Raw genomic sequence first — 72,089 nt, 5'->3', positions numbered from 1 at the left:
ATATGGCAAACCCTTTTTATAGACTTCGAAGTAATAAAACAAACATATCATATAACCAAATTCTTAGCATTATATAGAGGCAGTGTAATTAGTAAACCCTATTGGAGGACCCATGTTTCACATCATTGTTTCCACTCTCGCATACAGAGGTAATGCGTATCGGACATTTCCTTTCGAGACATATTTTAAAAACTTCGATATGATTCCTTGCCGATATTCTGATATGCCAATCGCTCTGATCTCCGATCTCTGATAATCATATCCCTCCCATCGCTATTATTCATATCCCACCGTTATTTGATGTCTGATCTTCATATCTCTCTAATCGCTGATATCACAATCCACCTCCCCCTCTAACTTCCGATATCTACAAGGCTGTGATAAGTCAGACCCACTATGCATATTAACGATGGTCTAATCAGAATATCGCATTTGCTTGTATTGTATATCAGAACTTTTAAATGGTAAAAATTGTAAAACCCGCCATATCAAACCTTCGATACAAGACCTCCGATATAATGGATTTGATAAATTTATTAAAGGGATTTTCCAAATATCACAACTATTTCATTTTGTCTCATTTTAAAAGTTTTGATAAAATTACCTCCACTACCACTCAACTCTTACCATGTATAAGTAACATCAACTTAATTAATTTAAAAGGATCTCTTGGCATAAGTATAGTTCAACGCATTTTTATAGTTTAATCTATGTTTTCACTATTTTAATAAAGCTCTGATCTCCTCTATTATTTTTGTAACAATACATAATGTCATGCTTGGTCCACACTTCTAGAGCCCCCCTACCATGTGGAAAATATTGTTCAATATTAACTTGACTATTGTGATGAAATCCATAACAGGACATGACTAATAATAGTTAATGGATCCTTCAACCAACAACAATGTCAATTGGCTCAATTGGTGTAACGATTTCCCAAATTTTTCCTGCATTCAACTAAAACAATATATTTTTAGCGTGCCAAAGAAAACCTCCAAATTTGGTTGTTGTGAGAATTAGGGGATACTATTGGCACTGTAAATTCTATATAAATGCCCCTGAATGCATTCCATGGTGGGGAGGTCATGGTCCACAACAGGGTGTGTCTACTATGATTTAATTTGTGCATCTGCACTATTATTTAACACAAGAGAGTTATTGTGGAGATTGGAAGAGTGTTCCTGGATCTATTATAACTTCTTTGCAATATTGCAGGAAATTTTACTATGGGTCTGAGCTACTCCAAGGCTATCCATTTGTAATGTAATTTTGGCACTGTTGATGAATTTTCATTCTTGTGTACTATTACCAAGTTGTTAGACTTGTATATTTTTGTCAAAGCTTTCTAATTGGTTTTGACCTACATCCTAAGTAGTATGTTTCTTTGATCTCTAATACTATTGTTGGGTCATATTATGATATGTTTTTGAAGTCTTGTAGGAGCTATCTCCAAGGGGTAGAATGAGATCGAAATCATACTCAATTCATTGAATTATACTTATGGTGAACGATAACTCTTTATTATTCATTTACAAGTGTATTTTCTTATTAATTGAAATGAACTATTTCTTTTGATTAATACAAATTTTATAACGAATTATGTTTAAAATGAATTCACGCTTGTAGATGAACTTACCTTAATAACTATTTATTAAAGTATATTCATTTACATAGTTGTTTTAACGTTTTATTAGTTTACAAACTATTTTGGAATTCATATTCAGATATTGATTCTGAATTCATTCATAAACCAATCTTTCTCCCTGTTTTAATTATCTTTCTCTCGTATTAGGAGAGGGCTATCCCATTCTATTTCAAGATAGATTTTTTGTAGATTAGTTCGGCATTTACATCTTAGTTTGCATCAAGTCCTCTACTAAAGAGGAAAATAAATCATTTAATTGTGGTCTGGTTAGCCTTTTTAAATTGATCAAACCTTTGTGTCAATTTACTTCTTTAACTTACATCTTTAAAGTTCGATATAAAGGAAATGTAACATAGTATGATGTGGATAGATTACATCTTAGTTTAGATTAGATTATTGTTATATTAGTTTTAGGTTAGTATTATATGACAGGGTAACTGGACCCATAACTAGTCAGAATCACCATATTCAATGGAAAAGGAGATGTTTTATGTCCCTGACTTGGTGGTCTCCCCTATTGTTGACGGAGGATATTTTTGTTGATCTACATTTTTTGGCGCTAGATGGAGGGCCTTGAGCTAGTTAGTCGGTGTGAATTCTCACTTTTATATTTTTAACTAATCATGGCTCCTATATGAATTCATACATTGAGTCATTCGTTTAGCTCATCCAAACCTACCAGGGGCATGACCAAGAAGCAGATTGATTCGTTGTCTAATTTGAGGTTTCACGGTGAGAGTAAGTTTTCTGCCTTAGATCATCTTTGTAATTTTTTAGATAGAAGTGAGTCTTTCATTATTAGTGATGACAATGAGATGTACATGTTGTTTACTCTGACATTTTAAGGACAAATCCACAAATGGATCAAAGCACTTCAACCAAAATCAATTCATTCCTGGAACCATTTTATGCAGGTATTTCTAAAAGAGCATCAACATTATAACTATGATAATTTGTGTTTAGAATTGGATAATATTTTGATGTATAATGATGAATCTTTAGAAGAATTTTCTAACATATTTCCATCACTTTTTTGTTGATTTAATTATGTCATCTACCTTCAACTGATGATTTGATTGAGCATTTCCTATCTTTTGTTTCTTCAAATTCTGAAGATAGTGAATCAAATAATGAAGAACAAGATGCATCTAATTCATTACTTAGTCTTGAATCAGCATATCATTTTATTTAGGTTGAACTTAACATTGAAATTAGATTACAACCTTTATCTTTGAAAATTTGCAACATACATTTTCTCATTTTTGAAATGAATATTTCAAATATAAATGAAGAATCTAAAGATGTAACTGAAACAATTTATAATGATTCTCCTGCTCAACAAGTAGGCCCAATATAACCTAATCAAAAATAATATTCAAATAATGAATATATCAATCTCTCTTCTCTTAAGGAAAATTATGAAAAATCAGAACATATTTCTACTTGCACAACTAAAAGAATCTTATTAAGCCAGGATTATAATGATCTTGTGAATTGTCAAGATGAATATTTTCAGCAAACATTATATTCTAGTAGTCATTATTTTCTTTATCATGATATATTTTTAGACTAGATTGCATTATATGACGAACATTTTAATCTTTCACTTGAATACAATTCTATCACTAGTTCTGAAAATAATGAAATTATCATTCATTGATATAATAACTCTTTAGTCATTGACATTGTTCTTGAACCTCCCTTTGGCATATTTTACCATTCTGTTAGTTCAGATCAACCATCTAATTTCCAGGAGAAGGAGGTAATTTATGATGAATACCATGATGATGATGAAAAGATTTTCATCCAGAAGTAAGTGCACTAATATTGAAAACTAATTCATCTAATGAAGATTCACGTGTTGTAATATTGTCTCCTTTTGCTGAACATGAATTTAATTTTGAGAATTTTGATGAGCCTATTTTTCAAATTTCTAATGCAATTCATTCTGATTTGATTTTGGGAACTTGCACCTATAGAGTTTTGTTAGAATGTCCTTTTAGTAGCAATTCAATCACTAAATTTAATGATAGGTTCGAGAGTTTCCCTGTAACGTTATGTTGTAATTTTAATGTTCATAGTGATTTAGTTATGTTTTCTTTCTTTTGATTCCTTCGTTATGTTTCCTTTTCTAATTTTTATGCAAGCATGTTCAATATCTCATCATTGAACACCGTCGAGATGCATTAAATAAAGGCAATGCATATTTATTTGAAATTTTAATCCTGGATATCAGGAAACTTTTCTTTTCCAAATTCAGTTGATATTCATTTCATTTCAATTATCTAATTATTGTTCAAATTTAAATCTTGACAATATTCCTTCACAATCTAACCTGATACCTTATCCTTTGCACAATTTCAAATCTCTAACAAGTATTCACCCATACTTTCGTTCTCCTATACGTATTTTTTTGGAGAGAACTTTCCAAGAGAGATGGTTTCTAAATAGGTCATTTGTAAATAAGTTTATGTTTGTACATAGCTTAACATTAGATGTACGTAATGAATTTAGTTTTATTTTGTTTGGTTTTATTACAATTGTGTTTTTGTGACTGAATTTTGACTAGTATGTACATGCAATAAATAAAGCACTTGAATGGTTACATTGGAATCATGATCTCACTTAGACTTAGTCCTATTTTTAGATTAGGATTACTTGTAGTGTAGAAATAGCTTTTAATTGAATAAGAATATGGTTTTGAACTTTGATTAATACATGGGAGAAAATGAAGATTCATCACGTAAAATTATGATTGAATTATTCGAGGTACAAATTTATATGTTTATCCTCATATAGTTTGAGCTTTATTTCAACTTTTATTTTCTCTTTTAACCATTATTCGTTTCTTATATTTGTTTTTCTTCTTGCAGGTTCCCATGGATTTGATTTGTACATTTAACTTTGCTAGCAACTAACATTTTTGAAGAACAACCATCATATGAGTTTTCTCTTCTCTAAGAAATCGATTATCAGGCTTTTTCTTAAAATTGGATCTATAAAGACTTGCACACTATTCTTAAGCAAGATTTGCAAAAGTAAGAAAACCCCTGTCAAAGCATACAATAATAACTCTAAATCAATAGCTATCCCTTCAAACAAAAGAGCTTTATTAAAAAATCATCCTACAAGATAAAATCAACATAATCTCATTTTTATGTGAATTATGTATTTATGTTATAAGATGTATCTCAAGGTTCATTTTCTCTATTGCCTTCATTCTAATCTGATAAGCATTTTAGACTTAGCTAGATTGTCTTTTTATTTCATTTCACAATAAAATGGAGTAATTTTTTCACTTTCATCTTGGCATAATCATTGGGCGAGTCAATTTTATGCTCTAATTTATATTAATGGAACCTAATCTCTAAGGATCAGTTCAATGAAAATGATTTCTTCTATGTTCATTTTCAGCTTTTCTAACCAAGTAGAGTCCCTAGTTTTTTGTTCTTTGATTTTAAATTTTTCCATTATTTGTTGACGAAATACATTTAGCCCTTATCTTTGAATAATTTAAAACAAATTTAATGACAGTTACTTAAGGTCATGAGTTCTTTTGGTGAACAGGTTTAGTCAAGTGAACAATAGTCAACTTAAAGCTTTTTATGACATCTCTTTCTCTTAAGGAGTGGTATACCACCCCATCTGTTAAGTAATCTCTATGAAATTAAAAGTAACCATAGTTAAAAATAAAAATAAAAATGGTCAATTCAAGGATATGAGGTCTCACCATGAGCTAACCTATGATGATCATAAGTTCTAACATTGTGACATTACCGTTATTGGTGACCGAGCCTAGGTAATGGCTTTCAACCACAACATAGAGAGACAAGAAGTCTCATAATGAGCCTTATTATTCACCATGTTATATCTCATGAATGGAATTTTCTTTAGCTACTTAACAAGCTAAGACAATGATCCTAATCTGGCATTTAAATAAGTTTTAGATGATATTTTGCAGCTATACATTTATTCCTAATAGATGAGACACTAGCATCAAAAAGTGTTAAAAGGAATCCTTGTCAAGATTATAGATGCCTGCTACTAATAGTGGCCATGCCCGTGATATGCAAGTTAAATTAATACTATGTTTTCTTGATTAGCTTGTTTACTCGAAAACTGATGCCCAACTAAGCTGTCTATTATATATATAAATTTACTGAAACACTGAATTCATGGGTTAAATTTTTACAAGTTCATGAACGATAATGGTATATATATTTATTTGAAAACATATAATAAGGAGAAAATGGTTAGGATATCTAAATTTGAGAATTTCAAATTATATAATTACAATTCCTTCATTTTTTAAACTAGGTTTTGTATCTTTACGACAGAGATAACTACTTCTCCCTAGTGTGTCACCATTGTTGTAGTTAAAACACAACACCCTCATTTTATCCTATCATAATAGACATGGGGACCCTCTTTTGCATTAAATGTAGGCTTTGAGTGTGATTGATTCATTTCAAGTTTAATTTTATTTTCATTTATAGTTGTTTTATTTTTATACTTTGCCTAAGTTTGATTAAGTTTGTTTTTTAATAAACTTTGTAAATAAGGTTTTGTTTTGAACATATTAATTAATTATATTAATGAATCAAATAGCCACTGATACCAATAAGTTCTCATAGTATTTAAGCCTTAACAATTAAGCAAGTGGTTATAATATATCAGAGATATTAGTGATTTGACATTGGAGTAACACTTTTAGAATTCATCGATGTCAAAACCTCGATTCATAATACAACTAATTTTGTTGCAATAAAATAATATAATATTCAATCCATATAAGTGGCATGGGAGGCATATGAAATTTGAAATATGTATGTGGAAAACACTTTTTGTAGACTTTGGATTATTAAAACAAACATATCATATAAACAAAGTCTGACCATTATATAAAGCCATTATAATTTATAAGCCTTGTTGAAGGACCCACATTCCACGTCATTGTTTCCGCTCTCGCATATTGGAGGTAATTCGTATGAGAGATTTACTTTCGAGACATATTGAAAAAATTTTGCTATCATTCCTCTCTGATATTTCAATATGTCAATCCCTTTGATCTATGATCTCCGATAATCATATCCCTATAATCTCTAATCTTCAATAATCATATCCCTCTCATCTCCGATCTTCTATATTCATATCTCTCTTATCGTTGATATCCCAATGTGCCTCCCCATTCGGCTTCTGATATCTTCTTGTCTCTGATAAGTCAGACCCAATATGCATATTAATGATCATCCAATCAGAATATCATGTTTGCTCATATATTGAAACTTTTAAATGGCAACAATTGTAAAACCCCCAATATCAAATTTTTGATACAAGAACTACGATATAATGGATCTGATAAAGTTATTAAAGGGTGTTGAATACGATATCGTATCCTCTCGATAATGAAGTTGCCCAACATCACACATATTTTGTTTTTTCTCCTTTTAAAATTTTCAATGAGCTTACCTCTGATACCACTCAACTCTTCCCACCTATAAGTAAAATCCACTTAATTAATTTAAAAGGCTCTCTTGGCATAAGTATAGTTCACCACATTTTTATAGTTTAATATATGTTTTCGTATTTTAATAATAAATCTCTAATCTCCTATGTGATTTGGGTAACAAGACATAATGTCGTGATCGGTCCATGCTTCTAAAAGCCTCCTGCCATGTGGAAAATAATTTTCAAAATTAACTCAATTGCTGTAATGAAATCCATAACAAGCCATGAACAATAACATCCTTGGGCTGGAAACAGAGGCAATTGGTTTGAGTAGTGTAAACATTTCCCAAATTTGGCACGCGTTCAACTAAAACAATCTAGTTTCAGCCAGGTGAAGAATGCCTCTAGATTTTGTTGTTGAGAGAATGGGGGAAATTGTTGGCTTCAAAAATCTTGTATAAATACCCTTGAATTTGATCCATGGTGGGGAGGTCATGATCCACAACAATGGGTATCTTCTATGATTTAATTTGTGCCCATGCACTTTTGTTTATCATAGAGAGATTTATTGTGGAGACTAAAAGAGGGTTTCTCGCTCTGTTATAATTACTTTGCACTATTGCAGGCAGTTTTAGTATAGGTATGAGTTGCTCCAATACTGTGCATTTGTAATGTAATTTTTGCATTGTTTAATGAATTTTATTTCTTCTATACTATTACTGGAACCTTAAATTATAATATTTATGTCAAATTTTTATAATTAGTTTTGATCTACATCCTAAGTAGTATGTTTCTTTGATCTCTAATAATACTATTGAGTTATATTGTTATATGTTGCTGAAGTCTTGTAAGAGGTATCTCCAAGAGGCAGAATGAGATCAAAATCATACTTAATTCATTGAATTGTACTTTTGGTGAATGATAACTATTTATTATTCATTTACAAATGTATTTTTCTTTTATGTGTACTAATTGAGATGAACTATTTCCTTTGATTAATACAAATTTTATAATGAATTATGTTTGAAATGAATTCAGGCTTGTAGATGGACTTACCTTAATAACTATTTATTAAAGTAGATTCATTTACATAGTTGTTTTAAACTTTTATGAGTTCAATCTATTTTGGAATTCATAATCGAATAATAATTGTCAATTCATTCATAAACCATTCATTCCCCTTGTTTTAGTTATCTTGCTCTCGAATTAGGACAGGGCTATCCCATTCTAGTTTGAGATATGTTTTCTAAATTAGTTCTGCATTTACATCTTACGTTTAATGAAGTCCTCCCTCAAAGAGGAAAATAAATCATTTAATTTCAGTTTGATCATCCTTTTTAAATTGACCAAATCTTTGTGTCTATTTACTTCTTTCACTTACATCTTTAAAGATCGATATAAAGGAAATGTAACATAGTATGATGTGGATATATTAACTATTATTTTTTGTTCGATTAGTATTAGGTTATGTTTATCTTAGACGTAGATGACAGGGTCATTGGACCCATAACCACTCAAAACCACCATCTTCAATGAAAAAGGAGTTGGCTTAAGTTCTCGATTAGGTGGTCTCCCCTATTGTTGATGGAGGACATTTTTTTTGATCAACACTACCACAATCCAAAAGTATTATGTTTATAATTTAGTGGAAGAATATTTGTGTTAGTCATCTTGTTTTGCATATTCTTGTTGTACCTTATGAGTTGGTTTATTGCTTATATCAGATTTTTGGCATAGATTAGACAACATTTAAATTCAACTCATATTTTCCACTACTAGATATTTCATTTTTTCAATGATAAATGGTTATATGCATGTGATTATCTTAGGGATTTTTGGATCTACATGAATTGTCACCTCCACCACCTCCATATTGAACTTCATAACTTTCTCTTGTGAACCCCAAGTTTTGTCTTAAAATTTATGTTCATGAGATCATTTTCCTAGGATCATGAGAGCATCCCTCCTAGTGCAAAATAGGCCTCCAAAAGGCTTCGGGCTTGGATAGGGGATTTTACCACCCTTCACTCATATACCTCAACCTACGTCCACCTTTTCATACCTTGAACTCATAATTTCCACCTCTAAAACCATCTCAATAGCTCTCCTGTATCATTATAGGCCTTCTTGTAGCAATGCAGGGCACCTATAGCAGACTTGTAGTAGCTTATTTCTATACCAGTTTTGACCTTTTCTGCAATTTTCACTTAGTTTAGAAGGACGTTGACCCCTAGCTGTGACTTCATGATCAAGGGAAGATTCTAGGCCACTCCAAATTCTCCTTTTTCTTCACTACAAAAACAAAATATTGTTAGTTTCTTGATCACAAATTTGGCACAAATAGATCATTGATTTATATGCAAGTGTGGGCTAGTTAAATGGTACATAGAATACTGAGTTATGGTTTGGTAGGTTAGCTTCTTATCTACAAGTAAATTTGATAACTAGCTGGATGATTGGAAGATAATGTAGTTTCATTTCTAAAAGTAGTTTAGCTCTTACCTTTACATGAAATGATTCAATAGCATTTGCAAGTTGAAGTTAATGGAATTTCCTTTTTCATAGTTAGATGTAGCTTCTAATTTCCACCTTTATTAGCTAGTTTTCATTCTAATTCAGTAGGAGGAATGACCTTGGAGCACTATTGATCAAATGTCCTAGTTGAGGGCGACATGAATAGAATCCCATCTACTATTCATACAACACTATCACCTATAAGTTTGCATGAACCCCGGGTTGATAAATAGAGTTTAGGAGTCCTTGGAAGTTGCAACACTCTTGGCGCAATACCAAGGCTCACCAGTATAGTTAGTATGGACACTCAGTTGGGGAATATAGATATGCATATTTGATGTCAGAGGGAGTCATCAATAGGATTGAGTAGTCGAGATATTTCCTTTGCAATTTCCTCTAATGAATTATGACATCCCATGTTTATAATATGTTGATGCCTATATTTTGAGAATTTCACTTTAATATTTTCTATGTTGCATAGTTGTGGATAGTCTTCTATATCGAGTTATTTTTTGTAACTTATATGTTGACATGGACAGTTGTGTGTCATGTTCTAGAGTTAGTTATGTGGAAACGTTATATTGAGAACTCTTGAGAGAAATATGAACTTTATAACATCTCTATTATTATTGGTTTGGTTTCCCTTGTGGCAAGTAACAAGAGTAACTATAAGATTTTATATTTTTAAACTATGAAAGAATTAAAATCCATCCAATTAACAATAAAAAGGAGAAATACAAAAATAAGAGGCACAAGAACTCAACTATAAGTATAGTGTCCTAATTTTTAGGATTCTATGAATGCACAAGAATTTAACATGTTCAATTCAATGAAAACCCTATGTCACTCTTCTGTCAATTCAAATATTATGCTTCACCACACTTTCATTATAAAACATATAAAAAGTTAGGTTTGATAAACAGTTTGAAAATTGCATCTAAACAACATTTATAATGCTAATGTTATTCCTAAAGCGTTAAATGTTTTAAATGATATACTACGAGGAAAACTTTCATTACCTCTTATAATTTGTTTTTCTAGTAACATTTCACCATTAGTCTTATCATATCCCATTCAACTAAGCCATCTCTATCATATTTAACTTTGTAAATCCATTTTACACCTATACCATAATTCCCTTAAATAAGTAATACATTTTCACATTTTATTCTCTAATATTTCAATTTCATCCTATATTATTTCACACCAAACTGTATACTTGATCACAATTTCTTACAATATAGATTCAAAATAAATAAATTTTGTTTAAAAAGAATATTTAAATTTCATTATTTTTTTTGAAAAGATATTAACTAGACACATAATACAATTGCCAAAATGAAATTGTATTTCACTAAAGTATGTTGGAAAGGATGATATTAGATCTTGTTGAAACTTGATATTTATTATGATGAGACATAGAGTATTGTCATATGAAAACATAAACATGTGCATTCAAAAAGAATCTTACATATCATAACTATTCTGAAATGATGAGAATGTGTATAACACAATCATTTAGAATTTTGAATTTAATCAAGAGGATCATCGAGAGGATCATTGAACAAATAAGGTAAATTTTACGATATTATCATTATGTACACTATCTAAAAGAAAGATTAAATTAATTTTCTTATGTTAATGAAGGTTAATTGTATTAACCAGAAATAAACCAAATATGATCGTTGGTACAATTTTCAATGGGCATGACTTCACATTCTCTTATGTTTATTAGATCATATTTATATTTGATGATATAGATAAAATGTGAACAAAATTGAAAAGAAAGAGATGTAGCTCTCAGGTGTGGCCTGCACCTGGAGACGACACTCACCAAAAACAGAGAGATCGCTCTCATACACTCTGTTATTCATCAATGAAAGATTACATCATTAAATACAATACTAGGAATTAGGAGGTTGCACCCAAATCCCTAAACTTTAGGAACTAATCCTAAACTAGGGAGAACGTTACAACAATGTAACCATTTTCTCCATTAATATAAAATAATATTAGTTATTTTTAACTCCCCCCCTTAATGGAGAAAGGGTTCTCCTAGACTCCTAGCATCTTTCTAAACAATTCAAATTTCACTCGTGCAAGAGGCTTTGTGAAAATACCAGCCACATTGTCACAAGTTTTACAATATACAACAACAATTTCTTTAGACTGTATTTTCTCTCTAACAAAATGGAACTGAGTGTCTATATGTTTGGTGTTTTTGTGAAACAATGGATTGTATGCTAATTTAATGGTGCTCTGGTTGTCGCTTTTGATGGAAGTGGGATTCTTCTGTTCTTTTCTTGCATCTTTGAGAAGCCTTCTCAACCAGATCGCTTCACACATTGCTGCACACAATGCTTGATACTCAGCTTCCCATGAAGACAAGGCTACAGTACTCTGCTTCTTGCTGCTCCAAGCTATGACCCCGGAACCTATGTTGAATGCATAACCTGTGATGGACCTCCGATAATCCAGGTTACCTGCCTAGTCTGAGTCTAAAAAACCTGCTAGAGTAACATCAGATACATCAGTGTATAAAATACCATAATTAACAGTACCACAAAGATACCTCAACACGCTCTTTGCTGCTATCCAGTGACTTTCAAGCGGTTTCGACATAAACTGGCTCAACACACTAACAGAGTATGCTAAGTCAGGTCTGGTTGTTGTAAGATATATTAGGCTTCCAACCAGATGTCTCTACATTGTGGCATCAACCTCCTTAGTGCCATCATCACTGTTCAATTTCAGATTCTGCTGCAACGGTGTCGCTGCTACTCTACACTGATCCATACCAAACTTTTCCAATAGATTTCCGGCATACTTCCCTTGGGTAAGAAAAGTTTTCCCAGTATCCCTGAATACTTCTAATCCCAGACAGTAGTGAAGGCTTCTGAGATCCTTCATGTCAAAAACTTGTGCCATAATCCTTTTGATTCCTCTAATTAAATCATCTGCATTTCCTGTTATAATCATGTCATCCACATACAGAGAAATCAAAATAATCTGCCCCTGATTATTCTACTTGGTATACCAATTTGGGTCATTTAAACTTCTATGGAAACCATACTCTACAAAGAAAGAATCAACCTTTTCGTACCAAGACCTGGGTTCTTGCTTTAAACCATATAAAGCCTTTTTCAATCTGCAAACCAGATGTTCCTACCCCTGCTTTACATATCCTTTTGGTTGTACTAAGTAAATTTCCTCTTTTAAATCACCATTTAAAAATGTAGATTTAACATCATGCTGGTGTAATTTCCAATTACATTTAGTAGCTAAAGCAATAAGCATTCTGATTATATTCAGCTTTGCTATAGGTGCAAAAGTATCATCAAAATCTATACCTTCCTGCTGTGAATATCCTTTTGCAACCAGCCTAGCTTTTAACTTATCTATATTTTTGTCTGCATTCATTTTTGGTTTAAACAACCATTTGCATCCAATGGGTGTTTTATTCTTAGGCTGTTCAACTAAATCCCAAGTATCATTTCTAAGAATTGATTCCATTTCTTCATTCATTGCAGCTCTCCATTCCTTAAATTGACTAGCTTCTTTGTAATTAGAGGGTTCTACAATGTTCAAAACCTTTGACATCAAAGCATAGTTTCTCAATTTTAATGGTAATTGAGTCTTCCTAGCTGACCTTCTTGGTAGGGGACTTACCTCAAATTTGTTTTCTTCTGCTATAACTGGGCTTGCATTATCACCTTCTTGTTGTTCTTCTTTTTGCTCTTCTTTCTGCTCTTCTTTCTTCTCCTGCTCTCTTTCATCTTCGCTGCTTTCCTCCAACAACAATGGAATGTGCCAATCATCATCAACGTCATCCTTCCCTTCTTGTACCTGTTCATGAAACACTACATCCCTGCTTGCAAATGTCTTACGAGACTCAGGATTGTATAATTTATATGCTTTAATTTATGTGCCATAACCAACAAAGATGCATTTCACAGCTTTAGGATCTAATTTCTTCCTATCAACTTTGGGTATATGGGCAAATGCTTTTGACCCAAATACTCTTAGATGGTTTACTGCTAGTTTAAATCCATATAGAGCTTCAAAAGGGGTTTTGAAGCCAAGATACCTGGTAGGACTTCTGTTCTTCAAATATACAGCAGTATTAATAGCCTCTGCCCAAAAGCTATTAGACAGACCCTTACCTTGTAACATGCTCCTTGTGCACTCGACCAAGGTTCTGTTTTTGTGCTCTGCAACTCCATTCTACTGTGGTGTGTGTGGCACTGTATACTGCTGAACAATCCCGTGTGATTTGCAGAATTTCATGAATTCCTTTAGCTTGTATTCTCCCCCTTGATTAGATCGGAGAATTTTTATACTCTTACCAAATTGCTTTTCCACCAAGGTTTTAAATTCTATAAAGCACTGGAAAGTCTGACTTTTCTTGTTCAAAAAATAAACCCATGAATATCTAGTGCAGTCATGAGTAAATAACAAAAAATAGTATGCTCCTCCTAGCGACCTTATCTGCATAGGACCGCATACATCAATGTGAACTAGTTCTAAAACATCTGTTTCCTTCCTCCTATCATGCACAGGAAACTGTTCTCTATGCATTTTTCCTAAGACACAACCATCACAATTTAACTGAATATTACGAAAGATAGGGAGTCCCTCGACCATACCTTTCTTCTGCAATAACATGAGGTCCTGCAAATTCAAATGATTGAACCTCTGATGCCAGAGTTGTTCGAATGTCGATCCTCCTGCAACCATGGCTTGCTTTGGTATTCTTTCTGCATCCATTCTGTATAGGCTTCCAACTCGCATGCCTGTTGCAACTATTTCATTCCTGCAATCCTTTATCACACAATGAGTCTTGAAGAATTCGACTTGCATATCTTGATCAACCATCATGGATACAGATATCAGATTTTTCTTAATTCCAGGTACATATAAAACATTTGTAAGCTGACTAATTTTTCCATTTGGTAACTTAACTGAAATCACCCCATGACCTTTAATCTCGTATCCACTATCATCTCCTAGATATATTTTTTTATCCATTAATACTTTCTTCAAGACTATCAAAAAATTCATTTTTACCTGTCATGTGAGAGGATGCTCCGGAATCAACATACCAAATGTCATCTTCATTAGATTCTGAAAGGGCACAGTCGATTGTGAATAGTCGAAATTCATGACTGAAGTCTTCTTCTTCAGCAAAGTATCCTTTGTGCTTTGCATTTGTCTGCCTCCTCTTTGCATCATCAGCCTGCTTCTTATAACATTCTCTCTGTATATGACCTGTCTTTCCACAATAATAACACTTCTTTTCAGAATGATTTGCAAGCATACCTTTATGAGAATGCAGATTCTTATGTGATGTTCCTCCTTTCTGCTTTGATTGCTGCTGTGACTGCTTTCCTTTGGATGATCGTCGTTTCGGCTTCAGTGCAAGATCATCACTCTTGGGGTTCAAGTTCTGCCACTGCTCCTCCTCTTGCTGCAAGATCCCAGTGAGATCATCAAATGACGGCGTTTTCTCCCTTGCCGACACTCCAGTGATGAACGTTTGAAAATCATCACGCATCTCGTTCATTGTGATTGCAACAAGATCTTCATCAGACACCACCACTCCAATGGCCACCAATCCGTCTTTCACATCTTTAATTCGTACAACAAATGCAGTAGCAGTCTCCCTCTCGTCCATCCTCATTGAAAATAGCTTGTTTTTAAGTGCCAAGACTCTGCTCGTATTATGGGTCTCATACAGACTTCTGATTTTCGTCCAGATGTCCGCGGACGTTTTACAGTCTCTGATGTGTGCAATAACATTGTCTTTCACAGACATCTTCAACAAGACTTTGGCCTTGTTCTCTCATTTTTCCCAATCTTGCTCCTGTGGCCCTCCATTCGGCTTCTGCTCATCGCTTGTAACTATGGACCAAGCATTCGCACCCTCGAGCAAGGTTTGGATCTTAAACTTTCAATTTGTGAAGTTAGATCCATTAAGTTTACCAGACTCGTTAAGGTAAGATTCCATTGTATTACTCATGCTGAATCTACCCAAAAAAAAAACAATACCTGTTAGATCGATCTGTCACCTCTGGATCCGATCTACAGTGTCTGGCAATCCCGCTCCAATGAGCAAATTCGGCGTCTTCAATACAGCCGAAGATCCGATCTGATAAAAAATTGATCCGATCTGCCTCTCCCGGATAGATCTGCAACTTCGCCGATCTGCACCCCTTTCAAACCGCCAAACGAAGTTGAGGCTTCCCGCAGATCCCCTTGAAGGAAGATTGGCGCGTCCTCAATCAGCGTGTGAAAAATCCTCTTTGTGTTGGCGCGATCCCGAGCGAAAAATCCGCGCCAATTAAAAATCGGTGCGAGTGATTTTTGCTGGCGCGGTTTCCTCCTTAAATTCCACGCCAATTGGACGTTCTGGCGCTCTGGCGCAATTTCCTCCTTAAATTCCACGCTAATTTCTGCTCTGGCGCGATTAATCTCACATAATCCGCGCTAATTCCCCCTCCTGGCGCTTCTGTCAGCGCAAAAAGCACGCCAATATCCTCTCCACTCAGAAAAAAAAATATCTGAGTCCGAGCGAGGTGTTCTGCAGTCCACCTGCTCAATTGAGCACAGAGCTCTTGTGTACACACGGCCACAAAGGCACTTCCAGCCACACAGGCAATTCTGCCACACAGGCAATTCTAACACATAGGTAAGCTAGGTACAAAAAAGGCACTTCAGCCACAAGGTGACAAAAGATCAGGCTCACCCACTTTGAGCTCTGATACCAAGATAAAATGTGAACAGAATTGAAAAGAAAGAGATGTAGCTCTTAGGTGTGGCCTGCACCTGGAGACTACACTCACCAAAAACAGAGAGATCACTCTTGTACACTCTGTTATTCATCAATGAAATATTACATCATTAAATACAATACTAGGAATTAGGAAGTTGCACCCAAACCCCTAAACTTTAGGAACTAATCCTAAACTAGGGAGAACGTTACAACAATGTAACCATTTTCTCCATTAATATAAAATAATATTAATTATTTTTAACTGATATTACTATATCATGACTTAAGCGATCTTGATAACTACTTCACATAGAACATGCCTAATTTTATGGGGTTCCCTAATAATGGGAAACACTAATCATGCATACTCTAAGAAGCTTGAAATTTTATTTAAAGTTGTAGTTCATATAGATAACTTACGTTGAAGATTAGAAAAAGATAAACTTATTTCATTTCCATTCTCGTTTTTAATTTGAGAAGGTTAGCTACAATGATTTGCACAATTTCTCTATGGAGGAATGAATGAAAAAGTTTTTATAAAACTCCTCCCATAGAAGAAAAAATCCTAAAAATGAATGGAATTCAAACAATAAGGACATGCAACAAAATTCCTACAAAGGAATGGAATTCCAACAATAAGGACACGGAACCAATTCTTTGTAACCACGTGTGGATCAAGTGTGTGGATCTATTTATAATTTTTTTTTATTAATAATATATATTATCATCCACCTTTGAAACTATTATCTTTTATGTGAATTTCATAATATAATCTATACATATGTTTTAACCTTATTTAGTTTTTTGAAAATATTAGATGTAATTTACTAGTATAACATATAGGATTTTGTCATTGGCCTTGTGCGGGGATTTTTTTTTATAATCATCTTTTTAATATTATAGAATCTAATTTATTATTAAAAAAAATCATATTTTTCTTTTCTTTAAATTATATTTTCATTTTTTCCATATTTTTTTACAATGACATAAAATTTAATTTTATACAATGTCGCTTCAATTAGATGGTGACAGTTTAATTGTACTAGTAAAATTGTTCAAAATATGTTTTCGAACACATTTCATGATGAACATATTTCTACAATTATTTGTTTAAATTGTTTTCCATGTTTCACATTACATTCATATTCACTTAACCATATATCACATCATAAACAATATTTATGTTTCTTTTATTAGGTTATATAACTAATAAATTTTCATCTATTTATTGAAAACAACAAAAATAAGATATCCAATTTTAGTATGTCAAGAGAAGGAACTTAATCAAACACCTTAATTAGTATGTCACACTTAGATGCCATTAACTCTAACCATCCTATATCACCATGGGCTTGACATTCTTTGTGTGACCACAACTCTTAGAATAAAACAATGTAACTACAATTTATTCCTAAGAGGAATTTGGAATTCCTCTACCTTAACTATACTATTAGTAATATTAAAATTTGTCTTATTTTCGTCTTCATCAGTTATGTAGGATAACATTCTAGGTACAGAATGTCTTCAACAGACAATTCTACAACTTGACCTTATAAAATAGCTTGTAATGCTCTCAGACAAGTCACACTAACTTAACCTTATTAAAAGCTATCTGTACCTAATAGTCTGGGGAGCAATGTAAGTCACATTAATCTGTTAAATAATTAATCTATTCTTTATAATTCTACATCATTTAATTTTCTTTCATTCTTTTCTTCTACACACAAAAATAAGAACCCACCACACACAATCTTCAATTGATAACATAGCAATAAAACTACCACAAACCTCAACAAAATTTCACACACAATCTTCTCAAAACACATTGAGCTGCCAGAATCATTAAAGATCTACCACACGGCTTATAAAATAGTCATGTCAAACCCTTCGTAGTGTGAATAGTGAAACATGTGATAAGATTTCATGTCCCATTATATGAATGAATCAAACCATTCGAACAAAGGCGAGACTTTTCTTAAAAAATGAGGATTTTCTCCACGTGACCTCACTGAATGGCTCACGGCGCAAGTGGAAAGAGAAGGCCTTCCGCCATGTTTATAAGAAAAGCAGCCAAATCGACAATGGTAATATCCTCCGGGCACTATATAGATAATTGAGCGATGCCTTATCTTGTAATGCTCATCATGTAAGGGCTGAAAGAATTCAGACTTTTTCCGCACAAATTCCAAGGGTTTCATGTCTACTCTGCAGAGAATATTGCTCGTTGGTTCAGCAACTGGGACGCACAGGCACCCTCGACCCATTAAATTCTTGCACCATGTAACAGCTACGAGTCACGACACGGTCTCTGCCCCTAAATTTTGTCTAGTAGGTGAATGCCACCACATTCTGCATGTTTTTCCCATTACTCTCGCCTTTCCGACAATCATTCTCCTACGACGAAGATGACATGGTGGCGGCCCTCTTCCTCTTGGGGTGTGTATCGAAAGAGCTTGATCACATGAATATTGGATTAGGTCCAATCGGTTCTAGAATATCCACGACTTCCTCCTCATGATCATGAACCCACACACAATAACCAAATAGATCTATTTTGAAAAAACAGTGATAGATACACAACTTCTGACTTGACCAAACACTTGGAGGGAAGTTTTCTGTAAGCGTTGCAGGGAACAGATCTAGGCAGCAATTATACCCCCGATACCTCCTTAAATATTCAATGTACCTCCCCGATCTTTGAAATCAGGTTGGATTTTTTTTGTTGGCCACCTTGATCCACAGCAGAAATAAAAGAAGGTTCTCCACAACTTTGCTGCAAACAAGTATATCACAGCATTTCAACACCACTGAACAAACAACACACATGAACAAGAATTTTTCTCACACAAACATTAAACCAAACACTATTAGCTCCCACAACTCTCACATCTTCTTATACCATATTAGAGAAAAGATAGAGAGCCATAACACATAAAATATCACACATGATATTTTATTGATTTCAATCGGTACATATTTAGAGTATATAGATTATTCACCATGACAAGTTTAGATAACTATTACAACTCATACATAAGAAAACAACTTTTTCTAGATTGAAGCCTAGGGATTCATGAAGACAACCACACATGACATGGAAGCATTACTTCCAATAAATATTTGGAGGAAGTCCAGATAAATCCTCTTAATTATAAGAACCTATCATAACTACTTAATCTACTGCAAATTCTAGAAGTTTCCATAAAATCTGGAATTTTTCTAAGATTCTCCAAATTAAATAAATAAATAAATACAAAATAATATATGCTCCTACATCAAAGGCTAAAATAACCTTATTTTTATACTCTCAATTGTGTTATAAATACAAGATTATTGTTTTTAGGAGATAGATATTGCTGTTCCCATATATTCATTTTCTGAAAGAAAAATAGATAATTATCTAAGTATTTATCAAATATTAACAAAATTGTGTTGTAAACAGGAAAAATGGTTTGCGACATATTGTTTCATCTAGATTGAAGTTACTTTACCAGTCATAATTACTACTAGCACAATCACATTAATAAATGTGGTTGACATACACCATAAGTGTAACTTAATATATGTTATATTATAAATCTACTATGCTAAATTAATAACAATATTGTTAATACATTGTTATAAATCTAATATGGTAAATTAATATATTAAATATTGTTAATTATATTTGTTAATATAAATGTTGTTAATTATTTAATTAATTCATTTATTTATTAATGAATGATTAAATAGTTGATTCATTCATTATTAATAATTAATTATAATTAATTAATTAATAAATAATAATAATAATAATAATAATTAATATTGTCTTACTAATATAATTATTGTTTTTCTTTACTTATTAGTATGAATATTTTTCCTTTATAAGTTTTATTTCCTATTATTAAATAGTAATTTTCAAAAACCCTTTGAATAACATTATACCCTGTGTTACCCAGATGCGGGTGCTTTTAATTGACATTAAGCATGACACACGCCACGCCACCTGGGCTGCGGACAGTTGAACGGCACCTGTACGCGGAGGCCGGCAGACGAGGTTATAAGTTAATGCGACTTGCAGACGGAGACGATGTGAGACAGAGCCGAGGGGACGGCCCATTCAATTCGAGCATGAAAGCTCTGCAATCGATGCCAGCCTAGTTTATGGTTCGCCGCCATCCTCTCACGATGCTAACGGATGCTCCTCCTTATATGAGAATAACCATGTCAATTCACAACCAGAATTGTCCAACTGCTGCTGGTGTGCCGAGCTGGGATACTCTGGTCTCTAGAACTCAAGGGGTAGAGGAGCATTTGAGGTCTTTGGACTTACACGCCATGCCGCGTAGCAGAGGTGTGCCTCGACGAGGAGGGATGTCCGGCATTCGGGTTGCCCCTGATATTGCAGAATTGCATTCAATTTCTTCGATGGCTTCTGCTCCACCCTCATCCCCCAGCTCTGAGCAGGAAAGCCTTGTCCCGCAAGGCACATACCAGACGTTTCGACTCAGGTTCCCTAGTCGGCTCATCAGGCCAGAGGTGGTAATTAACCTCACGGTCTACATTTCTGAGGAGGAGCCTAGAGACCACACCTCGATCTCTCCTGCCTCTGCAAGCGTCCAGGATAGTGAAATTCTACTGGGGGACATGAACGGCCTAGTGTATAAAGCTCACCGCAACAGAGAACCTTCGGCTCAGCACGCCCTGGTACAGGAAGCCGCGGCTCAAGAGGTTTCGGGTCAAGCTGTTTCGGTTCAGGAGGTTCTGCCACCTCACAACTCAGTTATGGAAAGGGAAGCGCACGGGGGCCACGCTCAGCCAAGCTTGGGAGAGCCGTTTCTGGAAGGGGAGGGGCTCGTCATCTGGCTTGACTCGCCCAGTCCGGACAAAGGAACACAGCCAGCGTCGCCAAGTCGCCCAGCCTAAACTTCACCGGGTGCTCTGTCTTGTTTTTTGGCGCTTATGTCTATGTTTATGATGTTTTCTCCTTCAGTCTATTTCAGTCTAAGGTCTCAGTTCATCCACGTTTGTCAATCTCAAGCTATTATAGTCTGATTTTTTTGTATTAGAGACAATAGTGTACACTGGTTATGTCTGGCCAGCATCATTAGTGGTTTTGTTAGTTCCAGTCCAGCCTGTCTGAAGCCCAGAAAAAATCATTGTGGATTGTATTTTGTTTCTCAGTTTCAGCAATCAGATAGTAAGGTCCAGCTTCTGCTGTTTGAGGACTGGCCTCGGCCTCCTCGGAAGATGTAATTCATGTAAATATTTTTACTTTTATTAATATAGAACTAGCCTTAACTTAGAAAAAAAAACATTATACCCTGTGTTCCCAATCACGGTGCAATAGAGGTCATCATCCTTTTTAGGATTTTCTTCATGCATGAGAGGATTGGTAACAGGGTTGGAGGGAGGCTCAACCCTTACACTCACATGTGATATGAGGATAGTGATGTGGCACAATGCATGGTAAGATTTAATGCTGAAGCAACGAGCTGCAGGGCTCCTAAACTGCAGGTGGGGAGGGCGTGGCGTCTCATTCATGTAATTTTTTTGTTTTGGAGCTCGGTTCCTGGAGGTAAAAGCAAGATCTCGACTTTCAATCCTCTATCTACGAGAAAGGTCAGGAGGTTCTTCTCTTGGGATCTGTCGGGCATCCTTAAGTCGATTACTAATTCCCTGAATATTAGGGAATCAGACAGACATGGTCATGGTCAATTTTTTGACCATGCCCATGTCCGTCTCACTCCAGCAATCGATTTAAGCTCAGGGGGTTGTGGCTGGCCTTTGATTAATGGGGTGTGCACTCTCGTATGTTTTGTTCCTTTTCTCCACTCATTGACCATGACTTGCTCTATACTCAAATGTCTCATTGACAATCTTTGTAAATTAAATATCACAAGCAAGGGAACTCATTGTCGAGAAAGAGGGAATGTTTTAGTGGTTTCATTTTATGCTTTTTTTGTTGGTTCTATGCGGGTGTCTATATTCTTTGGTATTATATTGTTTCGAATGGGAATGTATGGTGAAATTCAGGTTAGTCATCTTTTGTCGAAGGATTATACACTCGACAATGATGGATATCTTTGTGATTTTTTTGCCCTGAGCAAGGGAATGACCATTAAATATTTTTCAGTGATTTATTATGGATATGGTGTGTTCTTCAATGGTATTCGACTCAAGGAGCCATTTTGTGGCACCTCCCTTCTGAGGTGACAAAATATCTCTGCATTCACTCTGTCTACTAGCCTAGTTGAGCATAAGGTCATGGTTATCATAATAGAGTGGTGATGGTTACCACCCTTTTCGACTTTTAGTGGATATGTAAGGCTTAGGCCTAATGAAGATTGTTTCTTGCTCTTATTTTATGTTCTTGTGTCAGATTATCAAAACTTGTGTAACCACCTAACCCATGAGCAGACTGTCTGATCCTGGACTATGGCTCGGCATGTTCAATTAATAGTTCGTAATTTCATTTATTGGTTACTAATCCAAATGGCACATCCATCCCCTAATTTTGGTTCGTTTAGAAATGGGGGTCAGTGCCATAGCTGAAAGTCAAGGAATCTGGGTGCCCAAGGTTCTTTCTCTGCTCGACCACCAAGGAGAAGAGGATGAAAATATGATGCTCATATTATGAGTGAAGCGGCCCATGAACATAACATAGGTACCCCAACCCAAGTAAAACAAATGATCTCAGCATGGGAAGGAGAGATAAATTAATGGGCAGAAGTTGAAGTGCAGTTAAAAGAATGGCAAGTCATAGTTCTAGATCCAGGACACACTCACAGCCATACCACCCAATATAAATAAATTGTCCATCTTCAGTGGCTGATGAAAAGCATAGTGGCCAGAGCTATTAGGACCTCCTCTGTAGGCTTTGTCAAATCTAATCTAGGATTCCTCGAAATTTAGAAAGAATTTCAACTTATCCAATTTCAAATCCAACAACAAAATGTTCATCTTGGGCATATTGAGAATCAAATTCCATGCCTTCCCCAATCAGAATTACCAGGATCTAGTTATAAGGACCCAAACCTTGTTGAGTCCTATGATGCATAGTTGTTAGTTTAGATATAGAAACTCTTTATTTTGTTTAATTTACTTATATATATGTCGATTAGTAGCACCTATTATAGTTTGTTAGTTGAAAATTGGTTTACAGACATTGAGTCATATAAGCCTTTGTTTGACGAACTTAAGTTATTTAGATTTAGGATGACATAATGTGGTTTGGTGGCCAATAGATTTGGTTTCCCAATTGGTAGGTTGAGGAAAAAAAAAGTCTTTCATGTATGTAACCTTCTTTTTGAAAATGAATGAATGAAAATGTCATGCCAAGCTTACAAAAAAAACATTATACCCTATTAATATGAATCCTTATATTAATAAATGCAAGGGATTAATATTATAAGCCCACAAAAATAATAAACCCATGGTATTTACACTAAAAACTAATTGGATTACAAACCCAAGGAAATAATATTAAACCCAAGGGATTAATATTATAAACTCAAGGTATATAAACCCTAAGGTAAATATTATAAACCCTAAAATGATATTGAGACAAACTTTGTCACAATGTGATGTTGGACCATTGTTGACCATGGTTGAGCATGACTGATTTTCATATGGAGGAATTCTTTGTAACAATGTGATGTAGGACCATGGTTGATTTTCAAATTGAGAAAATCTTTGTAACAATGTGGCGTTGGACCATGGTTGATAATTATTATAAACACAAAGATTAATATTAAACCCAAATACTAATATTATAAACCCCTTGAGTAATATTATAGCCTAGGAATATGAACCGTTAGATTAATAAACAAAAGGGATTAAAATTAAAAAACCAAGGGATTAATACAATCCCAAGAGAATAATATTAAAACCAAAGGACAAATATTATAAAACCAAGGTACATAAACTCTAAAAGAAATATGAAAAAAAATAAAATAAACATGGTTGAACATGTTTTACCATGGTTGATTTTCATATAGAGATGATCTTTGTGACAATGCGACATTTGGCTATGGTTGACCATGGTTGATTTTCATATTGAGACAATCTTTGTCACGATGTGACATTGGATCATAGTTGCAAATGGTTGACCGTAATTATAAACCTAAGGGATTTATATTAAACCCTAGGATTAATATTATAAACCTTATGAATAATATTTTACCCTAGCAATATGAACCCTTATATTGATAAGCCCAAGGGATTGAAATTATAAACCCGAGGGATTAATTACAAAACTGAGGAATTATAAACCCAAGGGATAAATATTATAAACCCAAGGGAACAATAAAATAAATGGATTAATACTAAAAACCCAACGGATAATAAACCAATGGAATAATATTAAACCCAAGAAACAAATATTATAAACCCAAGGTATATAAACCCAAACATAAATATTATATATCCTAAAGTATCTTGGTTGATCATGGTTGACCACGGATGATTTTCATATTGACATAATTTTGTCACAATGTGAAGTTGGATGATTGTTGGCCAAGATTGATTTTCATATTGAGACAACCTTTCATATAATGAAACATTGGGCCATGGTTGTGAGGATGTGACATTGGACCAAGGTATTGCTAAGTCAAATGGATATGAACCCTTAGATTGATAAACATAAGGGGTTGATATTATAAACCCAAGGTATTAATTCTGAAACCCCAATGTATTATAAACCCAAGGGAATAATATTAAACCAAAGAGATTAATATTACAAACCTAGGGTTTATAAACCCTAATATAAATAATATAAACCTAAGGGATTGAGACTAAAAACCCAAGGGATTATAAACTCAATGCAATATTATTAATCCCAATGGATAAATATTATAAACCCAAGATATATAAACCCTAGGTTAAATAGTATAAACCCTTAAATAAACATGGTTGACCATGGTTGATTTTCATATTGACACAATCTTTGTCACAGTGATACATTGGGCTATGGTTGATGATGACTGATTTTCATATTGAGACAACTTTTGGCATAATGCAATGTTGAACAATTCTTGACCATTGTTGACCACGGTTGATTTTCATATTGGGACAATATTTTTCATATTACAGAATTGGACCATGGTTTTCCATGGTTATTATAACCAAAGAGTATGAACCCTTAGATTAAAAAATTAAGAGATAATTTTATAAACCCAAGCGAATAATAAACCCAATGGATTAATACTAAAATCCTAAGGGAATAATATTAAAGAGAACGGGCAAATATTATAAGCCCAAGATATATAAACCCTAAAATAAATATGACAAACGCTAAAATAAACATGGTTGACCATGTTTTATGATGTAGGAGCATCCAATACCCTTAGTCAAAGGGAGGATTCTAAAGTGAAGAAGGAGGAAGACGTGGACCAGGGGAGCAAAACAGGGAAAAATCTGTTTTAAAGCAGATTTAAAGATGGAAAAAGATGGATAATAGTCTTGAGGAGACTTATTAATATATATTCTACCATATGTATGCATGCATTGTGGAGCTTTAGGGCTTTTGTTGAGAAAACCATGGAGAGATCTAATCGGATCCTTTCAATGATCTGATCCAATAATCCAATTTTCCTTATATATATATATATATATATCTATGATTGCACCTGCATGTTAAAAGTAGTACCTAGAGGAGAGACAGAGTAATATATAATAGAAATTTTGAATGCAAAGGTGTTGCTTTGTAACAATAGGTGAGTCTGTCCTAAGGCTGAAATGCCTTAGAATTGTTACTATAAAATATATATATGTATTTTGTGTTTCTTGCGTGTTTGTGTATTATGTCTCTTTTTGTCTTTGTTTCATATGTGCGTGCTGAGGGTTTAATTCCCAGATTTAAAATGCGTTGATCAACCGTCGATCGCTATAGGATAGATGGCGATCCAATGGAACGTTGTTATATGTGAAATCATGTGTGAAGACAGATCAGGCAGAAAACCGTGTTAAGTCTAAGAACCCCTCGAAGGCAAGCGAATTCCTGTTTACACTAAGAAACAACGTAAAGGCAATTGGATCCGAGAATCTGGACCTGAAACTTTATAAAGCATGGTCTATGCCCTTATCAAGTCTGAAAGATGGGTTGCAGATCAGGGAGTCAAAGCACCAGAGGAATCGGGATGGCAGAACAACGAAGGGTTGATATGTTGATGGCGATATCGCTAATAAACCAATCGACGATCGGGCAGTCCGAGTTTCGAAGGAGATTGGAGATTGCGTCAATTGGGTATCGAGATTGGAGCAATAGCACTGTGGAGTAATTAATGGTGTGGACCCGCTAATAGCTATAGTTGCGGCTTATAAAGATTTGAGGTCTGGCTAAACGTAGCGGAGTGGCGTTTCGCCTTGTAATTCCTTCGTTCCCATATATTTTCGATGGTTGTATGGCCACGGGGTAAAGGCTTGAACACCGATATGTTAAGCTTCCGACAGTGTGGAGGAAGGCTCTGATTGTGTTGTGATCCATGATTTTAAAGGCTTCGAGCCTAAAGTGTGCTTCCAATAGGCTTGGTGGGCTATAACCCACAGGCTTCAAGATCGATTTGTTTAGGGAAAGAGATTTTGATTAAGCCCCAAAATCTCATTCCCATAATTTAGTATCAGAGCATAAGAAGATTCTGCATGCAGAAGATTAAAGGATTCTAGAGAGAAAGAAGAAGAGGAGCAGGAGGTATAGTTGATAAAGATGGAGAGTTATGGTCTTGCTATTACACAAAGAATGATAGCCGAAGGTGAGAAGATTGCAGCAAACCTAAAGCATAGAGTGCTCATATGGTTCCATAGGTGAGAACTTGAAGGATGTCAAAAGACCGAGTGAGGAGGGCTTGGTGAGGTATTGTGTAGCAGAAGGAGAGTATTACTACAAAGGTTTGGTTGCAGCTCACAGAACCATGAAGGCGATTCCACTGAAGAAGGAAGTGGGTAGAATTGCCAAGGACAAGGAGAAGCATATGACTAGGAGTTCATAAATTTTTGTGCTTCGGGAGTCTGATGCAGGAGCATCCAGCACCCTTAGTCAAAGGGAGGAATCTAAAGAAAAGAAGGAGGAAGACGTGGACCAAGGGAGGAAAACAGGGAAAAATATGTTTTAAAGCAGATTTGAAGTTAGAAAAATATAGATAAAAGTCATGAGGAGACTTATCAATATATATTCTACCATATGTATGCATGCATTATGGAGCTTTAGGGCTTTTGTTGAGAAAATCATGGAGAGATCTGATCAGATCCTTTCAATAATTCAATCCAATAATCCAATGTTCCTTATATATATATATATATATATATATATATATGTCATTGAACCTGCATGTTCAAAGTAGTAGATAGAGGAGAGACAGAGTAATATAGAATAGAAATTGTGAATTCAGAGGTGTTGCGATGTAGCAATAGGCGAGCCTGTGCTAAGGCTGAAATGCCTTAGAATTGTTACTATATAATATATATGTGTTTTGTGTTTCCTGTGTGTCTGTGTATTATGTCCCTTTTCCTCTCTGTTTCATATGTGCATGCCGAGGTTTTAATTCCCAGATTTAAAATGCGTTGATCGACCGTCAATCGCTATAGCATCGATGGCAATGCAACGAAACATTGTTATATTTGAAATCATGTGTGAAGACAGATCAGGCAGAAAACCGTGTTAAGTCTAGGAACCCATTAAAGGCGAGCAAATTCCTGTTTACACTAAGAAACAACATGAACATAGTGAAATCTGAGAATCTAGACTTGAAACATTATAAAGCATGGTCTATACCCTTTTCATGTCTAAAAGATGGGTCACAAATCAGTGAGTCAAAGGACCAGAGGAATTGGGATGGCGGAATAGTGAAGGGCCAATACGCTGATGGCGATATCGCCGATAAACTAATCGGCGATTAGGTGGTCAGAGTTTAAGACGAGATCGGAGATCATGTCAATCGGGTATCGGTATCGGACCAACAGTGTCGTGGAGTAATTAATGGTGTGGACCCGCTGACAATTATAGTTGTGGCATATAAATATTTGAGGTCTAGCTAAACACAATGGAGTGGGGTTTCTCCTTTTAATTCCTTCGTTCCAGTATGTAATTCCTTCGTTCACGTATATTTCCAATGGTTGTATAGCCACGAGGTTAAGGCTTGAACACCGATATGTTAAGCTTCCGACAGTGTGGAGGAAGGCTCCGATATGTGTCGTGGTCCATGGTTTTAAAGGCTTAGTGCCTAAAGTGCGCTTCCGATAGGCTTAGTGGGCTATAACCCACAGGCCTCAAGATCGATTTGTTTAGGGAACGAGATTTTGATTAACCCCCAATATCTCATTTCCATCATTTTACCATGGCTTATTTTCATATGGAGATGATATTTTTGGTGATACGACATTTGACCATGGATGGCCATGGTTGATTTTCATATCGAGACAATCTTTGTCAGAACGTGGCATTGGAACATGGCTTCACATGGTTAACCATGCTTATAAATCTAAAGTATTTATATTAAACCCTCAGATTAATATTATAAAACTTATGAATAATAATATACCCTAAGAATATGAACCCTTACATTGATAATTCTAAAAGATTAATATTATAAACCCAAGGTATATAAACCAAAACATAAATTTTATAAACCCTCAACTAAACATGGTTGATCATGGTTGACCACCGATGATTTTCATATCGGCACAATTGTGTCAAAATGTGAAGTTGGACGATGGTTGGCCATGATTGATTTCAATATTGAGATAACCTTTGGCACAATGAAACATTGTACATTGGTTGGTCATGGTCGATTTTCATATTTAGGCAATGTTTGTCACAATGTGACATTGGACCATGGTTATCAAAATGTGACATTGGACCAAGAGATTAGTAGACCAAATGGATATGAACCCTTATGTTTATAAACCCAAGGGATTGATATTATAAACCCAAGGGATTAATTCTAAAAGCCCAATGTATTATAAACTGAGGGAATAATATTAAACCCAAGTGATTAATATTATAAATCCAAAGGTTATAAACCCTATGATAAATAGTATAAACCTAAGGGATTGAGACTAAAAATCCAAGGATTATAAACTCAAGGGAATAATATTAAACCAAAGGGATAAATATAATAACCCCAAGGTATATAAACCTTAAGTTAAATATCATAAACCATGAAATAAACATGGTTTACCACAACTGATTTTCATATTGAGACAATATTTGTCACAATGCCACATTGGACTATGGTTTAGCATGATTGATATTCATATTGAGACAACCTTTGGCATAATGCGACGTTGAACAATGTTATGCTCTTGACTTGTGAGAAATTCTAGAATACCAAATATGCGAAGAAATACAACCTAGAACACAGAACAAAATGAGAAAAACAACAAGTATTTTATTATTCAGAGATGAAAGAAATGATCACTTGCCTCTTAGAGGGGGAAACTTCAAGTAGAGCAGAGCTCGATTAAAAAATAAGACTCGATATTTCTCAATGGGGAGTCTCTATCCTTTATATATGATTCATTCATAAAATACCATGGGTCATTGCCATGGTGCTCTCAATACCATCTATCTAATACCATGTTCCATTTGTAACTAACTAAGATCCCTTTCTTAAATGCGGGTCAACAACTTACAATTATTAATATGGGATTTATTAACTCTTTAACTAACTATAACTATGACTCAACCCTATTACATAAATAAAGGGTTTAGGGTTGGACCCTAACATGCCCTCCCCCATCAAAAGCAACCTTGTCCTCAAGGCTGAAGCTGCAGAAATTGTTGAAGAATAGTGGCAGGATCCCACTTCGCATCTTTTGAAGAGGTGTCTTTCCACTTGACGAGGGCTCCTTGATCGTGTGGCCACATAGATGTCATTCTAGCATATAGAGGACCTGTTTAGGTTGGAGCTAGAGTGAACCTTATTCATCCAATTTAGGTAGACTAGCTTGAATCATGAAATTTTTCCCCACCACTTTATTGAGGCATGATACATGGAAGACTAGATGGGTTTTTGAACTTGGTGGCAAGCCCATCTTGTAAACTACTACTCCAATGCACTAAACTATTTGATAAGGTTTGTAGAATTTTGGAGCTAATTTTTGGTAGCCCTTTTATTTGAGCGATGTTTTCTTAAATGGTTGCAACCACATGAATAAATGATTCCGCTCTTGAAATGTGTGCTCTTAATGATGTTGGTCTACATGTTTCTTCATTCAATTTTGAGGTTGATGGAGATTATCTTTGAGACAGGCTATGATGGCTGCACGTTTTTGTAGGATTTGATCAACTACTTGCACCTTAGAGCATCCATGGATATAAGAAATAGGTAAAGGTTGGAGTTGGCCATACGCTGCTTCATATGGATTCATCTTGGTGGCTGCATGATAGTTAGTATTATACCACCATTCAGCTAAAGCTAGCCACTGTACCCATTGATATTGTTTTTCTTAAGTGAAGCACCTTAGGTATGTCTCCAAACATTTGTTGACTGCTTCAGTTTGACCATCAGTTTGGGGATGATAGGAGGTACTTAGTTGGAGTTGGGTGCCTTGTAGATTGAAAATTTCTTGCCAAAAGTTACTCGTGAAAGTTACATCCCGATCAGACACAATGGAAGTGGGGATGTAATGCAATTTGAAGATCTAGTCCATGAAATATTAAGCCACCAAAGTGGGGGTAAATGGGTGGGGTAGAGCACAAAAATGAGCATATTTAGAAAGTCTCACCACAACCACCATGATGATTGATTTGTTGCCTAACTTCGGGAGACCAATAATGAAATTCATATAAGCATCCATCCAGATGGAGGTAGGGATTGGCAATGGTTGTAAGGTGCTTGGTAACTTGAATGTTTCTCCTTTGAGGCATTGACACACTTCACATTCAGCTACAAAAGTAAGAATGTCAGTTTTCATGCTCGTACAAACGAAAGAACGATGAGTGTGAGCATAAGTCTTCTGAAATCCTACATGGCCTGCGGTGGTAGATGAGTGCATCTCTACCAAAATGCCCATTTTAAGGGTGGATGTCGATGATATAACTACTCTACCATTGTAGTGAAGAGTCTCATCCTTCCAAGAGTAGCCAACTAAGCAATTAGGATCTGCTCTCAAATTATTAATGATTTGGGAGAGAGAGGGGTGTGAAAACCATTCCTTCTGGGCTTCTTCAATCCAGTTTTGTATGGGAAGAGAGATTGATAGCAGGGTGATTTAATCCTTTATTTGGAATGATAAAACATCCACCACTACATTGCCATGCCCTTTCTTATAAATTATCTCATAATCATATCCCAACATTTTGGCCAACCATTTATTTTGCTAGGGTGAGGATAGACATTGCTATGAAAACTATTTGAGGCTTTAATGGTCTGTATAGATTTGGAAACACCTCCCCAATAAGTATGGTTAATAGGTAACTACCACATGTAAGATGGCCATCATCTCCCTCTCATAGGTAGATTGTCCCAGATGTTTCCCACTCATTTTTTGGCTAGTGAAAGCCAAGCGTTGACCTTCCTAGATTAAGACAACACCAATAGCAGTACCTAAAGAATCACATTCAATCACAAAATATTTGGTGAAGTCGGGTAGTGCCAATATTGGAATGGAACACATGGCTTGTTTGAGAGCCATAAATTCCTGTTGTGCTACATCAGTCCCAAGGAATAATTTTTTCTTAAGAAGGTTAGTGAGGGGTCTAGCAATGTGACCATAATTGCAAACAAATTTGCGATAGTAGCTGGTGAGACCCAAGAATCCCCTCAAACTCTTGCATTTCCTGTATCTTTTTGGGATGCACCCAGACACCTTCACAACCCACAATGTGGCCCAAAAACTCAACTTCTTCCATGCCAAAATAGCACTTGGAAAATTTGAAAAATAATTTATGATTTTGGAGCAGTTGTAAGAGCAAGTCTACATGCTAAAGATGATTTCCCCAGGTTAGGCTGTAGATGAGAATGTCATCAAAGAAAACAAGGACATTTTTTTAGTGATATGGTTTCAGTAGGTGATTCATGAGGCTTTGAAATGTGGATGGGGCATTATGGAGACCAAGTGGCATAACCAAGAATTCATAATGGCTATCATGAGTTTGGAAAGCGGTCTTTGGAATGTCTACTTCTTTCATACATATTTGGCGATAGCCAAAGCAAAGATCTATCTTAGTAAAGAATTGAACACCATGTATTTCATCAAGTAGATCATCAACAACCAGGATAGGGAATTTGTCTTTCATAATGAGCTTGTTGAGGCCCCTGAAGTCTAGACACATGTGCCATTCCCCATTTTTCTTGAGCACCATGACCACTAGTGATGAATAAGGACTGATGCCAGGACAAATAAGAGCGACTTCAAGAAGTTCCTTGATGATTTTTTCAATTTCATCCTTTTGGGTGAATGGATATCGATATGGGTTCACATTCGGTGGTTTTCCACTAGGACCAAAGTGATGCTATGATGTTGTTCGCCTGTAGAGGGTGGAAGCTCTTTAGGTTTTTCAAATACCTGTTGGTGGCGATTTAAGACCCGTTTCATCTCAAGATGAATATGAAGAGTAGTGGGCTCTATGGCTTGGATGGTATTAAACTGGGTGATAACTCCATGATGGCCCTTTTTCAACAACTTTTTTATGCAAGCGAGCTGATGATAGAAGGAGCATCTTCGTAGAGTCCATAGATGGTATGCATGTGGTAATTCTTCTTAAAGATCATATATAACACCTAGAAATCCATGGTGATTGGTCCTAGTGTGCAAAGCTGTTCAACAACCAGGACTATGTCACAACCACCCATGTTAATAAAAAATATGTGAGTCTTTAGGTGCTAGTCTCCCATCTGAAGTTTGATATTTTTGCAGCAGCCTTCACATTTCATTGTCCCCCCATCAACAATCTGAACCTGGAAATTAGAGACTGCACTAACGAAATAATGAGTGACTTCAGCCACTTTCTAATGGATAAATTTATGAGTGTTGCTACTATCAATCAATACTACTACAGGGCTATGTTTTATAAAGCCTTTGATTTTGCAAGTTTGGAGCGCAAAAATGTCTGCCAAAGTGTGTAGCGAGATAACTAGTTCCTCTGGCATAGTTGGGAGTTCATTTTCCTCTAGGGTTTCCTCAAATTTTTCCTCTAGTCCCCCAAGGGGTGGGGCTTCCCTAGATGAGCTGTGACCCCTAACATCAATTTGAAAGAATTTGGGTTCCTTGCATTTATGCCCCAAGGAGTATTTGTCATCACATTGGTAGCACAATCCTTGTTTTCTTCTTTCAGCCATTTCTGTTGGAGACATCTTTTGAACCTTAAGTGTTTAGGTAGGGCCCTGAGCCTGGGTGGGGCATCCCTTGGTTGTGAAATTTTGACGAGGCAACTAGGAAGCTAAAACACGTTCCACTTAGATAGACTTTGTGCAAGTGTCCATCCATGTAGGTGGGTGGTGTGTCCGGACATGGGCTTGGATGGCTTCATTGAGACCACTTATAAAACATACCAAGTAGAATTCATTTCCCATACCTTCTGTGCCGATGACCAATGTCTCAAAGGCTACAATGTAGTCTTTTACTGTGCTTGTCTATTAGAGCTTAGTAAGATGAGCCAAAAAATTAGATTATTTGTCAAAGTAGTCACATAGAGATTTTGAGAATGCCTGCCATGTTATGTTCCTAGGATAGCATTTCCAATGCCACTGCCACCATTTCCATCTCTCTTGGTTCAAATAAAGGGATCCCACACATAGTTTAGTTTGATCATCTCAGATATCATTCAGAGTGAAATATTATTCCATTTGTGCTACCCATATTGTCAGATTAGAGCCATCAATTTTATACATGTCCAGCTTGGGTGGCCGAGGGTGGGTATGTTGGTGATTTTCATGGAAGTGAATATGATGGCTAGATTCTCCTTGAAGGTCTTCATTAGTACCGTGTGCCTCTGGATACAACCCCGACATGCTCATATTGAATTGTGCCATGAATTTCTGCATTTGTTCCACTAGGCCCTGGAAAGAATCCAGCTTTTGTTGTAGTCGATCTTCTCATTTGCCATGACTTGAGCCTGATTTCTACCACACATAGATCTGTGCCACTTGTCATCACTTTGAAAATTTTTGGGACCGCTTGAAAATTGAAGCTAACACCTGAATTGTACCACTGCGATCAGCTCATCCTCCTGAATCTTATGGGCTAAGTATCTTGTAAGCATCCAAATTCCAAATAACTTAATCCTTCCTGATATCCTATGAAAATCGAGTGCAGACTATAGGAGACATAAACCTCACTGTGAAAACGGTTAGATCTACCTACAAAACCAAAACTGTTGAATGTGAGTTGGATTGTGGCGGCGACAGAACCCCAAATGCCAGATTTGAATGCCACTATGGCGGTAGAACCTCAACTAGTGGATCTAATTGTGGCAACGATGACAAAATCGAAACTGCTAGATGTGATCTGGAAAATAAGATAATGGGCGATTTTCAGAGAGTCAAGGGAACTATGGTATCAAAGGAGTGTCAGGTGCTATATATCGCAATATACATAAGTTTCCAACAATAGTACTTGGCCCAATCTTTCATGGCACTAAATAAGGAGGATCAACTGTACCCTTAGTTGTACTACCTGACTACCCTATCATAGTCATGAGTAATCTCCCCAAGTGTTGTTCTCAGTGTATTGTAGCAGCAGGACAGTTGATAGTTTATCTAAGGCAAGGTTTCAGATGAGCCTAGGTTGCTTCCAATAAACCCAGAGGGTACGTGGAAGGCAGTCAATCAAATTAAATTACAGAACTATTACTAGTCAATAGTCAATCAAATTACAGAACTATTACCACCAACTATTGGGAACCTGGAGTCTTTGATGCATCTTGATTTGCGAGATAATTCTTTGCATAGAAGCATTCCAACTCAATTAGGACAGTTGAAGGATCTCTAGTATCTTAGCTTGGGTGAAAACAACCTTACAGGGGAGATCCCAGGATTCCTAGGTCAAATATCTTAACTGTATTGGAACTTTATTCTAATGCCTTTACAGGAGAAATTCCAGCAAAGTTAAGAAACCTCAAACGGATAACACATCTTTGACCTGACAATAATAAACATACAGGGCAGGTTCCTCAGCACTTTGCACTTCTGACAGGTTTAACTGTATTCAATGTGTCATATAATAATTTATCTGGGAAATTACCAGTCTTTAGCAGCAGTAAGATATCTTGTGATAGTTTCACTGGAAATAAGTTTCTTAACTCTTGCCTCCCTATTCATTCACCATTACAGCCGCTGGATGAGATTGGTGTTCCTCTTCTATATCCTCACTCTCCAAATGGAAACCCAGTTAAGAAACGTAGCCACTTCAATTCTATTGAAACTGCGGCTATCACTTCAACTGCAGCTATAGTCTTTGTAGTTTTAGTTCTTGCTGTTCTTTTCCAGTGTACAAGATGGCAGATATCAAGTTCTGTTGTTTATCGATCAAGAAGAAAAGAGGTTATCACATTTACAAACATTGGAGTTCAACTAACTTATGAGAGCGTAGTTAGAGCTACGGGAAACTTCAGTACATCCAATTTCATTGGTAATGGAGGTTTTGGTGCGACTTACAAAGCTGAATTGGTCCCATGATTGTTATTAGCAGTCAAGAGACTTTCCGTGGGACGCTTCCAAGGCATTTAGCAGTTTGATGCAGAGATCAGAACAGTTGTACAGGTACGCCATCAAAACCTTGTAACATTAATAGGCTACCATGCCAGAAAGTCACAAATGTTTCTGGTATACAATTATTTGCCTCGAGGTAACTTGGAAAAATTTCTTCAAGAGAGATCAAAACGAAGAGTTGACTAGGGCATGATTCACAAAATTGATTTAGACATTGCTCGGGCTCTTACTTATCTGCACGAGGATTGTGTTCCACGTGTGTTGCATCGAGATATCAAACCTAGAAATATTCTTCTTGATAACAATTTCAATGTCTATCTGTCCGACTTTAGATTCGAAACGAATTAGCTGATTGCCGCCAGCTTTCGGTGCTTGTGCTGTCTAATACGCTAAATTTTGACCTTGGCAATGATTCCGATGTGGACCAGTCAACTGTATTTTTCACAAATAGTGATAAAGGGGAATATAATTACTTTCAAGGAGTTCTTCCAGCTGGCCTTTTTACCCTTCCCAAGCTTCAGATTATATGGGCTCCGACGATGAGTATTAATGGCCCCTTAACCCCTTACCCGAAAATTGGGATAATTGTAACTTGCAAGTCCTTAATTTAGGTCAAAATCTCCTTACCGGCAAAATTCCTGCAGGTTTGGGGCAATGCAAAAACTTATTTTTCCTTGATTTGAGCTCTAGTCATCTTACAGGTGAGATTCCTCAAGGGCTTCCTATTTCCTGTATGATTTATTTTGGTGTCAGTGGCATCTCACTAATAGGAAATTTTACAATTGATATTAATGTTGACTGCCCCAAGCAGCTTCCATTCCGAGGAAACCAATTTAAGGAAGGGTTATCAAATGTTTCACAATCAGAATTGGATCCTCCAACCATATATTCTTCTCTCTTGTATCGTGGTGCGTGTGCAAGTAGCTCACTTCTGTTTCTTGTATCTGAAGGTTTGCTTGTGCTTCATGATTTAAGTGGGAACAAGTTTGCTGGTTCCATTCCTCCTCCTTTGATAGGTGATCAAATGATCGAAGAACAAGTGTCGTATGCGCTTCTCCTAAATGACAATAATTTTACATGGAACATTACATATTCTCTTTTTTACATACATTTGCCCTGAACATGAGCGTCAACCGAATTTCGGGTGAAATTCCTCCTGAGTTATTTCTAAATTGCAAATATCTGAAACATTTCGAGGCAGTAGTCAATCAAATTACAGAACTATTACCACCAAGTATTGGGAACCTGGAGTCTTTGATGCATCTTGATTTGCGAGATAATTCTTTGCATGGAAGCATTCCAACTCAATTAGGACAGTTGAAGGATCTCCAGTATCTTAGCTTGGGTGAAAACAACCTTACAGGGGAGATCCCAGGATTCCTAGGTCAAATATCTTAACTGTATTGGAACTTTATTCTAATGCCATTACAGGAGAAATTCCAGCAAAGTTAAGAAACCTGAAATGGCTAACACATCTTTGACCTGACAATAATAAACATACAGGGCAGGTTCCTCAGCACTTTGCACTTCTGACAGGTTTAATTATATTCAATGTGTCATATAATAATTTATCTGGGAATTTACCAGTCTTTAGCAGCAGTAAGATATCTTGTGATAGTTTCACTGGAAATAAGTTTCTTAACTCTTGCCTCCCTATTCATTCACCATTACAGCCACTGGATGAGATTGGTGTTCCTCTTCTGTATCCTCACTCTCCAAATGGAAACCCAGTTAAGAAACGTAGCCACTTCAATTCTATTGAAACTGCGGCTATCACTTCAACTGCAGCTATAGTCTTTGTAGTTTTAGTTCTTGCTGTTCTTTTCCAGTGTACAAGATGGCAGATATCAAGTTCTGTTGTTTATCGATCAAGAAGAAAAGAGGTTATCACATTTACAAACATTGGAGTTCAACTAACTTATGAGAGCGTAGTTAGAGCTACGGGAAACTTCAGTACATCCAATTTCATTGGTAATGGAGGTTTTGGTGCGACTTACAAAGCTGAATTGGTCCCATGATTGTTATTAGCAGTCAAGAGACTTTCCGTGGGATGCTTCCAAGGCATTTAGCAGTTTGATGCAGAGATCAGAACAGTTGGACAGGTACGCCATCGAAACCTTGTAACATTAATAGGCTACCATGCCAGAAAGTCACAAATGTTTCTGGTATACAATTATTTGCCTCGAGGTAACTTGGAAAAATTTCTTCAAGAGAGATCAAAACGAAGAGTTGACTAGGGCATGATTCACAAAATTGATTTAGACATTGCTCGGGCTCTTACTTATCTGCACGAGGATTGTGTTCCACGTGTGTTGCATCGAGATATCAAACCTAGAAATATTCTTCTTGATAACAATTTCAATGTCTATCTGTCCGACTTTAGATTCCAAACGAATTAGCTGATTGCCGCCAGCTTTTTGTGCTTGTGCTGTCTAATACGCTAAATTTTGACCTTGGCAATGATTCAGAGATGAAAGCAATATTCACTTGCCTCTTTGATGGGGCAACCTCTAGCAGAGAAGAGCTCGATTACAAAATAAGACTCCATATTTCTCAATGGGGAGTCCCTTTCCTTTATATAGAATTCATACATACAATACCATGGGTCATTACCATGGCCCATTTCAGCCTAACTGTGGTCCCCTTATTAAATATGGGTCAACCACTTAAAATTATTAATACGGGCTTTATTGACTCTTTCACTAGCTATAACTATGACTTGACCCTATTAAATAAATAAAGTGGTTTGGGTTGGACCCTAACAAACAATGGTTGGCCATGGTTTACCATGCTTAATTTTCATATTGAGACAATGTTTGTCACAATGCAATGTTGTAGCATGGTTAGCCATGGATGAGCATGGTTATCACAATGTAATGTTGGACCAAAAGGAAATCTTTGTCACAATGTCACCATGGTTATTGACCATGATAACCATGGTTTATTTTCATATTGAGACAATATTTGACAAAATGTGACGTTGGAACATGGTTGATTTTCATATAGAGACAATCCTTGCCATAATGAAACATTGGTTGCTTTTCATATTGAGAAAATATTTTTCATAATTGGACCTTGGACCATCGTTGACCATGATTGATAAACCCAATGGATTGATATTATAATCCCAAGGGATTAAAAACACAAGGGAATACAACTCCAATGAATTATAAACACAAGGCAATAATTTTAAAGCCAATGGAATAATAAACCCAACAGATTAATACTAAAAACCCAAGGGATTATAAACCCAAGGGAATAATGTGAAGGGATAAATATTATAAACCCAAGGTATATAAACCCTAAGATAAATATTATAAACACTAAAATAAACATGGCTGACAATGATTTCTTTTCATATTGACACAATCTTTGTCACAATGCGATGTTGGACAATGGTTGACCATGATTTATTTTCATATTGATACAACTTTTGGCATAATGCAATGTTGGACAATCATTAGCCATGGTTGGCCATGGCTGATTTTCATATTAATACAATCTTTGTCACAATCCGACATTGGACAATGGTTGACCATTGTTGACCATGTTTGACCATGATTGATTTCCATATTGACAAAATCTCTCTCACAATATAATGTGGGACCTTGGTTGACCATGTTTGACCATGGTTGATATTCATACTGAGATACGTTTTGTCATAATGTGATTTAGGACAATGGTAGATCATAAATGACCATGGTCAACCATCCTTCAGCAATATGGACCATGATTCACCATGGTTGAGCATGGATGATCACAACTGACCTTCATTGGCCATGGTTGACCATAATTCTTTCCATATTGAGAGAATATTTGTCGCAAACCCATATTGGCATTATTATAAACATAGGGGATTAATAAACCCAATGAATTTACATTATAAACCTAATGGATTTTAAACCGAAGGGATTTATATTAAACCGTGGGAATAATATTATAAATTGTGTCAAAAATATTATACCCTAGAAATATGAAATCTTAGATTGATAAGCCCAAGTGATTGATAATAAACCTAAGCTATATAAATCCTAAGATAAATATTATAAACCTTAAAGCAAACATTGTTGACCATAGATGACAATGATTGATTTTCATGTTAAGACAATATTTGTCACAATATGTTACTGAACCATGGTTGGCCATGATCTATTTTCTTATTGAGAGAATCTTTGTCACAATGCAACATTGGACCTTCATTGACCATGGTTGACCATGGTTGACAATCATTGGTTTTCATATTGAGACAATATTTTACACAATTTGACCATGGTTATTGACAATGGTTGATTTTCATATTGAAACAATTGTTGTTGAAATGCAACGTTTGACCATGGTTGACAATGGTTGAAGATGGTTGAACATCATTCACTATGGTTGATCATATGGTTGAACATCATTCACTATGGTTGACCATGGTTCATATATAGTTGATGTTCATATTGAGACAACATTTGTACCAATGTTACTTTGTTCCATGGTTGACCTTTAATGACCATGATTGGCCATAGTTGATTTTCATATTGACCATGAAAGACCATGGTTGACTGTGATTCAATGTAATATTGAGATAATCTTTGTCAGAATGTGACGTTGGACCATGGTTGACCATGGTTAGCCATGATTGAACATGGTTGGCCCTAATTAACCAACACAATGTGACCTGGTTATTGAGACAACCTTTGTGAAAATGTTATGTTCGACCATGGTTAATAATGGTTGATGATAGTTGATGATCATTGACCATGGTTGATTATGGTTGATGATGTTTCACATAAGGTTGATGTTCATATTGAGACAATATTTTTCACAATGTGATGTTGGACCATGGTTGACCATGGTTTATTTTCATGTTGACCATGATTGACCTTTGATAGACCATGGTTGAACATGATTGATTTTAATATTATAAACCCTATCAATAAGATTTTACCCTAGGAATAAAAACCCTTATATTAATAATCCCAAGGGATTGATAAACCCTCAGATTAATAAACCCAAGGTACTAATAAAACGAAGTGATTAATATTGTAAACCCAAGCTATATAAACCCTAATATAAATATTATAAACCCTAAAATGAACATGGTTGACGATGGTTTACCGTGGTTGATTTTCATACTGAGACAATCTTTGTCACAATGCGTTGTTGGACTATTGTTGACCACGGCTGACCATGATCGATTTTCATATTGAGAGAATCTTTATCAAAATGCGACATTGGAACCTAGTCGACCATGATTGACCATGGCTAACCATGGTTGATTTTCATATTCAGACAATCTTTGTCAAAATGCGATGTTGGACTAAGGTTGACCATGGTTGATTTTCATATTGAGACAATCTTTGTTAAGATTTCACATTGGACCAAGGTTGACTATGATGGTCACAATGCGACGTTGGACCATGAGGCAATCTTTAACACAATGTGACCATGGTTATTGACCATGGTAGATAGTGGTTGATGATGGTTGACCATCATTGACCATGGCTAACCATGGATGACCATGGTTCACATACAGTTTATGTTCGTATTGAGACAAAGTTTGTCATAATGTGATATTCGGCCATGGTTGACCATGACTGAGTATGATTGACCATGGTTGATTTTTATATTCACCATGATTCATCATGATAGACCATGGTTGACCATGATTGACCATGGTTGACCATGATTGATTTGAATATTGAGACATTCTTTGTCCCAATGCAATGTTAGACCATTGTGGACCATGGTTGACTAACAAAATGTGACGACGCTTGATTTTCATATTGAGACAATCTTTGTAAAAATGTGACATTGAACCATAAATGGCAATGGTTGATGATGAGTAATCATCATTCACCAATGGTTGGCCATCCTTGACCATGGTTGTCCATCGTTCACATAAGGTTGATATTCATATAGAACAGTGTTTATCACAATGTGACGTTGGACCATGGATGACCATGCTTGATCACAATTGACCATGGTTGATTTTCATACCAACCATGATTGAACATGGTTAATATACACCATAAGTATCAACTTAATATATTCTATATTATAAATCTAATATGCTAAATTAATATATTAATATATCAAATCTAAAATTAACAAACAATTATTAATTATTAATTATTAATTATTAGGAATTAAGTATTTATGAACTATTATTAATTATTAATTAACTATTGTTAATTTTTTTTTGTAAGCTTGGTAGGACTCTTAATTTTAATTTCCATTACACACACTGCTACAGGGGAAGGGTAGCCCAAGATTTGAACCCAAGACTTTCGGTTCAGTGAGACTTTATTTCCACGGCCACTGCTACTTGAGATACCACATGCGAACAATTAACTATAATTAATTATTAACGAAATATTATTTAATTCTTTAAAAATTATTAATAAACTATTATTAACCATTTATCATTATTTTTAATGATTAATTGATAATTAATATTAATAAATTACTGATTATTTACAAATTATTTTATTAAAAATTAACTTATCAAAGAACTAATTAATTAATAATTATGATTAATTTATGTGTTAAAATTGGCTACAAGTATATCTCTTACCTAAATGTCTGCTATCCATATAATTTGGCGATAGGCCTTCCTATGCATCAACAATTGTCAACACTTTTACCCTGGTCCGTTAGATCAGGTGAGACACTTTCAACCGTTGATTTGAAGTGTGACTGCTTTTTCCAAATATCGGTTGAGTTGCCTTCTTTTCACCTCCAAGTTCTGCTGTGCGCTCCATGGCATGGCAAGATATTTTTACTGCTTTTTCCTATTCTTTCTTCTCTCTCCGCTGATGGCAATGCTCTGCTAGAGTTTAAGAGGTCCGTCACGAGTGATCCATTCCATGTTTTTCTGAATTGGAATGAGAGGGATGAGGATCGCTGCTCCTGGACTGGGGTTGTCTGTAATTTGTCCTCGCGCCAAGTGGTCAAGCTCGATATCTCTGATTTCGGATCTGCAAGCTTGTTTTCATCGGAGGGAGTTGGTGAAGGCCATGGGGGGCGGTGTTCTAGGTTTATGGGGAGCTCTTCGAAGCGTTTTCTTGCCAGAGGGCTGCTTCCGGAATCAGTTTCTGCGGAGAATGGCTCAATGGGTTCCTCTATGATTTGCCTTCGGAATGGGAGTGTGGCGAATTCTTGGGAAGGATACAATCGACAGGATCGCGTTGCGTGCAAGCTTGCTGGTACGCTTTCTCCTTCTATTGATCATCTCAGTGAATTGCGTGTTCTGTCGCTGCCTTTCAATTCCCTTTCCGGCGATGTACCTTCGGAAATTGGGAACTTCAGGTTTCTGGAAGTTCTTGAACTTCAAGGCAACTCCTTCACTGGTCAGCTGCCCGCGGAGTTAGGTAGTTTGAAATTTTTACGCATCCTGAACCTGGGCTACAATTCACTTGCCCGTGCTGTTCCCGAGGAGCTCTCCAACTGCCGCACACTTGAAATACTGGATTTGGCTGGCAATGGGCTGAATGGAAGCATCCCTTTATTTCTCGAAAGCTTGCCAAAACTCAAAGCGCTGTCGTTATCTTTCAATCAGTTCTCCGGGCCAATTCCATTAGAGCTGGCAAACAGCTGTGAAGTCCTGGAGTACCTTGATCTTTCAGGCAATTTGTTGACAGATAATATCCCTCCACAATTGATGAACTGCAGCCGGTTGGTGTCCTTGGCATTGTTTTCGAAATTTCTAGAAGGAAGCATTCCATCGGAGATCGGTAGGCTTTCCATGCTGCAGATTGTAGATGTTTCAAGAAACAGCCTCAGTGGTAAGATTCCAAAGGAATTAGCTGATTGCCGCCAGCTTTCGGTGCTTGTGCTATCTAATACGCTAAATTTTGACCCTGGCAATGATTCCGATGTGGACCAGTCAACTGTATTTTTCACAAATAGTGATAAAGGGGAATATAATTACTTTCAAGGAGTTCTTCCAGCCGGCCTTTTTACCCTTCCCAAGCTTTAGATTATATGGGCTCCGGCGATGAGTCTGAATGGCCCCTTAGCCCCTTACCCGAAAATTGGGATAATTGTAACTTCCAAGTCCTTAATTTAGGTCAAAACCACCTTACCGGCAAAATTCCTGCAGGTTTGGGGCAATGCAAAAACTTATTTTTCCTTGATTTGAGCTCTAGTCATCTTACAGGTGAGATTCCTCAAGGGCTTCCTATTTCCTGTATGATTTATTTTGATGTCAATGGGAACTCACTAACAGGAAATTTTACAATTGCTATTAATGCTGACTGCCCCAAGCAGCTTCCATTCCCAGGAAACCAATTTAAGGAAGGGTTATCAAATGTTTCACAATTAGAATTGGATCCTCCAACCATATATTCTTCTCTCTTGTATTGTGGTGCGTGTGCAAGTAGCTCACTTTGGTTTCTTGTATCTGAAGGTTTGCTTGTGCTTCATGATTTAAGTGGGAACAAGTTTGCTAGTTCCATTCCTCCTCCTTTGATAGGTGATCAAATGATCGAAGAACAAGTGTCGTATGTGCTTCTCCTAAATGACAATAATTTTACACGGAACATTACATCTTCTCTTTTTTATTTGTGCCCACGTTACATACCTTTGCCCTGAACATGAGCGTCAACCAAATTTCGGGGTGAAATTCCTGCTGAGTTATTTCTAAACTGAAAATCTCTGAAACATTTCGAGGCAACAGTCAATCAAATTACAGAACTATTACCACCAACTATTGGGAACCTGGAGTCTTTGATGCATCTTGATTTGCGAGATAATTCTTTGCATAGAAGCATTCCAACTCAATTAGGACAGTTGAAGGATCTCTAGTATCTTAGCTTGGGTGAAAACAACCTTACAGGGGAGATCCCAGGATTCCTAGGTCAAATATCTTAACTCTATTGGAACTTTATTCTAATGCCTTTACAGGAGAAATTCCAGCAAAGTTAAGAAACCTCAAATGGATAACACATCTTTGACCTGACAATAATAAACATACAGGGTAGGTTCCTCAGCGCTTTGCACTTCTGACAGGTTTAACTGTATTCAATGTGTCATATAATAATTTATCTGGGAAATTACCAGTCTTTAGCAACAGTAAGATATCTTGTGATAGTTTCACTGGAAATAAGTTTCTTAACTCTTGCCTCCCTATTCATTCACCATTACAGCCGCTGGATGAGATTGGTGTTCCTCTTCTGTATCCTCACTCTCCAAATGGAAACCCAGTTAAGAAACGTAGCCACTTCAATTCTATTGAAACTGCGGCTATCACTTCCACTGCAGCTATAGTCTTTGTAGTTTTAGTTCTTGCTGTTCTTTTCCAGTGTACAAGATGGCAGATATCAAGTTCTGTTGTTTATCGATCAAGAAGAAAAGAGGTTATCACATTTACAAACATTGGAGTTCAACTAACTTATGAGAGCGTAGTTAGAGCTACGGGAAACTTCAGTACATCCAATTTCATTGGTAATGGAGGTTTTGGTGCGACTTACAAAGCTGAATTGGTCCCATGATTGTTATTAGCAGTCAAGAGACTTTCCGTGGGACGCTTCCAAGGCATTTAGCAGTTTGATGCAGAGATCAGAACAGTTGTACAGGTACACCATCGAAACCTTGTAACATTAATAGGCTACCATGCCAGAAAGTCACAAATGTTTCTGGTATACAATTATTTGCCTCGAGGTAACTTGGAAAAATTTCTTCAAGAGAGATCAAAACGAAGAGTTGACTAGGGCATGATTCACAAAATTGATTTAGACATTGCTCGGGCTCTTACTTATGTGCACGAGGATTGTGTTCCACATGTGTTACATCGAGATATCAAACCTAGAAATATTCTTCTTGATAACAATTTCAATGTCTATCTGTCTGACTTTAGATTCCAAACGAATTAGCTGATTGCCGCCAGCTTTCGGTGCTTGTGCTGTCTAATACGCTAAATTTTGACCTTGGCAATGATTCCGATGTGGACCAGTCAACTGTATTTTTCACAAATAGTGATAAAGGGGAATATAATTACTTTCAAGGAGTTCTTCCAGCCGGCCTTTTTACCCTTCCCAAGCTTCAGATTATATGGGCTCCGACGATGAGTCTGAATGGCCCCTTAACCCCTTACCCGAAAATTGGGATAATTGTAACTTGCAAGTCCTTAATTTAGGTCAAAACCTCCTTACCGGCAAAATTCCTGCAGGTTTGGGGCAATGCAAAAACTTATTTTTCCTTGATTTGAGCTCTAGTCATCTTACAGGTGAGATTCCTCAAGGGCTTCCTATTTCCTGAATGATTTATTTTGGTGTCAGTGGCAACTCACTAATAGGAAATTTTACAATTGCTATTAATGTTGACTGCCCCAAGCAGCTTCCATTCCCAGGAAACCAATTTAAGGAAGGGTTATCAAATGTTTCACAATCAGAATTGGATCCTCCAACCATATATTCTTCTCTCTTGTATCGTGGTGCGTGTGCAAGTAGCTCACTTCTGTTTCTTGTATCTGAAGGTTTGCTTGTGCTTCATGATTTAGGTGGGAACAAGTTTGCTGGTTCCATTCCTCCTCCTTTGATAGGTGATCAAATGATCAAAGAACAAGTGTCGTACGCGCTTCTCCTAAATGATAATAATTTTACATGGAACATTACATCTTCTCTTTTTTATTTGTGCCCAAGTTACATACATTTGCCCTAAACATGAGCGTCAACTGAATTTCGGGTGAAATTCCTCCTGAGTTATTTCTAAATTGCAAATATCTGAAACATTTCGAGGCAGTAGTCAATCAAATTACAGAACTATTACCACCAAGTATTGGGAACCTGGAGTCTTTGATGCATCTTGATTTGCGAGATAATTCTTTGCATGGAAGCATTCCAACTCAATTAGGACAGTTGAAGGATCTCCAGTATCTTAGCTTGGGTGAAAACAACCTTACAGGGGAGATCCCAGGATTCCTAGGTCAAATATCTTAACTGTATTGGAACTTTATTCTAATGCCTTTACAGGAGAAATTCCAGCAAAGTTAAGAAACCTGAAATGGCTAACACATCTTTGACCTGACAATAATAAACATACAGGGCAGGTTCCTCAGCGCTTTGCACTTCTGACAGGTTTAATTGTATTCAATGTGTCATATAATAATTTATCTGGGAATTTACCAGTCTTTAGCAGCAGTAAGATATCTTGTGATAGTTTCACTGGAAATAAGTTTCTTAACTCTTGCCTCCCTATTCATTCACCATTACAGCCGCTGGATGAGATTGGTGTTCCTCTTCTGTATCCTCACTCTCCAAATGGAAACCCAGTTAAGAAACGTAGCCACTTCAATTCTATTGAAACTGCGGCTATCACTTCAACTGCAGCTATAGTCTTTGTAGTTTTAGTTCTTGCTGTTCTTTTCTAATGTACAAGATGGCAGATATCAAGTTCTGTTGTTTATCGATCAAGAAGAAAAGAGGTTATCACATTTACAAACATTGGAGTTCAACTAACTTATGAGAGCGTAGTTAGAGCTACGGGAAACTTCAGTACATCCAATTTCATTGGTAATGGAGGTTTTGGTGCGACTTACAAAGCTGAATTGGTCCCATGATTGTTATTAGCAGTCAAGAGACTTTCCGTGGGACGCTTCCAAGGCATTTAGCAGTTTGATGTAGAGATCAGAACAGTTGGACAGGTACGCCATCGAAACCTTGTAACATTAATAGGCTACCATGCCAGAATGTCACAAATGTTTCTGGTATACAATTATTTGCCTCGAGGTAACTTGGAAAAATTTCTTCAAGAGAGATCAAAACGAAGAGTTGACTAGGGCATGATTCACAAAATTGATTTAGACATTGCTCGGGCTCTTACTTATCTGCACGAGGATTGTGTTCCACGTGTGTTGCATCGAGATATCAAACCTAGAAATATTCTTCTTGATAACAATTTCAATGTCTATCTGTCCGACTTTAGATTCCAACCGAATTAGCTGATTGCCGCCAGCTTTTTGTGCTTGTGCTGTCTAATACGCTAAATTTTGACCTTGGCAATGATTCAGAGATGAAAGCAATATTCACTTGCCTCTTTGATGGGGCAACCTCTAGCAGAGAAGAGCTCGATTACAAAATTAGACTCCATATTTCTCAATGGGGAGTCCCTTTCCTTTATATAGAATTCATACATACAATACCATGGGTCATTACCATGGCCCATTTCAGCCTAACTGTGGTCCCCTTATTAAATATGGGTCAACCACTTGAAATTATTAATACGGGCTTTATTGACTCTTTCACTAGCTATAACTATGACTTGACCCTATTAAATAAATAAAGTGGTTTGGGTTGGACCCTAACAAACAATGGTTGGCCATGGTTTACCATGCTTAATTTTCATATTGAGACAATGTTTGTCACAATGCAATGTTGTAGCATGGTTAGCCATGGATGAGCATGGTTATCACAATGTAATGTTGGACAAAAAGGAAATCTTTGTCACAATGTCACCATGGTTATTGACCATGATAACCATGGTTTATTTTCATATTGAGACAATATTTGACAAAATGTGACGTTGGAACATGGTTGATTTTCATATAGAGACAATCCTTGCCATAATGAAACATTGGTTGCTTTTCATATTGAGAAAATATTTTTCATAATTGGACCTTGGACCATCGTTGACCATGATTGATAAACCCAATGGATTGATATTATAATCCCAAGGGATTAAAAACACAAGGGAATACAACTCCAATGAATTATAAACACAAGGCAATAATATTAAAGCCAAGGGAATAATAAACCCAACAGATTAATACTAAAAACCCAAGGGATTATAAACCCAAGGGAATAATGTGAAGGGATAAATATTATAAACCCAAGGTATATAAACCCTAAGATAAATATTATAAACACTAAAATAAACATGGTTGACAATGATTTCTTTTCATATTGACACAATCTTTGTCACAATGCGATGTTGGACAATGGTTGACCATGATTTATTTTCATATTGATACAACCTTTGGCATAATGCAATGTTGGACAATCATTAGCCATGGTTGGCCATGGCTGATTTTCATATTAATACAATCTTTGTCACAATCCGACATTGGACAATGGTTGACCATTGTTGACCATGTTTGACCATGATTGATTTCCATATTGACAAAATCTCTCTCACAATATAATGTGGGACCTTGGTTGACCATGTTTGACCATGGTTGATATTCATACTGAGATACGTTTTGTCATAATGTGATTTAGGACAATGGTAGATCATAAATGACCATGGTCAACCATCCTTCAGCAATATGGACCATGATTCACCATGGTTGAGCATGGATGATCACAACTGACCTTCATTGGCCATGGTTGACCATAATTCTTTCCATATTGAGAGAATATTTGTCGCAAACCCATATTGGCATTATTATAAACATAGGGGATTAATAAACCCAATGAATTTATATTATAAACCTAATGGATTATAAACCGAAGGGATTTATATTAAACCGTGGGAATAATATTATAAATTGTGTCAAAAATATTATACCCTAGAAATATGAAATCTTAGATTGATAAGCCCAAGTGATTGATAATAAACCTAAGCTATATAAATCCTAAGATAAATATTATAAACCTTAAAGCAAACATTGTTGACCATAGATGACAATGATTGATTTTCATGTTAAGACAATATTTGTCACAATATGTTACTGAACCATGGTTGGCCATGATCTATTTTCTTATTGAGAGAATCTTTGTCACAATGCAACATTGGACCTTCATTGACCATGGTTGACAATCATTGGTTTTCATATTGAGACAATATTTTACACAATTTGACCATGGTTATTGACAATGGTTGATTTTCATATTGAAACAATTGTTGTTGAAATGCAACGTTTGACCATGGTTGACAATGGTTGAAGATGATTGAACATAATTCACTATGGTTGACCATGGTTCATATATAGTTGATGTTCATATTGAGACAACATTTGTACCAATGTTACTTTGTTCCATGGTTGACCTTTAATGACCATGATTGGCCATAGTTGATTTTCATATTGACCATGAAAGACCATGGTTGACTGTGATTCAATGTAATATTGAGATAATCTTTGTCAGAATGTGACGTTGGACCATGGTTGACCATGGTTAGCCATGATTGAACATGGTTGGCCCTAATTAACCAACACAATGTGACCTGGTTATTGAGACAACCTTTGTGAAAATGTTATGTTTGACCATGGTTAATAATGGTTGATGATAGTTGATGATCATTGACCATGGTTGATTATGGTTGATGATGTTTCACATAAGGTTGATGTTCATATTGAGACAATATTTTTCACAATGTGATGTTGGACCATGGTTGACCATGGTTTATTTTCATGTTGACCATGATTGACCTTTGATAGACCATGGTTGAACATGATTGATTTTAATATTATAAACCCTATCAATAAGATTTTACCCTAGGAATAAAAACCCTTATATTAATAATCCCAAAGGATTGATAAACCATCAGATTAATAAACCCAAGGTACTAATAAAACGAAGTGATTAATATTGTAAACCCAAGCTATATAAACCCTAAAATGAACATGGTTGACGATGGTTTACCGTGGTTGATTTTCATACTGAGACAATCTTTGTCACAATGCGTTGTTGGACTATTGTTGACCACGGCTGACCATGATCGATTTTCATATTGAGAGAATCTTTATCAAAATGCAACATTGGAACCTAGTCGACCATGATTGACCATGGCTAACCATGGTTGATTTTCATATTCAGACAATCTTTGTCAAAATGCGATGTTGGACTAAGGTTGACCATGGTTGATTTTCATATTGAGACAATCTTTGTTAAGATTTCACATTGGACCAAGGTTGACTATGATGGTCACAATGCGACGTTGGACCATGAGGCAATCTTTAACACAATGTGACCATGGTTATTGACCATGGTAGATAATGGTTGATGATGGTTGACCATCATTGACCATGGCTAACCATGGATGACCATGGTTCACATACAGTTTATGTTCGTATTGAGACAAAGTTTGTCATAATGTGATATTCGGCCATGGTTGACCATGACTGAGTATGATTGACCATGGTTGATTTTTATATTCACCATGATTCATCATGATAGACCATGGTTGACCATGATTGACCATGGTTGACCATGATTGATTTGAATATTGAGACATTCTTTGTCCCAATGCAATGTTAGACCATTGTGGACCATGGTTGACTAACAAAATGTGACGATGCTTGATTTTCATATTGAGACAATCTTTGTAAAAATGTGACATTGAACCATAAATGGCAATGGTTGATGATGAGTAATCATCATTCACCAATGGTTGGCCATCCTTGACCATGGTTGTCCATCGTTCACATAAGGTTGATATTCATATAGAACAGTGTTTATCACAATGTGACGTTGGACCATGGATGACCATGCTTGATCACGATTGACCATGGTTGATTTTCATACCAACCATGATTGAACATGGTTAATATACACCATAAGTATCAACTTAATATATTCTATATTATAAATCTAATATGCTAAATTAATATATTAATATATCAAATCTAAAATTAACAAACAATTATTAATTATTAGGAATTAAGTATTTATGAACTATTATTAATTATTAATTAACTATTATTAATTTTTTTTTGTAAGCTTGGTAGGACTCTTAATTTTAATGTCCATTACAGACACTGCTACGGGGGAAGGGTAGCCGAAGATTTGAACCCAAGACTTCCGGTTCAATAAGACTTCATTTCCACGGCCACTGCCACTTGAGATACCACATGCGAACAATTAACTATAATTAATTATTAACGAAATATTATTTAATTCTTTAAAAATTATTAATAAACTATTATTAACAATTTATCATTATTTTTAATGATTAATTGATAATTAATATTAATAAATTACTGATTATTTACAAATTATTTTATTAAAAATTAACTTATCAAAGAACTAATTAATTAATAATTATGATTAATTTATGTGTTAAAATTGGCTACAAGTATATCTCTTACCTAAATGTCTGCTATCCATATAATTTGGCGATAGGCCTTCCTATGCATCAACAATTGTCAACACTTTTACCCTGGTCCGTTAGATGAGGTGAGACACTTTCAACCGTTGATTTGAAGTGTGACTGCTTTTTCCAAATATCGGTTGAGTTGCCTTCTTTTCACCTCCAAGTTCTGCTGTGCGCTCCATGGCATGGCAAGACATTTTTACTATTTTTTCCTATTCTTTCTTCTCTCCCGCTGATGGCAATGCTCTGCTAGAGTTTAAGAGGCCCGTCACGAGTGATCCATTCCATGTTTTTCTGAATTGGAATGAGATGGATGAGAATCGCTGCTCCTGGACTGGGGTTGTCTGTAATTTGTCCTCGCGCCAAGTGGTCAAGCTCGATATCTCTGATTTCGGATCTGCAAGCTTGTTTTCATCGGAGGGAGTTGGTGAAGGCCATGGGGGGCGGTGTTCTAGGTTTATGGGGAGCTCTTCGAAGCGTTTTCTTGCCATAGGGCTGCTTCCGGAATCAGTTTCTGCAAAGAATGGCTCAATGGGTTCCTCTATGATTTGCCTTCGGAATGGGAGTGTGGCGAATTCTTGGGAAGGATACAATCGATAGGATCGCGTTGCGTGCAAGCTTGCTGGTACGCTTTCTCCTATTGATCATCTCAGTGAATTGCGTGTTCTGTTGTTACCTTTCAATTCCCTTTCCGGCGATGTACCTTCGGAAATTGGGAGCTTTAGGTTTCTGGAAGTTCTTGAACTTCAAGGAAACTCCTTCACTGGTCAGCTGCCCGCAGAGTTAGGTAGTTTGAAATTTTTACGCATCCTGAACCTGGGCTACAACTCACTTGCCCATGCTGTTCCCGAGGAGCTCTCCAACTGCCGCACACTTGAAATACTGGATTTGGCTGGCAATGGGCTGAATGGAAGCATCCCTTTATTTCTCAAAAGCTTTCCAAAACTCAAAGCGTTGTCGTTATCTTTCAATCAGTTCTCCGGGCCAATTCCATTACAGTTGGAAAACAGCTGTGAAGTCCTGGAGTACCTTGATCTTTTAGGCAATTTGTTGACAGATAATATCCCTCCAGAATTGATGAACTGCAGCCGGTTGGTGTCCTTGGCATTGTTTTAGAAATTTCTAGAAGGAAGCATTCCATCGGAGATCGGTAGGCTTTCCATGTTGTAGATTGTAGATGTTTCAAGAAACAGCCTCAGTGGTAAGATTCCAAAGGAATTAGCTGATTGTCGCCAGCTTTCGGTGCTTGTGCTGTCTAATACGCTAAATTTTGACCCTGGCAATGATTCCGATGTGGACCAGTCAACTGTATTTTTCACAAATAGTGATAAAGGGGAATATAATTACTTTCAATGAGTTCTTCCAGCCGGCCTTTTTACCCTTCCCAAGCTTCAGATTATATGGGCTCCGGCGATGAGTCTGAATGGCCCCTTAGCCCCTTACCCGAAAATTGGGATAATTGTAACTTCCAAGTCCTTAATTTAGGTCAAAACCACCTTACCGACAAAATTCCTGCAGGTTTGGGGCAATGCAAAAACTTATTTTTCCTTGATTTGAGCTCTAGTCATCTTACAGGTGAGATTCCTCAAGGGCTTCCTATTTCCTGTATGATTTATTTTGATGTCAATGGGAACTCACTAACAGGAAATTTTACAATTGCTATTAATGCTGACTGCCCCAAGCAGCTTCCATTCCCAGGAAACCAATTTAAGGAAGGGTTATCAAATGTTTCACAATCAGAATTGGATCCTCCAACCATATATTCTTCTCTCTTGTATTGTGGTGCGTGTGCAAGTAGCTCACTTCGGTTTCTTGTATCTGAAGGTTTGCTTGTGCTTCATGATTTAAGTGGGAACAAGTTTGCTAGTTCCATTCCTCCTCCTTTGATAGGTGATCAAATGATCGAAGAACAAGTGTCGTATGCGCTTCTCCTAAATGACAATAATTTTACACGGAACATTACATCTTCTCTTTTTTATTTGTGCCCAAGTTACATACCTTTGCCCTGAACATGAGCGTCAACCAAATTTCGGGTGAAATTCCTCCTGAGTTATTTCTAAATTGCAAATCTCTGAAACATTTCGAGGCAGCAGTCAATCAAATTACAGAACTATTACCACCAACTATTGGGAACCTGGAGTCTTTGATGCATCTTGATTTGCGAGATAATTCTTTGCATAGAAGCATTCCAACTCAATTAGGACAGTTGAAGGATCTCTAGTATCTTAGCTTGGGTGAAAACAACCTTACAGGGGAGATCCCAGGATTCCTAGGTCAAATATCTTAACTGTATTGGAACTTTATTCTAATGCCTTTACAGGAGAAATTCCAGCAAAGTTAAGAAACCTCAAACGGATAACACATCTTTGACCTGACAATAATAAACATACAGGGCAGGTTCCTCAGCGCTTTGCACTTCTGACAGGTTTAACTGTATTCAATGTGTCATATAATAATTTATCTGGGAAATTACCAGTCTTTAGCAGCAGTAAGATATCTTGTGATAGTTTCACTGGAAATAAGTTTCTTAACTCTTGCCTCCCTATTCATTCACCATTACAGCCGCTGGATGAGATTGGTGTTCCTCTTCTGTATCCTCACTCTCCAAATGGAAACCCAGTTAAGAAACGTAGCCACTTCAATTCTATTGAAACTGCGGCTATCACTTCAACTGCAGCTATAGTCTTTGTAGTTTTAGTTCTTGCTGTTCTTTTCCAGTGTACAAGATGGCAGATATCAAGTTCTGTTGTTTATCGATCAAGAAGAAAAGAGGTTATCACATTTACAAACATTGGAGTTCAACTAACTTATGAGAGCGTAGTTAGAGCTACGGGAAACTTTAGTACATCCAATTTCATTGGTAATGGAGGTTTTGGTGCGACTTACAAAGCTGAATTGGTCCCATGATTGTTATTAGCAGTCAAGAGACTTTCCGTGGGACGCTTCCAAGGCATTTAGCAGTTTGATGCAGAGATCAGAACAGTTGGACAGGTACGCCATCGAAACCTTGTAACATTAATAGGCTACCATGCCAGAAAGTCACAAATGTTTCTGGTATACAATTATTTGCCTCGAGGTAACTTGGAAAAATTTCTTCAAGAGAGATCAAAACGAAGAGTTGACTAGGGCATGATTCACAAAATTGATTTAGACATTGCTCGGGCTCTTGCTTATCTGCACGAGGATTGTGTTCCACGTGTGTTGCATCGAGATATCAAACCTAGAAATATTCTTCTTGATAACAATTTCAATGTCTATCTGTCCGACTTTAGATTCCAAACGAAATAGCCTATTGCCGCCAGCTTTCGGTGCTTGTGCTGTCTAATACGCTAAATTTTGACCTTGGCAATGATTCCGATGTGGACCAGTCAACTGTATTTTTCACAAATAGTGATAAAGGGGAATATAATTACTTTCAAGGAGTTCTTCCAGCCGGCCTTTTTACCCTTCCCAAGCTTCAGATTATATGGGCTCCGACGATGAGTATTAATGGCCCCTTAACCCCTTACCCGAAAATTGGGATAATTGTAACTTGCAAGTCCTTAATTTAGGTCAAAACCTCCTTACCGGCAAAATTCCTACAGGTTTGGGGCAATGAAAAAACTTATTTTTCCTTGATTTGAGCTCTAGTCATCTTACAGGTGAGATTCCTCAAGGGCTTCCTATTTCCTGTATGATTTATTTTGGTGTCAGTGGCAACTCACTAATAGGAAATTTTACAATTGCTATTAATGTTGACTGCCCCAAGCAGCTTCCATTCCCAGGAAACCAATTTAAGGAAGGGTTATCAAATGTTTCACAATCAGAATTGGATCCTCCAACCATATATTCTTCTCTCTTGTATCGTGGTGCGTGTGCAAGTAGCTCACTTCTGTTTCTTGTATCTGAAGGTTTGCTTGTGCTTCATGATTTAAGTGGGAACAAGTTTGCTGGTTCCATTCCTCCTCCTTTGATAGGTGATCAAATGATCGAAGAACAAGTGTCGTATGTGCTTCTCCTAAATGACAATAATTTTACATGGAACATTACATCTTCTCTTTTTTATTTGTGCCCAAGTTACATACATTTGCCCTGAACATGAGCGTCAACCGAATTTCAGGTGAAATTCCTCTTGAGTTATTTCTAAATTGCAAATATCTGAAACATTTCGAGGCAGTAGTCAATCAAATTACAGAACTATTACCACCAAGTATTGGGAACCTGGAGTCTTTGATGCATCTTGATTTGCGAGATAATTCTTTGCATGGAAGCATTCCAACTCAATTAGGACAGTTGAAGGATCTCCAGTATCTTAGCTTGGGTGAAAACAACCTTACAGGGGAGATCCCAGGATTCCTAGGTCAAATATCTTAACTGTATTGGAACTTTATTCTAATGCCTTTACAGGAGAAATTCCAGCAAAGTTAAGAAACCTGAAATGGCTAACACATCTTTGACCTGACAATAATAAACATACAGGGCAGGTTCCTCAGCGCTTTGCACTTCTGACAGGTTTAACTGTATTCAATGTGTCATATAATAATTTATCTGGGAATTTACCAGTCTTTAGCAGCAGTAAGATATCTTGTGATAGTTTCACTGGAAATAAGTTTCTTAACTCTTGCCTCCCTGTTCATTCACCATTACAGCCGCTGGATGAGATTGGTGTTCCTCTTCTGTATGCTCATTCTCCAAATGGAGACCCAGTTAAAAAACGCAGCCACTTCAGTTCTATTGAAATTGCAGCTATCACTTCAGCTGCAGCGATAGTCTTTGTAGTTTTAGTTCTTGCTGTTCTTTTCCAGTGTACAAGATGGCAGATATCAAGTTGTGTTGTTTATCGATCAAGAAGAAAAGAGGTTATCACATTTACAAACATTGGAGTTCAACTAACTTATGAGAGCGTAGTTAGAGCTATGGGAAACTTCAGTACAGCCAATTTCATTGGTAATGGAGGTTTTGGCGCAACTTACAAAGCTGAACTGGTCCCAGGATTGTTAGTAGCAGTCAAGAGACTTTCCGTGGGATGCTTCCAAGGCATTCAGCAGTTTGATGCAGAGATCAGAACAGTTGGACGGGTACGCCATCCAAACCTTGTAACATTAATAGGCTACCATGCCAGCAAGTCACAAATGTTTCTGGTATACAATTATTTGCCTCGAGGTAACTTGGAAAAATTTCTTCAAGAGAGATCAAAACGAAGAGTTGACTGGGGCATGATTCACAAAATTGCTTTAGACATTGCTCGGGCTCTTACTTATCTGCACGAGGATTGTGTTCCACGTGTGTTGCATCGAGATATCAAACCTAGCAATATTCTTCTTGATAACAATTTCAATGCCTATCTGTCCGACTTTGGTCTTGCTAGGCTTCTAGGAACTTCTGAAACTCATGCAACAACTGATGTAGCAGGCACATTTGGTTATGTTGCTCCAGAGTATGCAATGACATGCCATGTTTCAGATAAGGCAGACGTTTATAGCTATGGGGTTGTGCTTTTAGAGTTACTTTCTGACAAGAAGGCTCTTGATCCTTCATTTTCTAGCTATGGTAATGGATTCAACATTGTTGCTTGGCCATGTATGTTGCTTCGACAAGGACGGGCCCGTGAGTTTTTTACTGTAGGCCTATGGAATGTAGGTCCTCATGATGATTTAATTGAGACGCTGCACATTGCTGTCGTGTACCGTGGTTTCGCTTTCAATTAGGCCATCAATGAAGCAAGTTGTGCAGCGACTGAAATGATCACAACCTCCTTAGCTACACTAATCATTCGGTGTTTTTTTGTAATACTAGAGTCAAGGTTACAATACCACTGCCTTGTCTTTAATTTTTTGTGTCAAAGATCAAAATCTAAATTGTATTTCTTAGGAAATGGACAAAATTGTCCTTGTAAAAATATTAAAATCCGTTATTTCCAATCAGTTCCATAGCATTAATGCTTCCAGATTGATTGGTCTCTATTACACTGAGTCTGCTGAAGAATGTTCAGGAATACCCTCTTCTATTCTGTGAGGATGTCTGAGTCTGCTGAAGAATGTTCAGGAATATCCTCTTTTGTGCTGCGAGGATGTCTGAAGGTTTATTTGACAAATTTGATGATCCTGACTCAAATAAGATTGCCTCATGTTTTTAGAGGTGAATATTTGGATTGGTTGGCGCCCCTTCTTGTCTTTTCTCTGTGTGGGCAAAACTTAAAGTAGACCAGTCAAAGGGTTTGTGCTTGTTTCTTTTGCACCCTTTCATAATTTTTGTAAAATCATTTAACATTTTTCTACATATTGCATACAGTTCTATTGACTGATGCGTATTTCTGTAACTGGAAAATTCAAAATTATCTTGTTCCCGTTTCCTCCTCCCTCCCAAAAATTGAAACCCAGCATGATTTTGTAATCTGATGATATATGAGAAGTTTACACTAATGATTTCAGTGCAACTCTATGTTCCCCCTTTCATGAATCAGCTGGCAGTTTGTGTCGCACTATTTCTCCTCAACTGCCATATCCATTTATATGAGGCTCTGATAGTAATTTGCCAAGATGGTGGTGGTTTGTCTTAACTGAGGTTGACTGTTCTTTTGTATATGTCGCCATCTTAAGTGCTTTTATATTTCAAAACATTTGGTCAAGTCTAAATGAATAGTCGTAACTTATCAATTGGTATTAATAAAAGACAACTCTATAATGGAATGGAAGCCAAATAAATATCACATCACAATGCAATTATTACCAAAATCTAAAAAATACAAATACATAAGCAAGACATTGTTCACAACTCATTGTTATATCTCCCACTACTCTTGGGCTTGGAAATGGGACTTGGATATCTGCTGTGCTTCATGAATGGATGTGTTTATGGATTGAAATTTAAAGAAAATATGGGTTCACTGTAGCATATGAACGGGATGCATCCAAGCATTGAAATTTCAGAAGTTGGGGTTTATTATGCATATGGAATGGCATGTGTTCATGCTTTTGAAATTTTACTCAGAGAAAAGAAAAGATGGATTTCGTATTGCATATGAATGAGATGTATTCTTCGTATATGCTTTCGTATTGCATATGAATGAGATGTATTCTTCGTATATGCTTGGCCATCTATAGAAGTTTCTTGATTTTGGTTAATTAACTTAACGTCTTGATTTTGGGTAATTAACTCACTCCAAAATGAAATAAGACATTTAATGTGCTCCTTGTAATATAGATATAAACAAAACATCTAAAGAAAAGTAATTGCACAATGATCCAGTTCAAGGAAACAAGGTTTTCCACAAACCAATTAACTCTTTTAGAAAAACTCAACAATTCCAATTTAATAATCCTATCGGCCTCTCTTTGTACCTTTTGGGACAATTGCTAGTTTATAACTTGAATCGACTTTCATATTATCTCATTCAAATAATTTATTAAAAAGCTTTTACATATCATTTATTATAAAAAAATAACAAAAAACATGACCACGACGGATGTGCGGTACGGAACCGACTTCCAATGTTCATGAGGGAACAAGAAATTTTTATTTTGACTACCAATAAAATAAATTGAAGGGAACCTATGAAAAACAATTGCAGGGATGGCATGATTTATTCAGAATACACGTGAAAACGTACTAAAGATGGCTACAATCAGTTCACATCTAAGCGACTTCCAATCTGTCGAAGGGTATTCTTTTCAAGTTGTCAATGGTGGGGAGCTCTAAATTTCTATTATAAACACCGGATGCTTTCATTTATTAAATCTGCAAGCCTCCTTCGTTTTGACAATGGTGGTCGTATTCGTGTGCAGTAATTCATATTGTATTTGAGGGCGATATGTTGGATTATACAATTTGAGATAGAGAGTTGCTTTATTGCAGTGGACCCAAGGGCTTCGAGGTATCTTCGTGTAACCGAATGAATATAAGATCTTCGCATCTTTTCCATGAAAACTGATCCTATAATATTACTTGCTGCATCCTAAGTATTATTTTTTTATTTAAACCATGTTGACAAGAATGGTTAGTTGTCTACTTATTTAATTATTTCTTTATTAATTTGAGTTCACTCAGTTTAATTGGTGAAAAAGATAATATGAAATCTGTGAAATGGAAAGATACAATATTCAAATCCCCTAGTTATAAAACTATTTAGGGAAAAAACAAACCTTCAACCCCTAAAAGTTTACGGGCAATTACCTGTCAAACTAGCTATTAAGTTCCTCTAAAATAACAGCTATTAAATTCTTCTGAAATAACAACGGCATCAAATCTTAATATCCTTATTTCCCAAAAGATAGGTAAAAAGTTCTTGCATGGATTAAATTTTTTCATTGATATGTTGTCAAAGTCTTTCTATAGAATCGGATGTCAATTGAAACGGAAGATATTTTGTCTTTAATATAACCTTCGTTTAATATTTCAAGATTTATTTGAACGATTTTTTAATGAACACTCGTGCACAATTTGTTGAACATAGAAGAGTGTGTTTCAAGACTTCTTTCTATAGAACTGGATGTCAATTGAAACTTAAGATATTTTGTCTTTAAGATTTATTTCACCAATTTTTGTAAATGAACACTCCTGCATAATTTGTTGAACATAGAAGCGCGTGTTTGAACAATTTTTCTTACTATTCTTTCGTACATATTTTGAAGCGCATTAAGTTTACTGGAAATGGCTTGAACAATGGATGCAGGGATCTATTTGACTTGATTACTTAGATCGTGAAAATAAATCTGTGTAAGTTAACACTCTGAAAACCATAATGACCACTTTAAAACCAAGTGATTTGGAGTTACGTAATATTGGAGTTGATTTTGTAGTTGATTTTTCTATATTCTATGTCCTTTTCATGTTTTAAGCTTTTGAATTTGTTGAAGCCCCGAAAATCGGGTCGACAAGAAGGGGGATACCCACCCGGTGCGGACCTTGGTCCGCAGTTCCTTATTCGTTTGGTATAGCGGGTCCAACTGGGGATAATGGGACCAGTTTCCCAATTTAAGGGTGTGTGTGTGTGCAGAGTTGGATGATGCTGATCTAAGAGTACTTAAAGCTAATTTAATTCAAACTTTTAAACTAACTATATGCTATTGTAATCTAATGAGAAACAACACATCTAATCTACTCTAACCCGGGGTGTATTTCTTCTATTATGCGATGTAAAAAGATTTCAAACAATAACTGTTAATAAAGATCATTCAGCTATCATAAGAATAGATATCAATTAAGATAAACCACTTTGCATAAAAAGTTAGGAAAAACAGTTGTGAACAGCATATCGCATAATAAGTTATTCATATATCAAACATAAATAAATGACTCCACCATACAAAAGTGCCAAATGGTAACTCACACATTCATGCAGTAACATATAAAGAACTAAAAACTGTATATCACTTTAAGAATATAAATAGAAATGGTCAAGAGATAAAAGTACCATTTATGACTGGTTCCACTCATAAGCTTCAAGCAACAATGATTTATCTCTCCTTGCTCTAACATCTACTAAGAGTACAGAAGTGCAACATCAGTAGCAGATATCAAATGCAAATATTAATAAACCTTGATCCATCCATTCATCAAAACCCCCTCCGAGGGTGCAAAAATGCATGTTTTGAGGACAAGTTTTTTGAAAAACTTCTGGACCCTTCTCTAAATGCCTGAGAAGGGTTTAAATACTGCTAACTAATTAACTTAATTACATAAATTTAGGATACAGTTTTAAATGACCGCCCTTCTGCTAAAGCAAAACTATTTCTAAAAATTGAATCTAATTTCTAACCATTTCTGTATTTGCTCCTTAGTGCTGCAAACATGCAACATTCGCCTGGGAAGAGTCGGTTGGTCGCCTTCTGCTTTCATTTGAGCTACGAAAATAGAAATAACACGCGCTGGAACCACTTTCTGATAAACTAGAAGATATTTTCGAGAATCTTCCTCTAGCTGGGTGTATTCACTGCGTGTATACTTGGTAATAACCCAAATTTCTCTCAAACTGATTCTGCTTTTGCTATTTCGGTTTCCAGCCTTGCGAATGACTGAACAAGTTAGGGACTTTGCCCTCTGAACAATTTTCTTAGCGATGTTACCTCCATTCTTTGTTTCGGGCTTTTCTGGTGCGTTTTCCTTCTTTAGCGCCTTTCTTCCTTTACCGGGCATAAGCTTCAAGATCTTTTGTAAACATGTTGCTTTTGTGCGCTTTTGACTCTGAGCGTTGGATGGCCTATTGACATCAGCATCTGTTGAGTGATACTCTGGAATCTGTGGTCCTATTGCATGCGGCATCCGTTTATGAAGGCATCTCTTCTCTTTTCTCCGAGCATTGACGCTTTCGCCTTTTCCTTAGATGTTTCCTGCACATTGCTTCATGTTATTTCCTGTCTTACACTTTACGCAAAGGAAAAGAGTAATGATAATAAAGATCGACATGAAAGATTTAAGCTCTTATGAATATATAAAATCATGACACCCATAGCGAACTGACTCTTCGAAAAATACAAAGTTGTCCTTCTTGAATACTTTGGCGTACATTCATTAATTTCTTTTAAGGCACGCACCGAATTTTTGTTTACGGACAATTTTCCTTGAATACTGTGCCAAGGAAAATTTGCGATGGTTGATTTCTGCAACTCGCATCGCAGCATTGCGGATCACGTCGTCAAGATGTGTCATCGCAGAAATTCATGATCGCATTTATCGCATATCGCATTCATCGCAGATAGCAGCATTGCGGCATCGCAGATCGCGCTTAGTCATTCAATCATTGTGTGCTGCTTACGCGATGTTGCGATATGCAATGTCGCATATCGGCTGTCGGAGATTTCTTAAGATTTTTCATTTAAGAGCGCTTCATAATGTATGCGATGCGATGAATTTTGCGTCGCTTCTTCGTAGCTTATTATGCTCATAAGAAAATGTTTTATTCTCCTCTCGCGATGCGATACCGTTTTAAGGAGTTGAATACAAAAAATTTCATAAAATGTTTTTTTGGATTTTTTATTAAGGGTCCCCATTTGCTTGGTGTTATTGCTAATACCAAACAAAGAGGGGGGTTGTTGATGGCGATTTACTGGGAAGAACCAGTTATCTCTGATTTTCTATTGAATTTTAACTCCCAAAGCAGAAACATTTTCATAAGTCTAAATTTTGTTATGGACAGATAGAGTACATTATGTCTTATCCTATCAATGATATTTTGTTTCAATCTTTTTCTATTCCAATTGTTTGCTTCCTCAGGCTTTGTCCTTGTATTTACATAAGCCATTACTTTGTCTTTTGAAGATAAAATAAGGTCTTCTCTGTGTGCTGGCTTTTCAAATATGCTCATTTGTTATAGGTAGAGCCTCTGCTGCCAGCAGGCGTCCATAGCCTCGACAGGGTTACCTGTTACCCAGCAATGATCCTTTATCCTGCTTAAGGCTATTTACAGCTTTTCAGAGAAAAACCCATTTTGACACTTTTTTCCTTTTTTATTCTCTAAAGAACAATGTCTTGGATTGGTGGCCAAATTATGACACAGTCATTCACTTAATTTACACTTTTGCTGAACAAGCTGGCTCGTGATGAGACCCCTTGCCTTTTGATTGCAACAATCTTGAGTCGTTGCCCTGTTTTGGTAGACAGTATTGGCAAAGTCAGCAAGTTATAATATCTGTGATCATGATAAGCCGACTCGTGATGAGACCTCTTATTCTTTGAGATATAGTGTTTTCTCGAATTGTTCCTCTGAATGCTGCGATTTTCTTTAGCAGGGAGGAAATCATTGGTTTTCCTTAAGAAAGCTCTGCACGACAATAATAGAGTTTGAAAACAGCAGTTTTACAGAGAATCTTTATTTTATTATTGATACTTTTCATTGTGCTGATATAAAACAATTTTTTGCCAAAGGTTGATTTCATCAAATTTTTTGAAGTTGAAACTAGTATCATATCTAGGCTAAAGTTTTTTTCTATTTGTCAATAATAAAGATCAGATTTTTCGAAAAATTTTACTATTTGTACAAGCGAAAAAAAATCAAAATCTGATAGAGAATTGGTGTCTTTTTCGTGAACCCCTGTAGTAACCATCTACAACTGGTTTTATTTATAAGGAAGAAAAGAAAAACTAAAACTATCCTACAAAATAGAAGAATAATCTTCTATGGAAAATATATTTTAAGGATCTATCCATTAACAGGCAAAGAATCCCTTCTACGTGCTAAATCCTGCAACACAAACGTTGATGGGCCTATGATTTCTACAATCTGAAAAAGACCAAGCCACATCTTCTGAAATTTTGTATGTTTGCCCTTTTCTTCATGAGCCTTATCCCATTTCAAAACTAGATCTCCCATCTGAAAACTTTTTCTGGTCATTATGCTTGAATCAAAAGAGGCTTTTATTAACGCTTGGTGATGAGCATGGGTTTTCTTAGCTTGTTCTCGTCGTTCTTCTAATTTAATTATTTCCATTTGTCTTAATTGTAAGGAGGAAGTAGATACTTCATCGATGTATTGTACTAAAGACAAGGAGGGGATCACTAAGTGAGTTGGGAGAACCACTTCCTTCCCATAAACTAAATTAAAGGGAGAAGTGCCGATTGAAGCTTTATTTGTTATTCTATCTGCCCATAAAGCATTTACCAAAGTTTTGTGCCAATTCTTTTGGTTCTCGTCAACTGTTCTTTTAATCATCCTGATTAGGTTTTTATTTGTTGACTCAGCCAATCCATTACCTTGCAGATAGTAGTTGGCCGAATATTTCAGTTTGAACCCTCTTTTAAGTGCAAACTCAGTCATTGCATTCCCAGAAAAGTATGAGGCATTATCAAACATTAAAGGCGTTGGCAATCCAAACCTATTGTTTATAAATTGATCTATAAATTCAATGATGTTTTCAGAATTAGCTGTTTTGAGAGGAACCGCTTCTACCCATTTAGTAAAATAATCTGTTGCCGTGAGGATGTATCTATGCTGCTTAGAAGAGTGAGGAATGATCTCACCTATTATGTCCAAGCCCCACTGACTGAATGGTTGCTCGATGTTTACCGGCTGTAGTGGGATGGACGGTTTCTTTTGTCTCCCTGTAGTAGTTTGGAAGACTTGACATTTCCTCAGGTAATTGTGTGAGTCTTTGAACAGCGTGGGTCAATAATATCCTGCATGTAAGATTTTATGTGCAGTAGTATCTCCAGCATAGTGTCCGCCTGCTGGTCCATCGTGAAGTTCCTGCAAAACCTTTTCGGCTTCAGTTTTCTCAAGACACCTAAGAAGAACATAATCGTAATTATTTTTAAATAGAACATCATTTATGAGCTGATATTGTTTAGCTTTCAATCTCAGAGCTCTTTTCTTAGTGTGATCCATGTGTGATGGAGCATAGTCGTTCTTAAGATAATAAATGGTGTCAGCATATAATGATTCTGCATCGTTTAGGCTTACCTCATACATTTGTACCTCTTCATATGAATTTTCAGGAATTTGCGATACTGCAGCCAACATTTTGTAGAAGTCTTGACCTCTTACAATGCTTGTTGGCTTGATCTCAAGGTCGTATTCTTGTAAAGCAGTGATCCAATTTGCTCTTTTTTTACCCACATCCTTCCGTACAAGAAGATTTCTTACCGTTGGAAACGGTACTATGACCTTATTATGGGTTTTAAGTAAGAAAGGTCTGAAATATTTGATCACTTTGAAAACAACATATGCCTGTTTCTCCACGTCTGAATAGTTGAGTTCAACACCTTGTAAATTCGAGCTAAAAAATGCGATTGGAGCTTCCGCTTTCTCTTGATTTGCTTGAGTTATAATCGCAGCATATGATTTCTCTGAGGCAAATGTGTATAAGATAAAAGATTCTGAAAAACTCGGGGTTGCTAAAGTTGGAGCGTTAATGATAGCTTGTTTGATCAGGTTGAATGCTTCATGCTCATCTTGACCCCATTTAAAATTTGAATTCTTTTTAATCATGGTTTGCAAAGGAGAAACAATTCGTGAAAAATCTGGGACAAATCTCTTCACAAAATTGATTTGACCAAGGAAAGATTGCATGGCTTTTTTATTATGAGGTAGGGATATTTCAGAAATTTATTTGATTCTATCAGGCTCAATGTGAATACCAGATTTTGACACTATGAATCCTAGAAGTTTTCCTTCACTTAATGCGAAAAAAGATTTCTTTACGTTAAGTGAAATCCCATACCTTAAGCATCGTTGAAAGATTTGTTTCAAGTCTTTGAGATGGTCGCTTCGCTTCTTGGAGTAAACTGTTATATCATCCAAATAAATTACTACAGATTTATTGACTAAACCCTTGAATGCGATGTCCATGGCTCTCTGAAATGTAGCGCCGACATTAATCAAACCAAATGGCATCTTCCGATATGCGTATGTGCCCCATTTAGTCTGGAATGTGGTTTTTAACTGATCATCGGGATGTACCAGCACTTAATTGTATCCTGAAAATCCATCCAAAAAAGACATTAGTTCTGAGCCTGCTACTGCCTGTAATATCTGCTCCATAGGTGGGAGGGGAAAATTGTCTTTTTGACAGGCTTTGTTGAGATTCCGAAAATCGATGCAGATTCTAATATCTCCGTTTTTCTTTCTAACGGGTACCATATTGGAGACGCATTTGGAATGTCTGACGGGGAAAATTATTCTGGCTTTTAATAACTTATTTAGCTCAGTTTTTATCTGATTTTCTAAATTGGGGTGGATTTTTCTGAGTTTCTGTTGGACAGGTTTTTCGTTGTCAATCATAGGGATAGTATGTTGAATGATAGAAGTGTCGTATGTCTTCAGCTCATCGTAATTCCATGCAAAAACATTTTTTTATTGTCTCAAAAGACGAATATACGCTAGTTTTTCTTCAGGGACTAGGCCATGGCCTAGATTAACGTTTTGTGGTTTATCATCTGTTCCTAGGTTTACTAATTCGTAGTTCAGAGTTGAACTGTAGAGCTTAGAATTGGTAGACCTTTTAAACTGACTTTTCAAATCGTATAAGTCTTCCAACTTAACCACCGATTAGGTATAGCATTATCAGTGCTATCTTGTTGTATTTGTCGATCGTGATGGTCTTCGTCAATTATTTGATTGGAGTAGGATCCTTCAGAAGTGAGGAAATTTACAATATCACGATCATCATTGAATACTCTCCAATTTGTAATGTTGTCACGGATGGACGGTCTAAAGATTAATTCTATTGAGAATCTATCTGGACTAAAATCTTCGGAGGGAATAAGTCTAGAGGCTACATTAGCTAAAAGGTCTGCGCTCGCGTTTTGGAGTCTTGGGATTGACGAAATATTGAATGCTATGAAATGCTCAGTCAGATCTTATACTAAAGATTGATAGTGTTTCAAATGACCTGATAGGAAATGTATGGTGTTATGTACCTGTTTGATGACAATCTCAGAGTCTCCGAAGACTTGAAGATACTTGACGTTCAACCCGATTGCTTTGTATAGGCCTTGCACCAAGGCCTCATATTCCGTCGTATTGTTTGTGCAATCGAATTCAACTATGCACACAAGCATGGTCTTATTTCCTTCTGGACTAATCAGAACGCATCCTGCTCCTGCTCCTTCGTTAGATTTAGAGCCATCAAAATATAATTTCCAAAACAAAGATGTATTTACAGGTTTATCTACAAAATTAACACACTTTGAATTATCAATTTGGGAAAAATTTTCGACTTGGGACAAAACTGATTTTTCTAAGTAAGGAGATGTATGAGCATTGAAATTGCCGAGGAAAGAATCTACTGAGTAATTGCCTATGATACCGCTGTTATATGCTATTGCTTCATTTTCTCCCTCCAATTCCGTTACTATGTACTTCTGGTGTAACTCTCGTTCAACCTTTATTTGATTCGGTTTACCATTGTAGGGTAACAACATGTGCGACCAGTCGGTTGAGAAGTATCCATGGAGTTTTTTGGACCAATCCTTGCTAAGAATCAAGCCATAGAATTCTGGGATATCAGCTACTAGAATGTCAATAACCTGACATACCTTCGGGTTGACGACAATCTTATGGTTACTTGATTAAGTTTACCAGTCACTTCGACTTGAGATCGATCAAGCTGAACTATGCGCACTGCGGATTTTTGTGGTTGAACATTCAACTTGGCACATATTGATCTGGGTAAAATATTCGTTGAAGCACCAGAATCTACCAAACAATTGTGCACATTTTTATTGAAAATTTCATAAGTGAGAAGAAAAGGGGGAGTGTGAGACCTTGATCTTCCTCCAATCAAGGCGATGTCATTTGGATCAATCTTATTGATCATGTTGGTTGGAGGTCTTCCCATGTTGTGCGAAGCTACAGCTGTAGGCAAAGATGTAGTAGGCATGGCATGTAATTCTTTCATCATTATCTTCTGTTGATGTTTCAATTTGCTCAATTCATAAAGAGTGATATTAGCCCTAGTATTTTTCATGTCATCAATAATATTGTATTCCATTTCATCCGACACTATCAGTGTTCTTGATGGAGTTGTTTGATCTAGTTGGACTGGGCTAGATTGAGTCGCTTTAGCGGTCGTTTTCTTTGTTGCGACTTTATCTTTTGCTGCAGGGCTTGCGCCCTTCTGCTTAGGGGTAGTTTGGGGAGGATCAAGTTGATTTTTGCTTCGTGTGCTAATCGGAAATGCTTCTTGATCTTCTTCTTGTGGGAGGATGAAATCCCACATTCCTTGTAGTTCCACAACTTCTTCATCATCGGTCTGCCCTTCAGTGGTATTCTCTTCTTCTTCCTCTTCTTCGGATTCAACATTTGAGATAGCATTGGGTGGTTTCACATCCATTAAAGGGCCTCTTTTAAAAGCTCTGTAGGGCTTTTTTGAAGAAGTTTCTGCTACCTGTTTTTTTATGTCAATCATCTCATTGGACATGGTCTTTAATAATTTTTGCAATCCTTCCAAATCAAAAGGGTCTTTCGTTTGTTTCTTCTTGGAGTCTTCCTTGAAGGTGACTTTTTTAGATTTGCGTTCCTCTATCGCAGATCTCTTTTCCAGGGCTACTAAGCGTTTCTCTACTGTTGTCGTCTCTGTCAGGTTTTCAACTAAGGTTGTTTTATTTGCCCTATCCACGAAGATTGCTAAGTTTGATGGTAAGGCCGTAATATACCATTCACATCGTACTTCTTCACTGGGTTGGGAAGCAGTGGGAATTTTGTTGAGGATCTTATTGAACTGTAAATTGAAATCTTTGATGGGTTCTCTAGCCTCGGCTTTAAGATTGGATAGGTCATTGATTAATGTTGCTGTTGATCTGTCATCACCAAACTTGGTAAAGAATTGACGTTGAAAAATGTCCCAACTTGTGATAGACCCGGAGGGTAATGAAAAGTACCATGACCCGGCTGTTCCTTGCATTGTATAGGGAAAAAGCCGGACAACAGCATCCTCGTTGGTAACTCCGTTGAGATTGATAGAAAGCGTGAAATTGTTAATGTGCTCTTCAGCTAGCATGCCTGCTTCTGGATTGAATTTGGGTAGCCATTTCTCAGGATGGGTCGGTATTTGGCTCAGGGGTGGAGGCATTAAAATTGCCCCAGGATTTTTCCATCGAGACTGGGCCATCGTTGAGCTGCTAGTAAATGAAAGTGCAGAGGATGATCCCTGAGGCTGGGAAGATGAAGATATTATGATCTTAGATGATTGAAGAAGAGGGGTTGTGGAAGATGGATGGGTGGTTTGGAATGAAGATGTGGGTGGCTGACTTCGCGGTGAGGGAGTTGAAATGGATGATGTAGATGAAAGATTCTCACTGTCAGACCCTTGTGGTGTTTTCCTTGTTCTTTTCCTGGTGGGGAGAGAGAATTCAGTTGGCTGGATGCCAAATTTTTCACTCTTTAATCTGGTAAGGGGATGAGCACGATTGTACTGTGAAGTCATGCTGCTTTGAGATTTATCAAACCTCTGTGTAGAAATAGAAAATCCCTGGAGTTTGCGAATCAGAGTTTGAACTTCAGGGGGTTCAATGGTAGATTGTTCTAAAATATTAGGGTATGTAGCAGCGGTTAATACTCGAGCGACTTCTGACTCTGGATTTAAACGTACTAGGGAAGTCGGGGGAGTTGACGAGGGCGATTTACTCTCATAATGGTATTTAGATTTCGATTTAGGTGCCATTCATAGTTCGGGCCCTCCTTCTAGCGCCAAATATGTTGAAGCCCCAAAAATCAGGTCGACAACAAGGGGGATACCCACCCGATGCGGACCTTGGTTGGCAGCTCCTTATTCGTTTGGTATAGCGGGTCCGACTGGGGATAATGGGACCAGTTTCCCAATTTAAGGGTGTGTGTGTGTGCAGAGTTGGATGATGCTGATCTAAGAGTAGTTAAAGCTAATTTAATTCAAACTTTTAAACTAACTCTATGCTATTGTAATCTAATGAGAAACAACACATCTAATCTACGCTAACCCAGGGTGTATTTCTTCTATTATGCGATCTAAAGAGATTTCAAACAATAACTGGTAATAAAGATCATTTAGCTATCATAAGAATAGAAATCAATTAAGATAAACCACTTTGCATAAAAAATTAGGCAAAACAGTTGTGAACATCATATCGCATAATAAGTTATTCATATATCAAACATAAATAAATGAATCCACCGTACAAAAGTGCCAAATGGTAACTCACACATTCATGCAGTAACATATAAACAACTAAAAACTGTATATCACTTTAAGAATATAAACAGAAATGGTCAAGAGATAAAAGTACCATTTATGACTGGTTCCACTCATAAGCTTCAAGCAACAATGATTTATCTCTCCTTGCTCTAACATCTACTAAGAGTACAGAAGTGCAACATCAGTAGCAAATATCAAATGCAAACATTAATAAACCTTGATCCATCCATTCATCAAAACCCTCCGAGGGTGCAAAAGTGCATGTTCTGTGGACAAGTTTTTTGACAAATTTCTGGACCCTTCTCCAAATGCCTGAGAAGGGTTTAAATACTGTTAACTAATTAACTTAATTACATAAATTTAGGATACGGTTTTAAATGACCGCCCTTCTGCTAAAGCAAAAATATTTCTAAAAATTGAATCTAATTCCTAACCATTTCTGTATTTGCTCCTTAGTGCTGCAAGCATGCAACATTCGCCTGGGAAGAGTTGGCTGGTTGCCTTCTGCATTCGTTTGAGCTACGAAAATAGAAATAACACGCGCTGGCACCACTTTCTGGTAAACTAGAAGATATTTTCGAGAATCTTCCTCTGGCTGGGTGTATTCACTGCATGTATACTTGGTAATAACCCAAATTTCTCTCAACTGATTCTGCTTTTGCTATTTCAGTTTCTGGCCTTGCGAATGACTGAACAAGTTAGGGACTTTGCTCTCTAAACAATTTTCTTAGCGATGCTACCTCCGTTCTTTGTTCTGGGCTTTTCTGGTGCGTTTTCCTTCTTTAGCGCCTTTCTTCCTTTACCGGGCATAAGCTTCAGGATCTTTTGTAAACATGCTGCTTTTGTGTGCTTTTGACTCTGAGCATTGGATGGCCTATTGACATCAGCATCTGTTGAGTGATACTCTGGAATCTGTGGTCCTATTGCATGCGGCATCCATTTATGAAGGCATCTCTTCTCTGTTCTCCGAGCATTGACGCTTTCGCCTTTTCCTTAGATGTTTCCTGCACATTGCTTCATGTTATTTCCTGTCTTACAGTTTACACAAAGGAAAAGAGTAATGATAATAAAGATTGACATGAAAGTTTAAGCTCTTATGAATGTATAAAATCATGACACCCATAGCGAACTGACTCTTTGAAAAACACAAAGTTGTCCTTCTTGAATAATTTGGCGTATATTCATTAATTTCTTTTAAGGCGCGCGCCCAATTTTGGTTTACGGACAGCTTTCCTTGAATACTGCGCCGAGGAAAATTTGCGATTGGTGATTTCTGCGACTCGCATCATAGCATCGCGGATCGTGCCATCAAGATGTGTCATCGCAGAAATTCATGATCGCATTTATCGCATATCTCATTCATCGTAGATCGTAGCATTGCGGCATTGCAGATCGCGCTTAGTCATTCAATCATTGTGTGCTTCTTACGCGATGTTGCGATATGCGATGTCACATATCGGCCGTCGGAGATTTCTTAAGAT

The 72,089-nt window shown here is 36.5% G+C and overlaps 1 protein-coding gene and 4 pseudogenes across 1 annotated transcript; all 5 read left to right on the top strand.

Annotated features, from left to right (window-relative positions):
* The first annotated feature begins 21,827 nt into the window (after positions 1-21,827).
* LOC149179970 (LRR receptor-like serine/threonine-protein kinase RPK2) lies at positions 21,828-38,409 on the top strand (annotated as a pseudogene).
* Positions 38,410-42,527: 4,118 nt separating this feature from the next.
* LOC149179969 (uncharacterized) lies at positions 42,528-44,030 on the top strand. The gene has a single exon (XM_089413719.1). It carries the CDS (start codon positions 42,528-42,530, stop codon positions 43,974-43,976), a length of 1,449 nt encoding a protein of 482 aa, XP_089269845.1. The 3' UTR covers positions 43,977-44,030.
* On the top strand, positions 43,982-47,936 carry LOC149179968 (LRR receptor-like serine/threonine-protein kinase RPK2; annotated as a pseudogene).
* A 4,271-nt stretch (positions 47,937-52,207) lies between these two features.
* On the top strand, positions 52,208-55,315 carry LOC149179967 (LRR receptor-like serine/threonine-protein kinase RPK2; annotated as a pseudogene).
* A 729-nt stretch (positions 55,316-56,044) lies between these two features.
* Positions 56,045-58,378, top strand: LOC149179966 (LRR receptor-like serine/threonine-protein kinase RPK2 pseudogene; annotated as a pseudogene).
* Positions 58,379-72,089: the final 13,711 nt, after the last annotated feature.

The sequence above is a fragment of the Pinus tabuliformis genome, chromosome 3_2, assembly GCF_031772625.1.
Source record: "Pinus tabuliformis cultivar Carrire ecotype Pingquan chromosome 3_2, CPIR1, whole genome shotgun sequence".
NCBI classification, from domain to species: Eukaryota; Viridiplantae; Streptophyta; class Pinopsida; order Pinales; family Pinaceae; genus Pinus; species Pinus tabuliformis.
This window is presented reverse-complemented; position numbering and strand designations above follow the sequence as displayed.

Excerpts from the sequence above, each read along its gene's own strand:
- LOC149179969 (XM_089413719.1), top strand. The coding sequence starts at position 42,528 with ATGATTAATTTATGTGTTAAAATTGGCTACAAGTATATCTCTTACCTA.